The sequence below is a fragment of the Microcaecilia unicolor genome, chromosome 6 (assembly GCF_901765095.1).
Source record: "Microcaecilia unicolor chromosome 6, aMicUni1.1, whole genome shotgun sequence".
Classification (NCBI taxonomy): domain Eukaryota; kingdom Metazoa; phylum Chordata; class Amphibia; order Gymnophiona; family Siphonopidae; genus Microcaecilia; species Microcaecilia unicolor.
This window is the reverse complement of record NC_044036.1, coordinates 254,299,363-254,371,451: the sequence shown is the minus strand read 5'-3', so window position 1 is coordinate 254,371,451 and position 72,089 is coordinate 254,299,363. Positions and strand designations below refer to the sequence as shown.

At 43.3% G+C, this 72,089-nt stretch overlaps 1 long non-coding RNA gene across 1 annotated transcript; it reads left to right on the top strand.

Moving 5' to 3' along the window:
- Positions 1 to 45,972: 45,972 nt before the first annotated feature.
- Positions 45,973 to 66,131, top strand: LOC115472155. Its single transcript, XR_003942471.1, has 3 exons — positions 45,973 to 45,989; positions 53,771 to 53,774; positions 66,048 to 66,131. It is a non-coding gene; the product is annotated as an uncharacterized LOC115472155 (long non-coding RNA).
- Positions 66,132 to 72,089: the final 5,958 nt, after the last annotated feature.

Genomic DNA, 72,089 nt, shown 5'->3' with positions numbered 1-72,089 from the left:
AAGAAAATGTTTTTTCTCTCTTAAATAATACTCTTTGTTTCCAATTTTTGTCTTTCAGACCCCAAAGAATTAGAACCTTCTCTTTGAGGTATTTCACTGTACTTTATGTCTCAGTGTCTTTTCTTTCTTTCTCAGGTGTATGTGTACACTTATCTGTAGAAACTTTGGTCTCTCTTGAGTCTTTCTTCTTCTTGCTTGGATGATGGGGCCCTGTGCTTTACACCTTCTCCATTGTAGACTCTAGGACCATGGCCTTGTACTCTGAACTTAAAAACCGAAAACAGAATCTACCTTCCTAATTTAATTCAGTTTATTCTTTATTGAGAAAAGGATTTACATGGGCCAGCTAACTTTTAAAAGAAACAAATAATTGAGGTCCTTAATGTCTTGTCTGAAAAGAAGGTGAGCCCTTAGGTCCTGCAAGGCCCCGAAGGACCTCAGGGGACAGCCGTGCAACCCCAAGTCTTCACCTGCGGCGACCGCCGTTAACCGAGGGTTGAGCCCTCAGCTGCAGGCAGCCAACGGGACTTCCGGAACCGCGGGGTTGACGAGCTGACCCAGTACTGGAACCAGAAGCAAAGAGGGCAGATTGAAAACAGAGTAGTCCAGTAACAGGCCACAGGTCTGGGCAGGCGGCAATCAGAGTCGTCGAAAAAGCAGACAACAGGTCAGGGCAGGCAGCTTACAGGCATAGTCCAAAACAAGCAACAGGTAAAGGCAGGCGGCTAGCAGAGTAATCCAAAAACAGTCCAAAGGTCAAAACCAGGAGAGCAAGGAAACGAACAGAAAACTAGTACACACGAAGACTGGCCTAGGGAAACAGAACCTGAAGCAACGTCCTGTTCCAGCCCCGCTCCTTAAATACTGTCAGCATTCAACCTCCCAGCCCCAGCCGGTATGGCCGGCCAATCGGAACCCGGCTACTGAAGAAATCCCTCTGGTTGGTTCCTTCCGGCCTCTCAGGCAGAGCTACAGCACCGGCATCCCAATCTGGTCCCTCTGAGGCGGAGCTTCGGGTTTCCGCGCCCGAAAGTGGAGGAGATGCCGGCCATCGCATCTCGGCGCCATCCTCCCCGCTGGCGCAAGCACGGACCCCATAGCCGGCGATCAAGAGCCCGGAAGCCGCGATCGCCGGCCTACGGGCTCGGCCCCGGACAGGGCGGCCATCGCCGCAGCGAGCCCCGGCTCTCCGCTGCAGCCTCCAGAAGGCCAGCCCTCGCCGCAATGGACACCGGCTCCCGCTTTCCGCAGAGGAGCAGCCGGAGGGAGCGACGGATGTGACACTTAAATCAGGCACCTAATGTCACTTTATCCCTAAACTAAGGCAACAGTATGTTTCAATTCACTCTCTCTCTCATACATATAGTATTCCACTCTCTCATGACTTGCTTTATTACTTAGGAAAGTAAACCAGTTCACAGGCCCTGTAGGCCAAAACCCAGGCCTTGTAGGCCTACCCCCAAAATAACTGTACCAGGAAAATTACTTGTAAAATTAATTTTCTTTCCCTGAGACTTCACTCTGACCTCAAAATAGAGTTTCTGTCACTTTTTCAAACACTCTCACACAGCACTCTCCCAATGTTTCAAAGCATAAAACTTTTTTTTTTTTTATGGAAGTCACTTCTAAAGTGAGAGTCAGTTCTCCCTTAAACCATATTGTCAAAAATAATATCCTTGGAACCAGCTAACAGTTTTCAGCACAAAATAGTTCTCTTTCACACAGAGTTCTCTCACATGCATTCAAACGCTCTCAGAGCTTCAGCCCTTCTGGAAACAGCCAGTGTAGCTGTTGCTAAGGGTGTCACTGATGCTGAGTCACTAGCTAACCTTTGGATGCCTATCAAACCACCACTCAAAAACTTTGAAAGGCATGGAGCCTAACTGTAAAGTCCATGGTCTCCTCTGTGAGCTTATAGAATATAATGGGGAAAATTACATTTTTACTAAAATTGTCACAAAAATAACCACATAATTTATGCAAAGCATTCTATAATCCTTGGTCCCATCAAACCACACATATTATATTTTTCTCAAACATTTTGCTCTACATTTTCAGATATCTACACATTTTTACCAAATATTTCACCCCAAACCCCTAAAGAACCAGAGACATCCACTCTAAAAATATTCAGCATTGCCTCATGCACACCCCTCACCCTTTGACGACCCTTTTCTATCAGCAAGTCCTTTTCAATTTCTCAACTTCTTCTATTCCAAAAGCTTCTTCCCTCACTTCCTACTTCCTGAAGCTCACACAGCAAATCTTCTTTTTCACTCCATTTCATGGAACATTCACACCAGTCTTCCTGACCAATAGCATGCAGCAAACCTCTTCTTTCAACAATGTCTTTTCATTCAACTTTGGTTCTACCAACTCAAAGTCATTTTCTTCTTCCCCACAAAAGGAGTCTTTTCCAAAAGAATCTGTTTCCTCAGTCATGACACCGAAGTTCACGGACACACCCTTTTCTTTTATTTGAAGCATAACATCTTCTATCTCAAGCCCAACAAACTTTTCTTCTGTAACCTACACTTCCTGCTGTAGGAAGCAGTTGTATGAGGCATTGTGTCCCTTCTCCAGATGACCTCATCCAGTAACAATTGAAGACAAGTTTTCAGTATTTGAAGTAACTTTTACTTCTTTCTTAATCTCCACAGAATCGAGCCACAAACCACCAGCAGCCTTTTCTTCCTCTAGTTGTAGGAGTTCCACATCTCCCTCCACTTCTGATGAGTTCCATTTAATGGAAAAGGAAGAAGATGTTGTTATCTTCACTGGTCTGGTGCTTGTCTGGAAACAGAGCTTCTATGGGAGGTATGGGGTTATGGTGCAAGAAGACAGTAGAAATAAGAATGTTTTCTGTTAGCAAAATAAAGTTGGGAAAACAAAAACTTCACATAGAGACCAATTAAGGTTGTATCCCTGGGAGGCATAGGATATACCTAATGACTCAATGAACCAGAAGGTGAGCATTAAAAATAAGTCTGTAGTTATAGAAGACGAAAAAGCTACAGAAACCTCTTTAGTACATAAATGGTATGTTATTCACAGTAATATTAGGATTGAAAACCCAGAAAATATTAGAGAACCTGATTTGTCTGTAACAGAGTCAAGTGAAGTCAAAATGCCTGAACCTGTTCACAGTTCATAAAGGTTAACAAAAGGAAAGTGTTCAAATTTTGAAACTGAACATTATATCTTAAGTTGAATGTTGTGAGCAGATGTTTTATGACCTGATATTAGAAGTTGGGTACTTTGTACTCTTTTTATAAGAGGAATTAAGCTGGTGAACCTAATTAGTGATTATTTTCTTTACAAGTTGAGGAAAGACTTCAGTAAGAACAGCGCTACTATTAAAATGTAGCTACTGTTACCACATCATGAGTCAGAAAACCTCCCCCTTCCTTTTTAAAAAATAGTTTTAATAGTTTTAATAGTTTTTTTAATCCAAATATTATAACTTTTCTTAACTTCAAAATACATTTTGTTTACTTCAAAATAATTTTTTTGAACTAGATTTTGTGAAAACGCTGTACTCGGCATAGCAAAGGCTCACGCGTTGTATTCAGCACGGCTCAAGCTATTAAAACTATTAAAAATAAAAAACAAAAAAACAGCACTTTAGAACAGAAAGTTGTTACAGAGCTGCTTCTGGGTATGGGTGTATGTGAATATATTTCTATCCTTCTGTCAGTGTCTGAGGAGGGGTGTGTGTGTATGAAATGGCTGTCGGAGCATGAATGTCTGTAAGTATGAAAGTGTGGGGGTATCTGTCTCCTGTGTATGTGTGTCCTGTGTATGTGTGTCCAAATGTGTGGATATCTGAGGATGTGTGTGTATGTTCCTCCTGTGCTCATCCCTCTTTATGTTTATATACATTAATTCTCTTTTCCAGTACCTTCTTGTGTCATAATTTGGTTTGTTTGATCTGATGTCTCCTGAATACCAAGGAGGTGTGCATAGGCGGTCAGTGGCCCAACTGGGGAGGCTAGAAGGGGTGGCGTTAGGGGTGGGGCCAGGGTTGGAGCTTAAATCCATAATTGTCTGATAACACACAGAAAAAAAAATAAAAAGTCACAATACCTTTTTTTAAATTTAGATATTAGATATGTATCATATGTCAAAGAATAAAGTGGTTGCTCAAAGCATATACTAACCACAATCGCTCAACTGCAAAACACTATGCACAACTTTGTGCAAAAACACACTCAGAACCTTACTGTACCATAAATATTACACTGGGCAGAAACTAATACACCAATATACCACACATAGGGAAAATGCAGACCGTCAACAATATGAAACAAGGGATCATAATATCACAATTCTCATGTAGATCCACAAAACACCCTAATTCGTGTTTAATGTGGGATAAAATGCCATAAATAAGTAAATAAATATAAACTTTTAATGTTGAGCACCTGATTCTCAAAGTGGACATATTCCAAACACTATAATGAAAATAAAATGATCTTTTCTACCTTTGTTGTCTGGTGACTTTGTTTTTCTGATCATGTTGGCCCAGTATCCGATTCTGCTGCTATCTGTCCTCTTAACTCCATTTCCAGGGCTTCCTTTCCATTTATTTCTTTACTTTCCGCCTTTCTTCTTCATTTCTTGTCCTACATCCGTAAGTAAAAGCTGGGTCCTCCGCAGACTTGACTGTCCAGTGGATCCAGCTTCTGCCTATTTTCTCCATCCATGAGCAGTTTTTCTCCTCTTTTCCTTTTCCCTCATCTCCTTCCTCTCTCTTTCCTCCCCTCCCCTCTATGTCCAGCAATTTCTTCTCTCTCTCTCTGGGCCCAGTCCTCCCATCCATGTCCATCCATGTTCCTCTCTCCCCTGCCCCCTCCATTCATCCATATCCAGCAATTCCCCTCTCTCCCTGAGCCCTGCCCTGCCCTCCCATCCATGTTCCTCTCTCCCCTGCCCCCCTCCATTCACCCATATCCAGCAATTCCCCTCTCTCCCTGAGCCCTGCCATCCCATCCATGTCCCTTTCTCCCCTGCCCCAACTGCCCACCCTCTTCTTCCCCCCCCCAAAAAAAAATCCCTTTCCTTTTTTTTTTCTTTTAAATTTACCTCTGAAGTCCAGCAGCGCAGCATCAGTGAAAGCGCTCCCAGTGAAAGCGCTTCTCTTCGCTCAGTGACCCGCCTTCTTCTGACATCATTTCAACTCTCGGTGGCCATTTTGAATCCTGAGCTGAGACTGAGAAGGATGCAGGGCAAGGGCAGGCAGCACTCTGGGCAGGAAAGAGGGGGCTCTTTCCTGCCCCAAAGAGGTCACTAGACCACCAGGGCAGATAGTAAGTAAGGGGAGGGGAGACCCACGGCACCGCTCGCCTGCCCACCTGCCCAGAAATCCGGACAAACAGGCGGGCGGGCAAAACCCGCTGGACGCCCTGGACATGTCCTCAAAAAGAGGACATGTCTGGGGAAATCCAGACATATGGTAACCCTATCCCAGAGACCTTTGGCTAACACTCTGGGTAGGCCCTGAAGCCTATGTTAGGCCAACTTTCAGGTTAGACCATAAACAGCACCATGACTTTCTGACAAGCCCTAAAGAACAGTTATAGTGTGAATGTGAAATCAAAACAGTCCCATAGCTTTTAAGAGGGCAATCAAAAACATGCACATATTGTGAGGGGTCTGAAAGGAGTCTAGTTCCAGTAGTGCCAAAACAGGGACGGGAGAGAAGTTTTCCCTTCAGATGTAATGACTCTCCTTCACTAATTCCTTCTAGACAAAAAGTTTGCCCTCTAGTGGCCAAAGCGCCATTGAAACCACTAGTTAGGGGAAGAAACTACCATCCCCAGAAACCACTGGGACACCAGCAGGACTCTCAGGAAATGGAGGGAGGAGTGAATGATTGGGAAATGAGTTCTGATCAAGGGAATGAGCAGCAGCTGGGGGAACCTGGGGCAGAGGAAGACATGGAATGGGATAAAGAGGAAGTGGGGGAAGAGGGGGAGGAGGAGTGCATGGAGGTCTCAGGTCTTGCGCAGACTCCAGCAGGAAAGGTAAAGGGTTTTGTGTTGTCAGTATGGCCAAAACTGTGGTCAGTTGGAGAAGAGAAAATAATATGGTGGGGAAGGAGCTGGTGGAGAAAGCTAACCCATTAACTATCTGAGGATAGAAGATAGTGCCTGTGAGGGTTATGCTACAATTGGGAACAAGGCAAGGATTTACTGCTTTGTGGTATTTTGAATTATGATTGAACTGTGTTGAGAAGGTGAATGTGAACTGAACTGAATCTTTCATTATTGCTGATGAAATTAAGTGAAGACTAAGGCTGTATTGAAGGAAAAGATTCTGAGAAAATAAAACCCTGTATTTTCAAGAAACTATGAGAATGCTGAGTTTTTGTGTGACCCTGCCGTGAGCAGGGAAAGGCTCAGGCCAGCCGGAGAGTGGTCAGACTGGGATGATTACCGGACAGAGGAGAGGTGGTTTGTATCCCATACCTTGGAGGGAGACAGCTATGCTAAGCAGGGTTAACCCTGGCCCTTATGTGGAAGGAGGACCCTGGTTACAATATGTAAACCCTCTTCCAGTCCTGAACTGAACAAGGGAGCACATTGGGGAGTTTCAGGGTATCATATATCTGTGATGCACCCAGGATTTCTTCCAACAGGAGGAAGACATTTTCAATGCTGCGAGAGGTCATGGCAGCCATTTCCAAGGGTCTGCCACAAGAGGCAGGAGTGGGGGGCTTTGTTTAAGCTTCCAACAACCCCCACAGACCATCATAGACATTAGGTAGGCTCAGAGGGGTCTGCCTAGACCTGGGTGGGGTTTTTTGGGAGCACTGCAAGATGAAGGAAAAAGTAGGAGGGAAGGGGCACTTTGGGAGGCCAGGAAGGGGAATAAGGCAGACAGGGGACTTTTAGGGGCAAAAATATTACTACTACTGCTACTACTACTATTTAGCATTTCTATAGCACTACAAGGCATACGCAGCACTGCACAAACATAGAAGAAAGACAGTCCCTGCTCAAAGAGCTTACAATCTAATAGACAAAAAATAAATAAGGTAAGCAAATCAAATCAATTAATGTGAACGGGAAGGAAGAGAGGAGGGTAGGTGGAGGCGAGTGGTTACAAGTGGTTACGAGTCAAAAGCAATGTTAAAGAGGTGAGCTTTCAGTCTAGATTTAAAGGTGGCCAAGGATGGGGCAAGACGTAGGGGCTCAGGAAGATTATTCCAGGCGTAGGGTGCAGCGAGACAGAAGGCGCGAAGTCTGGAGTTGGAAGTAGTGGAGAAGGGAACAGATAAGAAGGATTTATCCATGGAGCGGAGTGCACGGGAAGGGGTGTAGGGAAGGACGAGTGTGGAGAGATACTGGAGAGCAGCAGAGTGAGTACATTTATAGGTTAGTAGAAGAAGTTTGAACAGGATGCGAAAACGGATAGGGAGCCAGTGAAGGGTCTTGAGGAGAGGGGTAGTATGAGTAAAGCGACCCTGGTGGAAGATGAGACGGGCAGCAGAGTTTTGAACCGACTGGAGAGGGGAGAGGTGACTAAGTGGGAGGCCAGCAAGAAGCAGATTGCAGTAGTCTAAACGAGAGGTGACAAGGGTGTGGATGAGGGTTTTGGTAGAGTGCTCGGAAAGAAAGGGGCAGATTTTACGGATGTTGTAAAGAAAGAAACGACAGGTCTTGGCAATCTGCTGGATATGAGCAGAGAAGGAGAGAGAAGAGTCAAAGATGACCCCAAGGTTTCGAGCTGAGGAGACAGGGAGAATGAGAGAGCCATCAACAGAAATAGAAAACAGGGGGAGCGGGGAGGTGGGTTTGGGGGGGAAAATGAGAAGCTCGGTTTTGGTCATATTTAATTTCAGGTGGCGTTGAGACATCCAGACAGCAATGTCAGACAAGCACGCTGAAACTTTGGTTTGGATGCAAGGTGAGATATCAGGGGTAGAAAGGTAGATTTGGGAGTCATCAGCATAGAGATGGTAGGAAAAGCCATGGGATGAGATTAATGAACCAAGGGAAGAAGTGTAGATAGAAAAGAGGAGGGGACCAAGAACAGAACCCTGAGGTACGCCGACAGGCAGAGAGATAGAAGTAGAAGAGGATCCACCAGAGTGAACACTAAAGGTGCGGAGGGAGAGGTAGGAAGAGAACCAGGAAAGGACAGAGCCCTGGAATCCAAGTGAGGACAGGGTATCGAGAAGTATGCTGTGATCGACAGTGTCAAAAGCAGCGGAAAGATCAAGAAGAATGAGGATGGAATATTGACCTCTGGATTTAGCCAGTAATAGGTCATTGGAGACTTTAGTAAGCGCAGTTTTGGTTGAGTGGAGAGGGCGAAAACCAGATTGTAGTGGGTCAAGAATAGCATGTGAGGAGAGAAAATCAAGGCAGCGGCGGTGAACAGCACGCTCAAGTAATTTGGAGAGAAAAGGAAGGAGGGAGATGGGTCGGTAATTAGAGGGACAAGTAGGGTCGAGTGAAGGCTTCTTAAGGAGAGGTGTGACCACAGCATGTTTAAAGGCAGCAGGGACAGTCGCAGTGGAAAGTGAGAGGCTGAGAATGTGACAGATAAAAGGAATAAGAGCAGGAGAGATGGCATTAAGAAGGTGGGTGGGAATGGGATCAGAGGAACAGGTGGTACATTTTGAGGAAGAAAGGAGAAGTGTAGTTTCCTCAATAGTAACTTCAGGAAAGGAGGAAAGGGAATGAAGGGAAGGAGAGAGAGGGGAACGGACTAGTGGAGGGAGAGGTGGTGAGGTAGAGAAAGCAAGGTTTATCTTTTGAACCTTGTTGTGAAAGAATTCAGCAAGGGTCTGAGGAGATAATGAAGGGGGAGTTGGGGGAGGGGGCACCTTGAGGAGAGAGTTCAATGTGGTGAAGAGAAGTCGAGGATTAGAGCCAAGAGAGTTGGTCAGTTGGATATAATAATCCTGTTTGGCATGTAAAAGAGCAGATTGGAAGGAGGTCAGCATGAACTTAAAGTGTAAGAAATCAGCAAGGGCCCGAGATTTCCGCCAGAGGCGTTCGGCGGAGCGGGTACAGGAATGTAGGTAGCGGATATTAGAAGTCAGCCAAGGTTGGGGTTTTGTACGCCTTACAGGGCTGGTCATCAAAGGTGCAAGAGTGTCTAAGGCAGAGGATAGAGTATTGTTGTAAGAAGAAACAGCCTTGTTGACAGACGTGGATGGTGCCACAGTAGAAAGGAGGTTTGAAACATGGGAGGATAGAGATGAAGGGTCAATTTCGTGAAGATTCCTAGATAAATTAGATAAGATAGGACGGGACTGGGAGGGAGGAGATTTAAGTGTGAAAGTTATAAGATGGTGATCAGGGGAGGGAAGATCAGAGGCAAGGAAACTAGAAGGTGAATAGTTGGAGGAGAAGATGAGATCAAGACAGTGACCATTTTGATGAGTGGGGGAGGTGGAGCACAGTTGGAGATTAAAGGAGGACGTTAAAGCGAGTAACTTGGAAATATAAGAGTTGGAAGGATCATTAGCAGGAATATTAAAGTCACCAAGGATGAGAGAGGGGGAGGAAGGATCATGGAAGAAGGCAAGCCAGGCGTCAAAGTCACTGAGAAAGGATGAAAGGGACTTATCAGGGGGACGATAAATGACCACTATTCGAAGAGGCAGAGGAGAGAAAAGGCGGATAGAGTGGACTTCAAAGGAGGAAAAACAGTGAGATTGAGGTGGAAGAAGGGGTTGAAATCTGGAGGAGGGAGAGAGAAGTAGTCCAACACCGCCCCCACGGCCAGCAGGGCGAGGAGTATGTGAAAATAGATAACCGCCATGGCACAGGGCTGCGACTGAAGCAGAGTCATCAGGGCAGAGCCAGGTTTCTGTTATGGCGAGCAGATGGAGGTGACGCGAGATAAAGAGGTCCTGGATATAGGCGAGTTTGTTACAGATAGAGCGGGCATTCCAAAGGGCGCAAGAGAAGGGCAGAGAAGAGGAGGGGAGTAGAGAAATAGAGATGAGGTTAGAGAGGTCGCGGTGAGATCTGTAGAGTTGGGATAATAGTTGGTGAGGGGGGCCAGGATTGGGATTGATGTCACTGGCTGAGAGTAAGAGAAGGAGTAAAAGAGAGTGGAGGAGAGTAGGAGAGGTGTGGCCACGAAGGCGTCGAAGGCGAGAGGTATTTAGGTGGAATGGGGAAGGCAAAATGGACGGAAGAAAGAGGCGGAGATTAAAAGCCAAGAGGGAGGAAGAGGGTAGTTATGCAGGTCTTGGCCAATATTCAGGGGTTGGGCCCCCATAGTTGAACTAATTAATTTAGGACAGCTTTTGAGCTGTCCTAAATTAACCCACTTAGGTATGGAGTGTCAGCATTGAATATTGCTGACACTTGCATAGCCCCAGGCCCAGAATCACCCCTGACCTACTCATTTTTTCTGGGGCTAATCAGAGATGATTTTCAGTGGGGTCAGATGGTAATTGGTCCTGCCCACTTAAATCACTTTGAATGTTGGGGGGACTATGTATAAGAACATGTCAGTTTACACTTGCAAATATGATTTTATATGTACAAACAGCATGTAATTCTTTATAAATCGCCTACCAATGGTCCATTGAACCCAGCATCCTATCTCTGACAGTGACCAATTCGGGTCACTAGAAAATAACTGCCAGATCCCCAAGACCAGATTTATTCCTTATCTCCCAATTATGGAGATAAGCAGTGGCATTCAAAGCTCTACCACGCTGATATAGTTTATGGACCTTTCTGTTAGGAACTTGCTAAGATCCCATTTCAGCCTAGCTATGCTAGTAATCTTGACTGCATTCTCCAGCAATAAAGGCATGCTAGCATTTTTAGTATAAGCTACTGATTAGCATGTGCTAATACAAAGGTATTCATTGAGTGAAAACAGTGGTTAGCATATCTGAGTTTAAAAGAGGTTTGGACAAATTGCTGGAGAAAATGCCCATAGTCTGCTATTGAGATGGACATGGGGGAAGCCACTGCTTGCTACTATTTGGGTTTCTTCCAGGTTCTTGTAACATGGAATGGCCACCATTGGAAACAGGATACTGGGCTAGATGGACCATTGGTCTGACCCAGTATAGCTATTCCTATGTTCTTATGGTTTAAATCTGTTAGCTATTAGGGATGTGCATTAGTTAGAAATGGAATGTTAAATATCAACAGCATTTCCTATGTCATTTCATGTTGTTTTTATCTGAAATGACAGGAAAGAACCCAAAATGTTGATGCCTATGTAGGTAGATACCCATAGCACCCTATTATGAAATTACCCTCTACAGAGGTAATTTCATACGTTTTCTGCATGTAAAGTATGTTTTACTGATACACATGCATAAAAAGAAGGCCCACAGAAAGATTGAGCCTACTTTAATGTGATCTGCAGGTATGCGGGAGCAGCTGGTGCAGACTTGCAATGTACTCACGTTTTACAAAATCCTATGGTCATTCACATGGAAAACAAATATTATATATGGGGCTGATATTCAAAGGGGTTTAACCAGGTAGGAGAAGCTCCTGCCTAAGCTGAGCTGGCCAGCAGCCGATATTTAGGGCATAACTGGGTATTGCCACTGAATATCTCAACTAACCAGCCATTTCCTAACCAGTTGGGTTAAGGGTGGTCCCAGGGGTGGGGTTTGGGTAGAGACACAACTTAGCCAGCAGTAATAAACAGTTCACTAACCTCATAATTCTGTAAAAATCACCAAAAATTGTGGGGTCCTTTTACAAAGGCACAATAGATTTCTTGACGTGCGCTAAAAATAAGCATACGCTAAACATTAGAGACACCCATATATTTCTATGGACGTCTCTAACATTTAGCGTGTGCTAATCATTAGTGCACACTAAAAATGCTAGTGTGTCTTTGTAAAAGGACCCCTGTGTGCACAAATATGTGTGTGCACTCGATTTGGGCATAGAATGTTAATTAAATAAGCCAATTAGCACCAATAATTGTATTTTTAACAAGCAATTATTGGTACTAATTAGATTTAATTGAACTTTATACATATAAATTTAGGCACAGTATACACCTATCATATTGGTATCAAAAAGGGGACACAGAAATGGGAAGGTCATGGGCAGAATGGGAGCATTCCTAAAATTAATGTGTGTTGTTATAGAATAATGGGTATATGCGTCTAACGTTTCAGTTGGTGCAAATGGCCATGCCTAAAGATAGGTGTGATTCCCAAGCATAAGCACTATTCTATAAAGTATGCCTAAATTTAAGTGCAGCTTATATAGTATAGCGCTTTTTTAGTATTGATTTTTTTTGGTGCCTTATATAGAATCTAGCCCTACTTGCTAAGTGCAAAAGTTAGGACAGTAAAAAGGCTGTTCTAACTTTATGTGCCAAGTTAACTGGAGAACCAGTCTGAATATCAGTCGGTGCCTGGTTAACATCCGAATCAGCATACAAACCCGGATTCAGTGTTGGGAGCCATGTATGTCCTGGCATTGAATATTCAGGGTTAGTCTAACCTGTAGCTTTGAGTGGCTTACAAGCCACGTACCTCTGTGGGCTGAATCAGTGGTGTAGCTACAGGGGGCCATTGGCCCTAACCCCCACCAGCTAAAGCGTTTGTCCCACACTGGTCTTACATTGCCTGGTGCCCTACCCTGTTTTCAGCGCTGTACATGCTCGTTTTAATGAAATTGAGCAGGCTTGCGCAGCCAAGGTACCTTCCAGCGGCAGTGGGTGGGGGGGAGTGGTGGCTGCAGGGGGGGAGCAGCGGCATAAGCAGGTGGGTGGGGAGCAGAGGAGCGGCGGCAATGGCAGCGGCAGGGAGAAGAAGCAGCAGGAGGGCAGCAGGGGATGCGAGCCAAAATGTGCCCCTCACCGTGGGCTTTGCCCCCCCCCCCCCATACACCCCTTCTGTCGAGGTCTAGCTACACTTCTCGGCTGAATATTATTCACTATATTCAATATTCTTAAGAAAACTTTAATTGTTTCAAAATAGTAAAAATTGTGAAAGTGATTTGGCAAAAACCAAATGATGTTCTCCAAAGAGGCAATTTTATAAAGGTTTCTCAGTGTCTAAGGCCAGTTTTACATGCAAAAAAGATCTTTGATAAAATTATAGTACTTTATTCATGATATAAGTATGCATGCTTATGGCATCCATGGGGACCTAGTTTGGGAGGACTGGGGTGGAGTTGCAATATATGCATTTATTTTATAAAATATACAAGTATATATATGAATAAACACACATCTACAGAGTAGGTGTAAATTTGTGTGTGTGAATTTATGTGCTACTGGGGCTGGTTGTGAATGGCTATTTAATGAAGCGATGTAGGTGCCTAAGTTGCCATTATAAAATAGGAATAAAACAGCCATCGTTATGGCTCTCCACATAGTAACAAAGTTATCTCCATAAAGTATCTATATAAATAAATCCCACCTCGAACATTCTGAAGCTCACTGCAAGGCAGTGAAGCACTGAACTCCTGTAGTCTTCTTAGGCTAGGCTATCAGGACCACTCACCCTAACTCATAGACCCACCCTCAGCCACGCCCCACCTGGACATAAAACGCTACCTCAACGTTCTGAAGACAACCTGCTGAAAGTCATCCCTAAACAGTTCGTAAGTTCATGGTGATGAAGCCTTCAAAATCACTATCTCTATGCCCCGCCCTCGCATCTAACGTCATGACGTTGAAGGCGGAACACAGAGAGTGAAGGGACTGCAACCCCCTCCAACAAACAACGAACCCTGACTACGAATTGCTACACACCCTCCATTACCCCAGGTAAAAATATCGATGCTACGTCACGAAGCCCCACCCCCTACCCCCTTCCCTCCTCCACACATCATCCGACCCCTCCCGCTGCCACATCACGAAGCCCCTCCCCCCAATCCACCGCCTCCCCACCCGCAACGGCAGCCAGTACATAAACACAACAAGAAAACAAACAACTCATACAACGCACCTCCGTACACAACCATCTCAGATTGCCAGACGTCTCTGCAGCCGCTCCTCCTCTACCCTCAACGTCACTGCCCCTGCAGGGAGACCCCGGAGGAACGCACAGACACCTATCTCAGATGCTTCTCTACAGAGGTGTGTTTTGTTTTTCAACTCTTTATCTACCGGCTCCTGCTGCTCAAAAGGAGAAGCAGCAGGGGCCGGCCACCGTTACCATTTGCGGTTCTGGGTGGCGAGGGGGGCCATGAAGGTGCGGGGGAGGGGCTTTGTGATGCGCCCGGGTAGGGGGGTCGGGTGATCGGCAAGGTGGGGGGGAAACTTTGCTAGCGCCCGTTTCATTAGAAACAGAAACGGGCCTTTTTTTACTAGTATTCTATAAACAATAGAAATAATCACCACAGCACATGTTGTAATCAAGGGTTGGGTATACTGCCTTTCTGTGGTATAACCAAAACGGTTTACACATACAATATGCAGGAAAAGGAGGTGGTAAGTTTGTACCTGGGACAATGGAGGGATAAGGGGTCCTTTGACTAAGCTGTGGCAAAAGGGGGCCTGCGCTAGCATCAGCGTGTGTTTTTGATGCTTGCTGAGGCCCCCTTTACCACACTGGGTAAAAAGCTGTCTCTTTTTGTGAAAAGAAATGGCTGCACCACTTATCGCATGGTCATTTTGACAGGGAGCACTTACCGCCACCCATTGAGGTGGTGGTAAGGGCTCCCGTGCTAACCTGCCGGGTAAGCACCGGCACTACAAAAATATTTTGTAGCACAAGAAATGGCACTTGCTTGGAGGGGGAGGGGGGGGGAACTACTGCCAGGCTCCTGCGGCAGCCTGGTGGTAATTCCAGATTGGAGGTCAGCAAGTCCATTGCCACATGCCAACCGTTTAGTAAAAGGATCCCTAAGTGACTTGCGCAGGGTCACAAGAAGCTGTAATGGGAATCAAACCCAGTTCCCCTGGTTCTCAGCCTATTGCACTATTCATCAGGCTACTCCACTCCACGAACATGGGGGGGAAAAAACATTGTGAAATGATGCAAAAATAAAATACCTAGGCTTCTGCACTACTTTCACAGGTTTATGTATTCATATTTTTACCACTTATTTCGTATAAATATTGAACAAACACGTGGATTTAGTTTGATATGTCAGCATGAATTAAACTGCAGGACTATTTTAATTCTTTCTGTCCCAGGTCACCTTATGGACATTTCAAATTATCAAGCATGGGATTATGCTGGAAGGGAAGCTTCCTACCAGGCCAAGGGCAGCAGAATACCTTTCTGGTTAAAGGAACCAAACAAACCAGTATCTTCCCCTGTCCCTCCCTCTCCCCACCCTTAGTTGTTGATTCCATGTAGGGTAAACGTTTAGAGAATTACACAGGGACGGGGACCTGCAGTAACCGCGGGGATGGGAATGGGGACAGAGCCCATGGGGATGGGTCGGGGACAGAGACCGATCCCATGGGGATGGGTCGTGGACAGGGATAGATCCCACGGGGATGGGGCGGGGATGGGGACAGAGCCCGAGAGGACGAAGACAAACATTTTCCTCGTGTCACTTTCTACTTTGAAGCCTGTTAATGATCTGGACTGTTATTTATGTTTGATTGATGCAAATGACAATATTTTTATTTTTTGGAAAAACAAGCAAACATGCTGGCCACAACTAGTAAAATTTGCATGAGGGATGCTGTACATTCCTGCTACCAGCATATCTTCTAAGAAGACATCTTCTGTTGCAAGAAGGACTGTGGAAGACAGGAGGGCTAGCCTGAATCCTGAGATTGTTGATGACTTCTTATTCATCCACAGATTAAAAAATCATAACAGTGCTTCATAGGGCATATTTCTCCCTTCTAGGGCATACAGGACGGGTTGTATTTTCTACCCCTGGACATTTTAACAGGGTGGATTGGGATTCCTTGGGGTAGTAGAAATCAGCTATTGTTGGGTTGGAAGGGTAGAGGGTGGTGGTGGTGGTGGGAGGGTTTATCATAGCTGCTCATTGTTATTATTGCTCTCTATTTGTAATTTATACACAACAGTTGCACAGCATATTGTTCCTTTTTATACTTTACTAAAAAGATTTAAATATAAAATCATAAGTGTTTGAAGCTTCTGCAGATGAGAACAGAACCTGTGGGGATGGGACAGGGATGGGGACAGAACCTGCGGGGACGGGGTGGGGATGGAGACAGGGCCTGCGGGGATGAGACAGGGATGGAGACGGGGCCTGCGGGGACGGAGACAAAACCCACAGGGACAGGGCCATTCTCTAGTCAGGCCCACCTTGTTTCACTTCATATATCCCATGCCAACCCTTGCAGTTCAGCTCCGATGCCAATTGAGGGAGCACTACTGCATTAGATTGATGAATCTAGCTCTTAGCAGTGGAATGTATTATTTGTCACTGTTCTAATTTACTAGACTCTATTAGACTTGGAATTACTCAGGGACCCTTTTACTAAACCACGTAGGCGCCTACGTGTGCCCATTGCGCGTCAGTTTTGAGTTGCCGCCTGACTACCGCATGGCCCTTGCGGTAATTTCATTTTTGATGCGTGTCTGCTAGGCATGCCGGAAAATAATTTTAATTTCTGGTGCGCAGCTGGTAATCGGGCAGTAATCATAATTCTATGCATGTAGACCATTACCGCCCGGTTACCACGTGAGACCTTACTGCTAGGTCAATGACTGGCAGTAAGGTCTCAGACCCGAAACAGACGCGCTGCAATTTTCATTTTGGCAAAAATGTTTAAAAAGGCATTTTTTACAGGTGCACTGAAAAATGATTCTGCACGTGCCCAAAACACACATCTGCACTACCACAGGCCATTTTTCAGCAAGCCTTTGTAAAAGGGTCCCTCAACATATTACACTTGGGTCCCTGTTTACTAACATGTGCTAGTGTTTTTAGCACATGCAAGAATTAGCATGCACTAAAAGCAAGAGATGCCCATATATTTCTATGGGCATCTCTATTGTTAATGTGTGTTAATTTTTAGCACATGCTAAAAATGCTAGTGCACCTATAGCGTGACTTAGTAAACAGGGCCCTTAATAAATAATATTTTTGTCTTGCAAAGATCCACCAAAACACTAAAATGGAAAAAAATCTTGATGGAATGCAATCATGTCTATATGGTTTCTATGATAGTTTTATAGTATTCTCATCCCAGATCTTTCTCGATCACGGTAAACGCATCCTTCACTGTACTAGAAATGAAATGACTTCTAGACAGGTATGGCACCTAAAGGGATGGTTTTCTAATAGTAAACCATTTTCCCATTTGTCAGATGCTGACACTTGCATTACATGCTTCAATCTAAGATCTGCCCTACTAAGGTTTTTATCTCTCCAGTAGTCTAATGAATAGTTTTTTTTTCTTCAAGCCCCTCTGTAATGTCACAGTTACCATAGCAGCAAATAAACATTGGTCCTAATAGATCACTCACTGTTTCCTTTTTTTCATCTTGCATTGCATTTGAAGCAACCATCTCTTCCTTTCATGCATTTAGATCCAGGAAAACCATTTTGGTCTGTCAAAAACATTACGATTGAAAAGTTGGCGATAAAGCAGCTTTATGGACAGGGGAGGGGGAAGGAGAGTGCCTGGCTTTGTAACTGTCTTCAGATTTCACTAAGCATATTTTAAATGAGAGAAAAAAAAGCCTTTCATTCTGTATGAGGAGAGTGGAGAAGCAGTTTATTGCCAGTAATCTCCCTTGGATATCCACCTAATCAGAATCTCACCAGTCATGTTGAAAGTGAAGGTTCAATGTCCAAATGTCAAAGAACATTGATGGTGCCTGATGAGATAACAATATGATTAGCTGACATGTTAATGGGATATGCAGACAGTACTCTACTCTGTTAACTGTTTCACAGAGAAGTGTTAGTCAGAAGTTATTCTTGGAGGAAACAAATACTTCTGGCTATATTAACATGAATTGCAGTGTCAAAAGCCCAGACCTGTCAAACACAGGGGCTGGAGGTCCATGGGACCACCAGACCCCAACTACCCCCACCTAAGCAAAGCAAAATGGGGACCAGAGGTCTGATGGACCTCTGTTCCCCCCGACCCCCCCCCCCGACACAGGTTCAGCAGCCCCAGCAGGAACCCCGAGATGATCCGACCCAACCCCCCCTCCCCCAGCAACAGGGGCTTGAGGCCCGGTGGATCTCTGGTCCCCCCGACCCCCCCCCCCCCGCCAACACAGGTTCAGGGGAGCTGGAGATCTGGTGGATCTCCAGCATGCCCTAACCCCCCCACATCCCTTGGATGCCCCTGGTGGCCCAGTGGCCAGCGGGTGAATCCCCCCCCACCTGGTAGTCTAGTGGCCCTTCCCCACCCCCCTACTTTAAGTTAGAGGAGGGAGGTGACCTCCTTACTCTTCCATCGGCGCCAGGATACACTGGGCAGGGCTGGGTGCCACCATTTTGCAGATGGCACTGATGGAAGAGGAGAGAAGCCACCTCCCTCCTCCAACTTAATGCAGGGGTGGGGAAGGGCAGGTAGACCACCAAGTGGGCAGTGGGATTCACCCACGGCCCACTGGGTCACCAGGGACATCCAAGGGATGTTGGGGGTTAGGTGGGCTGGATACCCACCGGATCTCCAGCCCCCCCCCCCGAATCTATGTCATGGGGGGGTCAGGGGGACCAGAGATACACCAGACCTCCAGACCCCTGTTGCCAGGGGGTGTCAGTCAGGTCAGGTCGGCTTGGGGTTCCTGCAGGGGTTGCTGCATTGGGGAGAATAGGGGCCTGCTAGCATGCAAATAAATGCTGGACAGGGCTCACCATTCCTCCCCAATAGTCTGCAAACCCTAACGCCAGCTCTGAGCTGGCGTAGGGTTTGCTGCGGCCAGCAAGCCAATCTTTGAGATTGAGCTGCAGCATTCACAAGGCAGCTACGGGTGCTGTGCAGGCTCAAACAAGACAAGCAAGTCTGGCAGGCCGGAAGATCCGGACTGGGCTAGGCTGAAGTCTGGAATGGGAAACAGCACACAGACAATCCAATTCAGTCACCAGAGGGCAAGAGGAACACAAACCAAAACACAGGCAGAAAGCATACTGAAGCACAGAAAGGCTTAACACACACAGGTGCGGTATAGTGAAGTAATCAGAGCCATGCTGGAAGCAGCCAGCACACAGAGACAGAGACAGAACTAACTCAGGAAGAACAGACAGAAGCCAGCTCAGAAGCTGACCGCCGGAAATAAGGGAGCCTGAGAGGGGTCACAACCACAATTGTGACATTTTTTAAATAAACCCTTTTTTATTTGCTATGCGTGGTCTTTATGGCTTATCAGTGAATAATAAGAGTAGTAATAGAAGTTTCACCCCTACATTTGGTGTCATTATATACACGTGTAAGTCATACACTGTCCAGTAGGGGTCAGTATCAACTATTTTAACCTTACAGAAGTTACGCACATAAGTGATAGTATTCTATAACTTACATGCACAACTACAAAGACGTGCTGTATATCCACCCATTTGCATGCCTCTTTGTTACTGTACACTATAACTGTCACAACCGTCAGGAATAGTGAGCCCTTGGGCCGCTGTCGATAACCGGCAGCAGCAGGCGAACCACCCCCAAGCAGGGAGCAAGACTGAACACCGACAGACTGGTATAAGCAGGACTGGAGTAGCCGGACTAGAACTGAAGCAGTAGGTGAACAAGCTGGAATACACAGGACTAGGATGACCGGACTTCACCTGCGCTTGACCGCTGTTCCCTAGGGGTTGAGCCCCTAGGTGTGGGTAGCCGGCAGGACTTATAGGATAGAGCAGGAACACAAGTAATCCTGGAACAGACAGACTAGAACAACAGGATTCAGGATTCACACACACGGGGAAAAGGGTTCTAAACCAGTTTGACTGAAACAGGGTTAGGACTCAGGATTGTCACACAGGATACAGGATTCTAAATAAGCTAGACTGTGCAGACAAATAACAGAGCAAGACAGAAGGCTGCACACAAGGCAGCCACAAGCAGACACTGGAACAAGCAAAGGTAAGGGGAAGCTAAGGATAGGCAGCCACAAACAAGGCAGAACGCAGAAGGCTGCACTCAAAGCAGCCACAAACAAGGCAGAAGGCTGCACTCAAAGCAGCCACAAACAAGGCAGAAGGCTACATTCAAAGCAGCCACAAACAAGGCAGGAGGCTACACTCAAAGCAGCCACAAACAAGGCAGAAGGCTGCACTCAAAGCAGCCACAAACAAGGCAGAAGGCTACATTCAAAGCAGCCACAAACAAGGCAGAAGGCTGCACTCTAAGCAGCCACAAGCAGAGACACTGAAACAAGCAACAAACACAGACAGACAGACAGACAGACAAAAACTCATCTGAAGACCTCGTTGGAAAGGCAAAGCTGAAGGGCTTCCAGGTGCCTAATAAAGGCAATCACTGATGAAGTCACAGGTAAGGGTGCTGCTTAGTTACAAATCACCCAAGCAAGTCCGTCAGACTGGAAGATCCGGACTGGACTAGAATGACTTTTGGAACAGAAAGAAAGCAGTCCATAGCAGCCACCGGGGGGCGAGGTGAGCACAGCCATGGACATAGTCACGATTGTGACAATAACATTTTGGTTCTAAGTTTATAGAATAGTTCCTAAGTACAGTTGTGAGCGTAACAACAAATTAGTGTCAATTAGTACCAATTAATGACACATAAAGACTATTATTGGTACTTAAGGCCAATTGCTGCCTAATTTAATAATTAAGTTAGCTGCACAACTGGCATTATTCTATAACTTGAACATCCAAACACACAGCCCCATGGCTACAATTATACTACTATTTTGCCAATGCACCAGATGCAACTTAGACCCTCAAATGCTCCCACCCACACCTCAAAGTGGAGAAAAAAGGCTTAAGTAATACCTTCCAGGCAGCCTGCTTACACAGCTATAAGGCATAGGTTAGGTGTACCATCATCTTGCCTGAAATAAAACTCCACAAATTAGAGGTATTTGAGTCCCAGTGGCAAACTGTGCATTTAAAATGGACACAGAATGCCAAAATTCATTCATACAGCTCAGGTGTCGCAGTCCCTCAGCACTTACCTGACACGTCACTCATCCTTGTCAATGTCTCCAGTGCTGTGCTGCCCAATTCACCACCGATCTGAGTCCATTTCACCCAACAGGGAGTCCCCGTTTCGCCAGAAGCCACCTCAGGGGTTCTACTCCTGCATCCCAATGTTCAGGCCGAGCTTGATTTCGTTTTGATAGAAATCACCAACGAAATCAAGCTTAGCCTGAACATTATGGATTCATGGGCAAATGCATTTCAACTAAAACTGTCACGATCTCAGATACTAGAGGTATGTGAGCCCTTGGGCTACTGCCGTTGAGCGGCAGCAGCAGGCAAAACTCCCCGACCAGGACTGGGCAACACAACAGACAGGACAGAAGCTGCAAAGCAGGAACACACAGGACTAGAACTCCACTTCACCTGCACTTAGCCACCGTTCCCCAGGAGTTGAACCCCTGGGTTCTGGCGGCTGGCAGGACTTACCGGAGACAGGAAAACACAGGAACTGGGACTCTACACATATCCGTCTGGAATCTGCAGCTACTAATCCACAGGAACAAGACTCACACCAGCTATTAGCACACTTTAAAACAAGCTTGACAAAACAAGGACCAGGAAACAGGACTGAGGGGACATCCTCAGATAAAGAAATACCACACAAGCTAGCACCAAACAGGGACTCAAGCAGGGCTGGTCTAACATGGTAAGCGAGGTAAGCATGGCAGGAGGGCGCCGCCGCACCATGTTTACCCTCGCTGCTTACCTCTGCTTCCGGACCCCGACAGCAGCCCTGCATTCAGTTTCCTGCTCCAGGTACCCGCGCCACCCTGGGGGATTTAAATCTTGTATTTAAATTTACCTCAGACATCGCAGCAGCTGCACAGCGTCAGTAAAAGCGCTGCTGCCTGACGTCTCTAGCTTTCCCTTCACTCGTTCGTTCCCTCAGTGTCCCGCCTTCTTCTGACATCATTTCCTTGCGAGGGCGGGACACTGAGAGGGAACGAACGAGCGAAGGGAAGGCTGGGAGACGTCGGCAGCAGCGCTTTCACTGATGCTGCGCAGCTGCTGCAACATCGGAGGTAAATTTAAACGCAAGATCATTTAAGCTAGAGAAGAGGGTGGACAGGTGGACATGGGAGCGGGAGAGCAGGGGAGAGAGGAGCATTGATCGATGGACATGGATGGGAGGGCAGGGCCGAGGGAGGAGAAATTGCTGGACATGGAGGGGAGGGGAGGGAGGAGAATTGCTGGATATGGATGGATGGAGGGGGCCAGGGGAGAGAGGAGCATCGATGGACATGGATGGGAGGGAAAGGCCCAGGAAGAGAGGAGAAATTGCTGGACATGGAGGGGAGGGGAGGGAGGAGAATTGCTGGATATGGATGGATGGAGGGGGCCAGGGGAGAGAGGAGCATCAATGGACAAGGATGGACATGGGTGGGAGGGCAGGGCCCAGGGAGAGAGGAGAAATTGCTGGACATGGAGGGGAGGGGAGCGAGGAGAATTACTGGATATGGATGGATGGAGGGGGGGGGAGCCGGGGATAGGAGAATTGCTGGATATGGATGGAGGGCAGGGGAGTTGCTGGACATGGGTGGTTGGAAGGGAGGGCAGGGAGAGAATTGTTGGACATGGAGGGAAGGGAAGACAGGAAGGAGATGCACATGGATGGAGGGGAGAGAGAAGAAATTCTGGACATGGATGGAGGGGAGGGAAGACAGAGGAAGGAGATGCACATGGATGGAGGGGAAGGGAGAGAGAGAAGAAATGCTGGACATGGATTGAGGGGAGGGAAGAGAGAGGAAGGAGATGAGATGAGGGAAAAGGAAGAGAGCAGAAAAACTACACATGGATGGAGAAAATAGGCAGAAGCTAGATCCACTGGACAGTCAAGTCTGCAGAGGGCCCAGCTTTTACTTATGGATATAGAGCAAGAAATGAAGAAGAAAGGAAGAAAGTAAAGAAATAACTGGAAAGGAAGCCCTGGAAATGGAGTTAAGAGGACAGATAGCAGCACAATCAGATACTGGGCCAGCATGATCAGAAAAACAAAGTCACATTTTAGTGTTTGGAATATGTCCACTTTGAGAATTTACATCTGCTACATCTGCTATCTTATTTTGCAGTGTATAGCAATGTGTTTCTTTCTGTTTTTCTGGTATTGTGCTGCATGCAGAGTCTAACTTCTTAGGATTTCAGGTTAATTTTTGAAGAATTTGAAGAGGGGCTATCTCTGTTCTGCATGTGTGACTGCAAGGCCAAGTGTCTGAATAGGGATCTGTTTGTTAAATTCAGAGATTTTGCTAACACATTGTTTTTCAGAGTTGGCAAGACTGTCTGTTCTCATAATTCATGGCCTGTATGCTACTTTGGTTTGTGTCATTTTGAGTATAATGGAGCTGCAACAGCTTACAGAAATTATTTATAATGAAAACAAAAAAAAAAAAACAGGTTATTTTTCTTTTATACTGGTGTAATATTTTCAATGATGCCATGGCTAGTAAAAGGGGTGTGACTACTGTAGGGGCACAGCCATAGTGATGCTGCCCCTGGATGGGTAGGGGCGCCGACTAATAGACTGCAGGAGGGCACCAGAAACCCTAGGACCAGCCCTGGACTCAAGGTAAGGCAGAGGGGACTAGAGGACCAACACAAAACAGGCAAGGCAGACAAACACCAGAGGGAACAAGACTAGGCATACAGATAAAAAACAAAACAAGGCCGAAGTGCTCCTAAGCACCAAGGAAAGCAGGGAAGCCAACAGGGAAAAGCAGGAAAGCCAACAAAGCAGAAAGTGCTCCTAAGCACTGAAAGAGAAAGCAGGGAAGCCAACAGGGAAAATCAGGGAAGCCAACAAAGCAGAAAGTGCTCCTAAGCACTAAACACTGACCGTGACCTTTGGCGTTTGCAAAGGCCAAGCAGAAAGCCTCCAGGAAGCTAATAAGCCCATCAGCAGCTGAGGCTCACTGCAGTAATCTCAAGGCAGCTAAGGGTGAGGCTAGCTGCCAAACTTCCACGCAAGACTGGAGAGCTACAATCTCCGGACCGGACCCAAAAAGGGAGTCCGGAAAGTCTATGGCAGCCACTGGTTCTGGCCACCAGAGGGCGAGAGGAGCACAAACCAAGAAAATAGTCACAAACGTGACAAAAACTCAATAAAGAAAAAACTCATTGTCTCATCCTCCCATCCCAACACAGCGCGGACATCCCCACAAGCATCAACACCCCAGATTACACCCTTCCTATCTCAGACAGCTTGAAAATCCTCGGCATTACAATGGACCGTAACAACACTAGAGAGCCAAGTGGCATCCATAACAAAGAAAATGTTCCACTCAATGTGGAAACTTAAATGCGTGAAGCAATTCTTCCCAAGGGAAACATTTCGCAACCTGATACAATCAATGGTACTAAGCCACTTAGATTACTGCAATGGAATTTATGCGGGATGTAAAGAACAAACCTTAAAGAAACTTCAGACTGCTCAAAATACGGCAGCTAGGCTTATATTTGGTAAAACGCGATTTGAAAGTGCAAAACCCCTCCGCAAAAAAACTACACTGGCTCCCAATCAAAGAATGCATTGCCTCAAAATCTGCACCCTGGTTCACAAAATCATCTATGGAGAAGCCCCGAGTTACATGACAGACTTGATTGACTTACGTCCGAATCAACACGATCATATCTGGCCAAACTACTATCCAACCAAAACCTCAATCCTTACATTTATGCTGATGATGTAACAATCTACATCCCATTCAATCAAGACCTAAAAGAAATTTCCAACGACATCAACCAAAGCCTCCACATCATGCACTCCTGGGCAGATGCCTTTCGGTTAAAACTCAGCGCAGAAAAAACCCAATGCCTAGTACTTACCTCTCAACACAATATGAGCAAATTCACCATCATCAACACACCAAAATTAAACCTACCCATCTTGGAAACCTTGAAAATTCTCGGAGTTACCATTGACCGGCACCTAACGCTTGAGAATCACACAAAAAACACAACCAAAAAGATGTTCCAATCAATGTGGAAATTAAAAAGAGTACGACCATTCTTCCCGAGGACAGTCTTCCGTAATCTGGTACAATCATTAGTACTCAGCCATCTAGATTACTGCAACTCATTTTACACTGGCTGCAAAGAGCAAATACTCAAAAAACTCCAAACAGCCCAAAACATGGCAGCCAGACTCATATTTGGAAAACCAAAATACGAGAGTGCAAAACCCCTACGAGAGAAGCTACACTGGCTCCCACTCAAAGAACGCATCACGTTCAAAGTATGCACCCTAGTACATAAGAACATCCATGGCGATGCTCCAGCCTATATGTCAGACCTGATAGACCTACCACCCAGGAATGCTAAAAAATCTTCTCACACATTCCTCAATCTCCATTTCCCCAGTTGTAAAGGTCTAAAGTACAAACTAATGCACGCATCAACCTTTTCTTATATGAGTGCACAACTCTGGAACGAACTGCCACGTAATCTGAAAGCGGTCTACGAACTGACCAACTTCCAGAAACTGCTAAAGACCCACCTCTTCGACAAGACCTATCACAAAGACCAAGTCATCTAAAAAAACCACATATACCCTGATTGTAAATTATTGCCTTCTGTTTTTTCTTTTTTCCTACTATTATGTATTACATTATCATGCAACCCAATTCCTTTTGTAACACCAAATGTCTACTCTCCTCACATTTCTACTATCCATGATTTATTGTAAGCCACATTGAACCTGCAAAGAGGTGGAAAAATGTGGGATACAAATGCAATAAATAAATAAATAAATACATATCTAAATCTGCACTACCCAAGCTGCAAAGGACTTAAATACAACATCCGAATCAACACGATCATATCTAAATCTGCACTACCCAAGCTGCAAAGGACTTAAATACAAAACAACTTACACATCTAGTTTTTCCTGCATAAACACACACCTGTGGAATGCATTACCAAAAACCTTGAAAACGTTGTACGACCACCTAAACTTCCAGAAATCAGTAAAAACCAACCTGTTTAAAAAGGCATACCCTACCGATCCATCTTAAATGCCTAATCTCTGCAACACAACCAAACTAAAGCACGTAATGGACATAACACAACTCTGCCGTTCTCCAATTCCCTAATGTGGCTGTGCCACATGAACTTGATTTTACCACAACATCACCCTGTTGTTCATACCGGAGTCTGCAAAGGCCTCTCCGTTACTATGTAAGCCATATTGAGCCTACAAATAGGTGGGAAAATGTGGGATACAAATGTAACAAATAAATAAATAAAATATTATAATAGCATGCCTAGGTTAATTGGGCAGGAAGGTGCCTATTTTTTACCTGTTTCTATACAGACAGGCAGCTATCTTTTATAAAATACCAGCACAAACCATGCAATGATTGTGCCTAGATTGAAGGTGCGGATTTTATATCTTCTAGAGAGAAGGTATAGATATCTGCACAATGAGTATTATTATTATTATTATTTGTTGCATTTGTATCCCACATTTTCCCACCTATTTGCAGGCTCAATGTGGCTTACATAATTTTGTTAATACATTGTCATTCCAGGCTATCAGATACAGTTATTAGTAAGGTGTAGGGATTTAGTAATAGAAGAAAGAAGGAAGTAATTAGGAGATAAGTATAGAAGGTGGACTTTCAAACTGGGTGGTTTGGTGAAGTGGATTAGTGAGGTTATAGGTTCTCTTTGTAGGCCTTGTTGAAGAAATATGTATGCAAGTATGCATAACAATTAGTATATTTTATAATTAACATGCATACTTTGAGACTCAGACTGTGTTCAGCCTAGACCATACTCCCCAACAATGCCTATAGTAAAATTGCATCTCTTCATGCCATTGGATATATTTTCATGTCATTCTATGAACCATTTTATAAATGTATATTGTCTCATAATGCTAAAATGACCATTCAATAGACATATCTTCTGACTCACATTTCAGTACCTGGATTTTACTCTACATGCTTGAGGATTCTCATATCTAGCCTCTATCAGACTGTGGTTCTTATTCACTAGGGGGGGATCTATAAGTGAACACCCTCTGTTTAGGTGCCCTGATACTATGAAGCGAGAGCCTATCTATAACAGCATCTGGGCATCCAGATTTTTTTTTTATAGAAGACTAGTGTGGTAGCCATGTTAGTCCACTCTTAAAGGTTATCAATAGAAATCAAACAAAATAAAACATGGAAAAGAAAATAAGATGATACCTTTTTTATTGGACATAACTTAATACAACCTTCGAAAGCTAATCAAGAAATGGATTAAGTTTTGTCCAATAAAAATGGTATGATCTTATTTTCTTTTCCATGTTTTATTTTGTTTGATTTCTATTGATAACCTTTATAGAAGACTTAACCAATTTCAGTCCTCGAGGGCTGCAAGCAGACCAGGTTTACTAAATGAGTTATCGTACAAAAATTGTGCATACAATTTATGTGTTACTTCTAATGCCAGTCAAAAACTTCAAAATTCATTAAACTATAATGTTTATAGTGATTATGCATGAGAGAGATCCGCATACAATGGATGTAGTGGGCATGCAAATCATTCTCATGCATATTATTAGGGATATCCTGAAAACCTAACCTCTTTGCAGCCCTCAGGGACTGAACTTGGACACACCTGCGTTATACAATTCTGGCATTATCTAGCATCAGGGCACTGTAGTTACAGCAGCCATAGATCTGGTATAACTGCAGTCACATAAATGCAGTAAGGATGAATGCAGCTTACAGTAGTCTGTAAGTTATGTGCATAAGTGAGAACTGATATGGTCCTAACATGTAAAATGATGCAGAGTCCTGTTATCCCTTAGGAAAGCCTCTCTCACATCTTCCACTTCTTGAGCAGTGTACTGTTTATGAAGAGGATTCATCTGCTTTTGACTGTACATCTGGAGCCTACCTTGATGAGTTAAGGATTCATAATAATGCTATTTGAAATTTGGGACAGGGAACTGTATTGTAGCATCCCACACATTCATCTGCTTGGAGAGATTTCTGTTTCAACATCGCTGACACAGCATTCCTCCATGTGGTCAGAGCACCCCACTGCTTTGTGGTATATAAGGAATGTCTGTCCAAGGGATCAAATGAATGGCCTTATTCATACATTTTCCTGTCTCCTTATGAAGGAAGAATGATACAAAGCCAGAGAGAGAGAGAGAGAGAGCGAGAGAGAGAGAGAGAGAGAGAGATGAATAAGTAACATTAGAAAATATTATGGCATGGTGCCTAATTTCAAAGTAACACAATTAGCTGTAGTCAAGAAAACATGCACTTTGTCAAACACAAATAGTTTATTTATTTATTTATATTTATTTGTTGCATTTGTATCCCACATTTTCCCACCTCTTTGAAGGCTCAATGTGGCTTACATGGTACCGTGATCGGCGTTAACTGATTCCGGTGTAACAATTACAAGTTGCGAGTAATATCAAGGTGATATATATGGTAGATACGTATGGTAAAGACAGTTGGGGAGAACTTAGTAAGGGAAGGAAGAATAAGGCTATGTCCGTTGATGAGCTTTGGTTAAGTTGTGTCGCAAATGTCCAGGTTTTTTATGTTGGGTCGGTGGGGTATGCCCTTCTGAACAGTTCTGTTTTTAGTGCTTTCTGAAAATTCAGGTGGTCGAGTATGGTTTTTTTAAAATATACCCCCAACAAATGATTATACCAGATATATATCAGAGGTTGCTATGACAACCTGCCATCACACAAGGTTGGGTTTAAGCAGAAAACTGCAGAGATTGAAAAGTGAAGTGTCCCAACCCTCAGTTTTTCGATGCCTTCAAAATTTGACATCCTAGCCATGTGCCTATCCACCTTATAATCGAAAGAGAAAAACGCCTAGATTTTGACCCAAATCGGGAGATAGACGTTTATCTCACAAAAAAGAATAAATCGGTATAATCGAAAGCCGATTTTGGATGTTTTCAACTGCACTCCGTCGCGGATGCGGACAAAGTTGATGGGGGCGTGTCGGAGGTGTGGCGAAGGTGGAACTGGGGCGTGGTTATTGGTCGAGGAGAGATGTACGCGTTAGGGCGATAATCGAAAAAAATAAAGACGTTTTTAGCGAAAATTTAGGACACTTTTGTTGGACCCTTTTTTCACACGAACAGGTCCCAAAAAAGTGCTCTAAATGACCAGATGACCATCGGAGGGAATCAGGGATGACCTCCCCTGACTCCCCCAGTGGTCACTAACCCCCTCCCACCACAAAAAAATGATGCTTCACAACTTTTTAGTTTCACCCTCAAATGTCATACCCACCTCCCTGGCAGCAGTATGCAGGTCCCTGGAGCAGTTGTTAGGGGGTGCAGTGGACTTCAGGCAGGTGGACCCAGGCCCATCCCCCCTACCTGTTACAATTGTGCTGCTTAATGCTTATTAGTCGTCCAACCCCCCCCCCCAAACCCACTGTACCCACATGTAGGTGCCCCCCTTCACCCCTTAGGGCTATAGTAATGGTGTAGACTTGTGGGCGGTGGGTTTTGAGGGGGATTTGGGGGGCTCAACACACAAGGGAAGGGTGCTATGCACCTGGGAGCTCTTTTACCTTTTTTTTTGTTTTTGTAAAAGTGCCCCCTAGGGTGCCCGGTTGGTGTCCTGGCATGTGAGGGGGACCAGTGCACTACGAATCCTGGCCCCTCCCACGAACAAATGCCTTGGATTTATTCGTTTTTGAGCTGGGCGCTTTCATTTTCCATTATCGCTGAAAAACAAAAACGCCCAGCTCACAAATTGTCGAATAAAACATGGACGTCTATTTTTTGCGAAAATACGGTTCAGTCCGCCCCTTCACGGACCCGTTCTCGGAGATAAATGCCCATGGAGATAGACGTTTTCGTTCGATTATGCCCCTCCACGTTGCCTATGCCTCAAATCAACCCCACCATCATGCCACTGAAGTCAACAGAACAAGTGTAGGTTGGCATAGATAGGGCAGTTCTATAAAGTGGGTACTTACAAATGTCAAATAAAGCATACAAATGACATGAAAAATGGCATAAACAAATTTATGTGTATGTGTGTACATACACATGTAAGTGCCAATAATCCAGCTACATGCTATTCTATAACTATCTGTAGGGTCATAAGTGCATAAGTACATAACTACCATATTGGGACAGATTGAAGGTTCATCAAGTCCAGCATCCTGTTCCCAACAGTGGCCAATCCAGGTTACAAGTACCTAGCAAAATCACAAAACAGTGCAATACTTTTTATGCTGCTTGTCCTAAAAATACACAACTGTAAATAGGGAGAGCAAATTACTCCAACTGTGATATATTATTTGTAAAGGGACGTCTCATACTGTCACACAGGCACAATGCGCCATATTTGTATCAAACCTTTGCACTTGTGACACTGTATAATCATTGACTGCCCCAACCTCCAATAGTGCTCACAGTTTGCTCATAGTGTATCAACTATTACCATATAAAAGAAGTCCATATATACCAGGTGCTCACTACAATTTCATTTTTTATATATATTTTTTTTGCGTACTACTGTTGAAACTCTGCAGTTTAGAAAAACTGAAACCCAGTTGAAGAAACTTAATGGTGATGCAAAAATTCAACTTATCTGAATGTTGCTCAGAGCTACAAGCCACTATGTTATCTTTTCAATTCGTGTAATTGTGGATCTCTAGTGCTCCGAATGTTTCACTTGTCAACATTTAAAAATATCTCCGGTGTCCGTGCCAGCCCAACAGGAGCCTGTTTCACACTCTCATGCTTTGTCAAGGGAAATCAGCACAAATTTTTAACAGCAACCAGTGCAGACAAGCTGAGTGAAGAAATATTTTCTCTCATTCATTTTAAATTTACTACTTTGTAGTTTCAATTCTTGGCCCCCTAGTCCTAGTATTTTTGAAAAGAGTAAACAAGCGGTTCATGTCTACCCGTTCCACTCCACTCATTATTTTATAGACCTCTATCATTTCTCCCCTCAGTCGTATTTTCTCCAAGCTGAAAGCCCTAGCCGCTTTAGCCTTTCCTCATACAGAAGTCGTCCCATGACCTTTATCATTTTTGTCACCCTTCTTTGTACCTCTTCTATTCCATCTTCAATAGCACATAGTTTGCAAGTGGATATTCTCATGGTCAGAATCTGGGCAAAATCTAGATATGAACATTTACACCAGGCCTATGGATGGCATAAGTTCTTGTGCCTAAATGTTAGTATTTTATAAAGGAAAGTTGCCTTTTTCCTTTACAGAATAGGGTCCAATTAGACACTGCTGTATGGAGTTGCCCCCTAGATACAGAAGAAAGGTACATGTAAATTCAATTTGGGGAGTAAGACTTAAATGTTTAAAGATAGTAGGTTTTACAGCAGTATACCAGATAGCCTTACCAAACACACCACCACAGGAAGAAATTCTATAACTGGGAGCCTCCAGACTGTTCTATAATACTACTATTTAGCATTTCTATAGCGCTACAAGGCATACGCATAATGACATCTAGCTGCCCAAATTCTATTATAGAATACTTGCAAAACCCCTTTATCAGTGGCCTTCCATGTAAGCACCTGCACTTACACCAACCATAGAGCTGGCATAGGTTTGGGTGCCTAAATGCATCAAGGGCACTCAACATACAATAGGATTCTTTCCCATTCTCCATCACTGTGTATGACCCTTGCATTTACACGCTATGCCACTTATGCACAACCTTAAAGAATAGCACTTAGGTACCCTGCTAGCACTTACATGCGTAAGCATAAACTTAACTGTGAGATAGTATTTTCTAAATTTACACAAAAAAGAGACACATAAATGCAGGCACCCAGTTAGAGAATTGCCCTTGCAGTGGATGATGGAAGACTCATTAAGGGGCTACAACAGTGCGGAGGGGTAGGAGTGGTGTAGAACGGGTAAAGGTTAATCAATGTTTCACTTTTTCAAAAAGTACAAAGACCAGGGGACACTCAATGGAATTACATGGAAATCCTTTTAAAACAAATAAGAGGAAATAGTTTTTCACTCAAAGAATAGTTAAGCTCTGGAACTTGTTTCCGGAGGATATGGTAACAACAGTTAGCATATCTGGGTTTAAAAAAGGTTTGGACAAGTTCCTGGAGGAAAGGTCCGTAGTCTGCTATTGAGATGGACATGGGGGAAGCTACTGCTTGAGCTGGGATTGGTAGTATGGAATGTTGCTTACTATTTGGGTTTCTGTCAGGTACTTGTGACCTGGATTGGCCACTGATGGAAGCAGGATACTGGGCTAGATGGACCATTGGTCTGACCCAGTATGGCTATTCTTATGTTATCAAGAGTTCTTATTTATTGGTTATGGGAGTGTGTGAGAATGGATGATCTTGTCAAAGGAGCATGGGATGGTAATCAATGGGGATGGGAAGTTGTATTGTTAAAACAAGTTACAGGGAATGTTGGATGGCAGCACATTGGGATGGGAGTTGTGTAATATGCTGGATGGCAAGATGGCATATGTTACAGGGATAGCTGGATAAAATCGCGCAGTGGAGTGCAAGATAGCAGCATGCTAAAATTTAAAAAGTTATTGTGGGGTGTAAGTCAAGGGCATGCTGGATTGCAGTACACAATAGTGGGAGATGTTATACTGAGAAGTAAATCATCAGGCACATGTTGGAGCAGGTGCAGATGCAAGAACTTAGTGCAGGGCATTGCAGACACATATTCTGATAGCAGAAGACTGAAGATATTAAAAACACAATTAAATGGAAAACAACTCTTATGAAAAACACATGGCAGAATGTTGCTACAAAATGTGTTGATAAAAATTACAGAGATATTGAAGAAATTAAAAAATGGAAAGATTTCAGGAAAAAAAGTTGAAGAGAAAATATCTAGGGCACAATGACATTTAGAAGGATAAATAAGCTCTGTTCTTCATGAACTTTTTAAAAGTATATGGTGCGTGAATTAGTACCCATGCACAAAGCTATTGCACAACCTCCCACCAAGAAGATTCTGGATTCAACTAGTGGGTGGTCCCTTCGTATTATTTCCAATAGTGTCTTCTTCTGGAAGGAAAAACAAAGATAGGGCCCAAAGCAGAAAAATCTAGTGGTGTGCAAAATATTATATGTAGAATGTTTTGTACTGGTGAGACTCATCTCAATGGGGAAACTGGAAAAATTCAATGGGATTTGGGGTGTCCACTGGAAGCAGTGTGATAACAGAGAACTTTTATCTTACCCACGGGGTAGATATGGTGAATCTTGTTTTCCTAGGGTTCTTCTTCTTTTTTTTTCTTCAGGTCTAGTGGGCAAGTGAGGAAACTTAGGACATTAACATGGTTTCTTGTGTTGTCTTCATCTTGTCTTTTGCAGCTGCATATGGTTGTTGATTCATTGATCCTTGTTAAGTATGACCCTGGGCTGGGCAGGGCTTTTTTTGAGGGGGTACTTGCGGGTACTGAGTACCGGCACCTTTTCCACTGTTTGCTAAAATTGACCCATGGACCCCAAGTTTTATTGATAGAGCTCAGGCTCTACACACCAATTCTGTCTTGTCATAGATTCTATGACTGGTTGCAGGGGGTCTGGCTATTATGGGTGGGTCCCTCAGTGATCACCCCACTCCTGAAGGATGGCCTAGCATTTGAGTACTGACACCTTTTTTGCTAGAGAAAACACACTGACCCTGGGTAAAGTAAAATTGGATCATCAAATGTTGTGGTGCTTATTGTAGAAGCCCTATGTGTGTTTTAGATATGCATAGCCCAGTTTTTGGATGTGTGTTATTATATATACAATTCTAAATCCTGATTTTACAATGCTATGATATACATGTATAATTTTTTTAAATAGGCATATGGCAAGCCATGGTCTGGGTGTGTTTGAGGCAGGAGTAGGGTGGGGCCAAAAATAAACATACATTCCCCATTTCAGAAGGAGACTGCGTGTTTATGTCCAAAAAGATGGATGTCGGGATCTACATCTGCTCTCCAGCATGTCTAGGTTTCAGAAAAGTGCTTGTTTCATGTAGCGTTCCACTAGAGGGATTAGGAGAAGTCACTTCCTTAATCCCCAAGTGGTTCTCTCCCCCCAAAGTGATACTGGCCATGGCTAGCGGGCTGTGAGAGCAACAGAAGATATGGGCATGTATATTTCTAAAATGGCTAACATGTGTATGTTCTGACACATAAATGTGTATGTTCTGAAATACTGGCACATATAGGCTTATGTTGCTGGGTTATGCCTATTGACATTTAAGATGACATTTACTTCTCGCCACACTGTCCTCACTTGGGTTCCAGGGATCTGTCCTCTCCTGGTTCTCCTCTTGTCTCTCCCACCGTGCCTTCGGAGTGGATTCTCAGGGTTCTTCCTCCGCCCCATCCCGCTCTCTGTTGGAGTTCCTCGGGGATCTGTCCTTGGACCCCTTCTTTTCTCGGTCTGCACCTCCTCCCTGGGTTCCCTGGTCTCCTCCCGTGGGTTCCAGTGTCATCTTTGTGCTGATGACGCCCAGCTTTGTCTCTTCACACCAGACATCACTGCAAAACAATCTCATGCATATTCATTAGGGATGCACCAATGACCCAAGGGGATGGATGACCACAAGGGCTAGAAGCTGCCTACCCTTAAGCATTAATAAACTACTTTGCATCATTAGAAGGGACACTCTAGTAAACACCTCTCGTGTCATCTATGATGGTTTCAAAAGCCTGTGAACAGAAAGCCTGAACTAGTTGCAATTATACAGTAACAAAGAAGGATTGTCTTCTATAAATCTTGTTTTCTTACCACACTCTTAAATTCTTCCCAAAGTCTGAAGCAGTTTCTTGAATTTGTAATACTAACACACTTACCCATTAGTGAAATTTGGAAAAGCAAGCCTTAGTTTGCGTAGCTGGCCAACAGGACAGTGTCACCTTGTCTTCTTTCTCTCTATGATGTGCCTGTGATCATAAAACTTAAAGAACATTTTCACAAGAAACATGGTGTGGTGAAAAAGATAGCAGTTGCTAAAGGTTGTAAAAAACCTTGGGGATAATTTTATAAGTGACTGAAGCATATAGAACAGCATCTCAAGAACATTTCTATTACTTTCTTTATTGGGGGTAAACCTAAATGCCAGCATCAAAATGTGGAAATTGATCACTGAGGTGGAGTGACAGAGACCACTACAAATGTGACAGATCAGAAAAAGGAGTAGTGTGGTCAACAAAACTCATTCAATAACACCAGGGAGGGGGAAAATGTCATATATATAGTTTATTCCATAAATTAGAAGATGTTTAAAAACGATGACTCCACATGGCACCGTGTTTCGGCCAGAGTGCCTGCCTCAGGACAAAATAAAAATAAATAAGAATATAATGATAGAAATACAACATGAGTCTGGATAATAAAAGCAAACAAAAAATAAAATGCAAGAAAAGGTTGTTATATGAAAGTAGAACTTTAGAACCCTGGATCATATATAAACATAAAAAGATGCATATTGTAATGAACAATATAGCAAAGAAGGCTTCACATGAATGCTTAAAGTGAATACAGTCTATAGACAGAAAAAGGTGTTAGTGTATTTCAAAATGAATTACAAAAAAAGATAAACATATGTTCATGTATGTATGAAAAGAAACCAAATAACAGGTCATTAGCAAGCATTTCACATTTGTGAAAGAAAATGTTGTAACAAAAATAGGAAGAGTGAGAATGAGGAGTGATTGTCCAAAACCAGGAAAGTAAAATCCACATATATTATTAAAAGAAAAAGTGAACAATCTGGCAATGCATAAAACACCAGTCCACTTTCAGATGTGTCTTGCAGAAGTGAAAAAAGTGCTTGTGTCTCGAAATGTGCACATATATTCTATAAGGGTGTGCAGGGAGGCGTGCCCTTAATAGAATAGAAGTAAAATTTGCCCTCCAGAATCATTATATCAAACATAAAAAGTATGTCCAAAACACCTAAGTTCAAATTTATAATTAACGTTCTCACTTGACTTATCATAAATGTAAACTTAGACTCCCCCCCCCCCCCCACAATATTTAACCTGCAGTGATCAGAATTTTTTAAACCGCTGATCATTGCCAGCTAACTTAGCCCCTGATATTCAGTGCCAGGCCATGTCCAGGCACCAGCACTGAATATTGGGGATTTTTGGGGTCGGGCTGGGTGCCTGGAACTTATGCGGGCCCCCTCAAGCCCCCCCTGCCAATGTCCCCTTCTTTTTCTCCCCCTTCCACCCCTCATCAAGACCCCCTGCCTCCGGAAGACCCACGACTCCCCCAACCATCCAGGCAGGCAGGCCCTCCCTCCAGGCCTACCTGTATCCTTGGTGGTCCAGTGGGGTCATTGGGGGCAGAAGCGGAGCTCCCTCACTCCTGCCTCTTGTGGCACCAGTCTAAAATGGCTGCCTTGAACTCCAAGCTGCAGCCATTTTAGACAAGCTTCGCAAGGGGCAGGAGTGAGGCGGTGCTATTAATTGGATGTTAGAAATGATTAGCGGCACTAATTGGAATTTATATGCGCTAATCACTAAGTGTATTCTATAATGTGGTCCACGTAAATCCCACAGCACGGATCACAAAATAGTGTGTGCCAAGAGGTATGACATGGGTGTTTCTAAATTCTATGCATGTGGTTACATAATTTGCTGCTCCACATGGATATTTGGATGCCAGCATTTACAAGTTCTCCTTGGCGTAAATTGCCACATCTACTGGAACGGTGCACATCCTGGCTTTAGGTGTATTCTATTTATGGCGCCTTGGACTTAGATTTTCTTTTGAACAGACTACCTTTCTTATGGACTAACCTGTTCCTGTAGATTGGGCTTCCGCTATATTAACTATGGGACCTGCAGAACTGATTGCAATGGATTGACTCATAGACTACAGATACTGCACTGCTTTAGGATGTAAGTGTTGCTCTCCTTCCTGGAATGGGTAACTTGGCAGCTCTGTCTCCCTCACAATTATACTTCACCTATGGCGACCACCTTTCCACAGCAGTTGAGCCCCTGAGTTTGGGTGGTCAGCAGGACTTGAGAGGAGGAGGGCACTCAAAGGCTTCAGGAGGAAAGGAACTTGAGGCTGGGCAATGGATAGAAGATGAGGACAGAGCTGGACACTCTGAAGGCAGGGTCAGGTCCAGGCTAGTGGTCAGTGCAGGCGGTGATCCGAAGGCAGGGTCAGGTCCAGGCTAGCAGTCAGTGTTGACAGGAAAGAAGATCAATGAAATGACCTGGAGCTCTATCAAGTGGAAAGTAGCTGAGGCTCAGAAGATAGGGTGCATCTCATTTAAAAGGGTGCTGAGCATCTGATGTTGGGGGGGGGGGGGGGAACTGGGCTGGGGGGGGGGGGTGAAAAGAAGAGGATATCAAGTGCCGGCCACTGAGAGAAGGAAGGGATGCTGGAAGTGGAGAAACATCGGCTGGAAGCAGGAAGACCCGGGAGCGGCCGGCGAGAATCACCGGCCATGGGAATCCACCACACCGAAGACTGCATCTGCATCCTCGTTCCAAGATATACTAAGTTAGAGGTGCCCACCTACCGTGCCCAGTGCCCAACTTCTGTGTCTGGTCTGTGCACTGTCTCCCGGTCGTGGCCCTGTGTCCCGGTCATGACAGCCTGCTTATATTTTTCTTTCAGTATTTTAGAATATACGCACCATTTTCCACTCATTCCTGTTCAGATGATGTTCTTATTTGCATGACTCTTTCATAATTAATATGTTTATGAGCAGTCTTCAAATTATAGGTTTCCTTTTGATTTACAAATACCTTTACAGCTTTTTTAAAGTATGTGTGAAGGATATATTCTCCTTCTTTATTTCTTTCTTCTATTCACATGCACAGTTTGCCCTGTTTGCTTTTTCCATTTGGTTCTGTTCACATGTTGTTCTTATTGTCATGACTCTTTCATAATTGATATGTTTACATGCAATCTGCAACTACAGGCTTCCATTTTATTTATAAATACCTTTACAGCTTTTTTTAAGGTTACATATGATGGATACATTTTCCTCTATTCATATGCACAGCTTGCACTGTTTGTGTTTTCCACTCGTTCTTGTTCAGAAGTTGCTTTTACTCGCATGACTTTATTATCATTGATATGTTGGTAGATTCCTTTCCTGACAAAAGTTGCCTGCATATATGTTTCTTTCAGTATATTAGAATATACTGTACTCCTGTCTTTGCCTCAGAGACAGGAGTAGCCTTCTGATAGAAGTAGCCTTCTGGAGGTCTCCTGGAGGTGGACCTTTGAGTAAATCTTTTCTCCCCCAGGCAGAACCCCAGGCACGAAAACCTCTGGCTACTAAATAAGTATTAGACATAATAAATGTTTATTCAAATAGTCAAAGAAGCCAATCAGTAATTATTGAAATATTAACAAATAAAATCCCAATAGTGTATAATATATAGCAAATAAAAATAGAGTTTCCCCTGGGAGCTGCCAATATGCCCACTTGCTAGTGGACACACTGAGGCTCACCATCCTCAGTTCTGTTTCCCTTTCTTCATTACATTAATTACCCTTCATACTTAATGAATATGCATCTTTCCAGAATATTCTATGTCCTTTTATGGTGAATCCTGTTCCAGCACTTTCAATCATCTCATTAGTTCCGTTATTGCATGGACAGTTTGAGGTCTGTCATATACATAAGCATACGTTTTTATTAGATAATGGTTAGAGGCACTATAATAGTGTCCACACCCTCTTGCTGGAGTTAACATTTTATCCAACCCACTTACTTCTCCTTTTATCTGGATACTGCGGGTGTCCTTAGTCATAGAGTCTCTGGCTCTTGGTTGCCTATCACAAGTTAGCATTGGCCAAATGTCAAACCACAAATTTCTACAGCCTCAGAAAGGATAGTTACCAGAATAAAATATATTTCTAGCTGTCTTGCAAGTTCATGTCTGCTCCCAGCTCAGAAATGCAATATAGCTATGCTAAAATAAAAAGCTAGAAATATGGAGGGTTTGCACCTTTCCATGGCCTCTGTGATATACAATACAAATCCTTTTTTTCTTTTTTTTTCTGTTTATCTTTTTTGCATTATCTACTTTTATTTTGCAGCACTTTTTTCATCAGCCTTGTGCTGTCTTTCCACTATGTTTTTCTTTCATGGGATTTAAGGATTACTCTACACACTTTTTTCATTATCCTTTTGGTTTATTGAGTGTTCCCTGACTACTGCTTGGTGTTCTCCATATTTCTATTGGGATTCATGTGTTTATTTAAACTTTTGTATTACAGTTTTTCTCCTTATAGGCTGTGTTTGATAAACAATGTCAGCAAATTGTTAAAAAAGCCTTCGGTGTACTCAGAAAACTCAGGAGAATACGTCATTGCTTCAGCCGAGAGAACTTCAGACTTTTGATACAATCTCTCGTTCTTGCACAAATTGATTATTGCAACACATTATATGTAGGCTGTGCAACATCAAAAAAGATATAGACAGTACAGAATGTTGCGGCCAGACTGATCTTTTCTAAATCAAAATACGAGAGAGTAACTCCTTTGTACTTCACATTACACTGGCAACCGTTTGAAGTGAGAGGGATTTTTAAACTCTTTACCATGATACACTCATTTCTACATGGTAAAATGCCAGAATATCTAAACCGTTGGATAATACTACCTGAAAGGAGACTGAGAAGAATGAAAGGAAATCTTCTGGACCTAGTATTTCCATCAACAAAAGGTGTCAGATTTAAGACAGTACACTCAACAACCTTATCCTATCTATTGGCAAAATGGTGGAAAGATATACCAGTGACAATAAGATCAATATCAGAGCACAGAATTTTCCGTAAACTATTGAAGACTCATCTATTCAAAAAAATATGTGTTAGAGAATGAGGGATAATGTATAGAGACCCCCCAATACCACCCAACTACAACTGTTATGTCCCTAAACCACCACAGTTCGTATTGATCACCAAACAATCTCATCTGTTCTTGCTAACTTCTAAACGGCCTCACCCCTCCGGTATCATGTAAGCCACATTGAGCCTGCAAATAGGTGGGAAAATGTGGGGCACAAATGTAACAAATAAATAAAATGTAATAATGTTTTTCTTCTTGAAATGTGTTGAGTCTAAAATGTAACAATGTACTTGATCTCTTAATGTAAGTCGCACTGAACTCAATCTGGGAATGCTTGTGTCTAATAAGAAATAAAGTAAAGTAAAATAAAGAGTAATCAATATAAATGATATCTATGATTTTCAATTAATGCAATTCTCCCATTTGATAGTTTACAGAAGACTTTCTCCCTACAATCCTCCCAATTCTATAGATGTCTACAATTGAAGCACAGAAACAAAAAGGGGTTCGAAGTTTCCACAAAAGTTCAACAAAAAAAGAAAAAAGTGGAAAAACACAACTTCAAGAGATCAATCCGAGACAAGGGGTGAGATGCTCCAGGAAAGCTTTATTAGGGACCCTACACGGTCCGTGTTTCGGCTTTTAAAAAAGCCTTCATCAGGGGTCTATAAAATAACATAACATAACACATATATAATTAAAATCAAATCAAATCAAATATATAACACCAAATATAAAAACACGTAATATAAAAAATTCTTAATATAAATCATTCTTAATATAAATCAAATATATTAACTAAATCAATTTAAGTACAATTACTATATCATCAGACAAACATCATAGGGATCAAATGGTAAATAAATAATATATAATTTAGTTAGCATTATAAAACCATATTTCAAAAAATAATATATCTATATCACAGGCTTATAATATCATCCCATGAGTCAATAGATAATTAAATATAACGTATAGCGGAACAAATTTCTTTAAATATAAAGACTGATAATGGATATAATGTACTAAGTAAAAAGCAATAACATCTCTCTATATAAAACGCACCTCCAACGTTCGAATGAAGCCTCTGTTAGCCAAAAGTGAAGGGGGTGAGATCGCATTGTGTCTGCCCCGCCCACGCGTCAAACGTGATGACGTCGAGGGCGGAGCAATGACACTCATCCAATCGCAACGCTCGGCAGCGAAGCGTCAGGGAAGGAGGCGGCGCTCTCAACGTCTAGCCTTCCCTTCGCTGTGTTCCGCCTTCTTCTGACGTCAAGGATGACGTCAAAAGAAGGCGGAACACAGCGAAGGGAAACCTAGACGTCGGGAGCACCGCCTCCTTCCCTGACGCTTCGCTGCCGGAACCACGGAGGTACATTTAAAAACAAGAAAAAAAAATAAAAACCATGTTGGGGGGAGCGAAGAAGAAAAACAATGGGAGCGGGAGGGCAGGGGAGAAACGACACCATGGATGCGAAGGGGGGGGGGGGAAGAAGAGGGCGGCCCAGGCTGGGACATGGGAGAGAGAGGAGCATGGATGCAAGGGGGGATCATGGAAGGGAGACAGGGGACTTGCTGGAAAAGGATGAATGGAGGCGGCAGGGGACAGAGGAGCATGGATGGGCATGGATTGGGAGGGCAGGGCTCAGGGAGAGAGGGCAATTGCTGGAAAGGGATGAATGGAGGGGGCAGGGGACAGAGGAGCATGGATGGGCATGGATTGGGAGGGCAGGACTCAGGGAGAGAGGGAAATTGCTGGATAGGGATGAATAGAGGGACAGATGGGCATGGATGGATATGGATTGCAGGGCAGGCCTCAGGGAGACAGGGCAATTGCTGATAGGGAAAAATGGAGGGCCAGGTGACAGATGAGCATGGATGGGCATGGATTGGAAGGGCAGGACTCAGGGAGACGGGAATTGCTGAATAGGGATGAATGGAGGGGACAGATGGCCATGGATGGATATGGATTGCAGGGCAGGCCTCAGGCAGAGAGGGGAAATGCTGGATAGGGAAAAATGGAGGGGCCAGGTGACAGATGAGCATGGATGGGCATGGATTGGAAGGGCAGGACTCAGGGAGAGGGGAATTGCTGGATAGGGATGAATGGAGGGCACAGATGGGCATGGATGCATATGGATTGCAGGGCAGGCCTCAGGCAGAGAGGGGAATTGCTGGATAGGGAAAAATGGAGGGGCCAGGTGACAAAGGAGCATGGATTGGAAGGGCAGGACTCATGGAGAGGGGAATTGCTGGATAGGGATGAATGGAAGGGACAGATGGCCATGGATGCATATGGATTGCAGGGCAGGCCTCAGGGAGACAGCGGAATTGCTAGATAGGGATGAATGGAGGGGCCAGGTGACAGAGGAGCATGGATTGGACTCACACTTTCACTCTGACTCTCAAACACTCACTCTCACATACACTCTCCCAAACACACACACTCCGAGGAAAACCTTGCTAGCGCCCGTTTCATTTGTGTCAGAAACGGGCCTTTTTTACTAGTACTAAATAAAAAGCAATAGTATACTAAATAAAAATACAAATACAAATACAAAAAATCTACAACAGATGATTTCTTAATACATACAAATAAAAATAAAAATAAAAATAAAAATTGAACATACCGATCAGTGGTTGCACATCTTCTTTCGACAAAATTATCCTTGAAAATAAATATAAATATAGTGCTTCAATACAATCACTTTGGGAATTTGAAACAAATTTCAAACACTATGAAACTATACGAAATTTCCTCTGGATCATGGTCTTGAAGCCTATCTCTGCAGCAAATTATCTTCAATCAACGTTTTTTGCATAAAGCAATTTGGACTCCAAGAAAAATGCATTTAGCGGGATTAGTCCCACAAAACACTTGTTGGAACTATATGTCTTATGTGAGTACACTCTCACGTATGTTTGAATGCAAACCAGTCAATTTTTTTTTGGGAATGAAGTATGGTCTGTTATCGCAAATATTGTTAGGCTATCCATCTCAATCTCCTTTTCCATTGTTATATTTAAATCTTGTTCTATATCTCACCTCCTCTTAGAAACACAGAAGCAATGCTTTGATATCCTAATCATGATTGTGCAAAAAGCAATACTTAATTGGACAAATTTTAATATATTAAATGTCCATTTTTGGTGGCAAAGCATTCTTTTATATACCATAAGCTTGAACTAGCCTCAGTGGCCTTTTTGATGGCTTGGCTGCCAAAAAGCAGTGAATATGTTTGCCCCAGAAGACTATTTGCATTCATAGAAATATATGTGAACTTCATTTATGTTACTTATATTTACACTATAGACATAACGTCTTTATTCACTGATATCAATGTATCTTGCTACATGGAGATTCAACTTTTCACAACTTTGAGGGACATAATCGAACGTCGCCGGCCAAATAGATCGCTGGCAATCTATATTGGCGACAGCGCTACAGCTGGCCGGAACCGTATTATCGAAAAAGATGGCCGGCCATCTTTTTTTTCGATAATATGGTTTAGGCCGGCCAAATGCCAGAGTTCGCCGGGATTGAGATGGCCGGTTTTGTTTTTCAGCGATCATAGAAAAAAATACCGGCAATCTCCAACCCGGCGACATCCAAAGCATTTGGTCGTGGGAGGAGCCAGCATTTGTAGTGCACTGGTCCCCCTCACATGCGAGGACACCAACTGGGCACCCTAGGGGTCAGTGCGGTGGACTTCAGAAAAAGCTCCCACATGCATAGCTCCCTTACTTTGAGTGCTGAGCCCCCCAACCCCCCTCCCCCAAAACCCACTACCCACAAATGTACAACACTACCATAGCTCTTAGGGGTGAAGGGGGCAACTACATGTGGGTACAGTGGGTTTTGGAGGGCTCCCATTACCAGCACAAGTGTTACAGGTAGGGGTGATGGGCCTGGGTCCACCTGCCTTAAGTGCACTGCGGTACCCACTAAAAGTGCTCCAAGGACCTGCATACATGGCAAAAATGGCCACTACCTCATGGACTACTGGAAACAAAACAGGGCACACTCTGACCCAGTTAGCAGGGGGAAAAGCACCATGGGAGTAGAGCCCACTACCATACACCCACCACAATGCATTGCTGATGTGACTCTGCAGTGCACCTAACAGAAAAGGTGTCACACTCACCCGAGAGCCACATCACAACTAGGGAAAAGGCTGTCAGAGGATAGAACACATTCTGCTGTCATGGAGGTGGGTACGGCATTTGAGGCTGGCATAGAGGCTGGTAAAATATGTTTATAATTGTGTTTTTTAGGGTGGGAGGGGGTTGGTGACCACTGCGGGAGTACGGGGAGGTCATATCCGATTCCTTGCGGTGGTCATCTGGTGAGTTGGGGCACCTTTTTAAGGCTTGGTTGTGAAAATAAAAGGACCAAGTAAACCTGGCAAAATACTGCTTAACGCCGCTTTTTTTTCCCATTATCCGCGAAAGCTGGTCATCTGGTAGCCACGCCCATGTCCCGCCTTCACTATGCCGCCGACACACCCACTTGAAGTTTCACCGGCGAGGCGACGGGAAAGCGGCGATGCTGTCAAAAAAGGGGATTTCGATTATACCGATTTGGCCGCTTTTGAGAGATCGCCGGCCATCTCCCGATTTATGTCAGAAGATGGCCAGTGATCACTTTCGAAAATAAGCCTGCTAATCAACTGTCTCTGAGGCAATTGTTCTTACAGTTTTATATCTGCTCTTGTTAACGTAACAACTTATCAATATCTTTTATATGTAATTGCATTTCACAATATTTTTTCTTTTTGTTTCAAAAAAATTATAATAAAATTCTCATGGAAAAAAAATACTGTGGCCAGCATTTAAAAATATTGTCCTGTTGGGGGCAGAGCCTGCAGGAATGGCTGTCTGAAATCATTGCTCTCTCTCTACCTGCAATGGATCTATACTAACAGCACCTTGATTTTCTGCATTTTCTAGTACCTTTAGAGTAGGGTCATTTATGGAAGATTGATGTTTAAATAACATGATTAAATGAATTGTGTCCCAATTTTGAAGGCTCTTGGTGCTTTTTTCATTATTTGGACCTTTAGAGTGGGTTACACAGTACCATATTTGCTGATAAGCAAACTAAAATCAAAACTGCCTTTGGAGCTCAATTTGGTGGGAAGCAGCCAAAACAAGATCTCCTAACCCCGCTAAAGATGGCATCAATGTGGGAGATGCAGGAGCTTTTCAACCCAATAATGGCTGAACTAGGACCCATTAAATCCATGATATAGGATAGCTACCACAGTATCACTGCTCTATAACAGGAGATGATGAACATGGCAGCACAACTTACTGCAAGAGCTAAATGAACTTCTCTGGTAGAAGCTTGGGTCTCCATGCTCAAGGCTGACATGCAGCAATGGCTGGCAGACCATGAAAGCCTTGTGGAAGTTCATAAGGAGCTGATGGATGCTAATTACCGAAGCTGCCGAAATAATATCAGGATTATAGAGGTTATTAAGGAGTTCTTTCTGAAATAGTTACAGATTTCCTCTAAATATTCCTTTGAAGTAAAGAAGGCTCATCAGATTCTGATGCATTGTTCTTGTACAGGGCCATTAAAGGCTGAGATGTTAACACATTCTCCATGCCTGTTCAGTCTTTGGCAACTGTACTGCAACTACCTATAGAGTGCCAGTGGAGACTCATATAAGTGATAAGAGAACTAGACAGAGATCATTCACTTCAAGCAGGCTGCTCAGAGAGAGATTGGTGTCAATGACGTTCATTCACTACAGAACTGAGTGGGATTTGACCTGATGACCTATAGGTAAGAGGCTCTGTAAGGAGCACATTTACTATGCCACGTAGGTGCCTTGCACCCAATGTGTGTCAATTTTGAATTACTGTCCGGCTACCACGTGGCCTTTGCGGTAATTTCATTTTTGATATGCGTCCGCTAGGAGCACCAGAAAATATTTTTATTTTCTGGTGCGCAGGCAGTAATTGGGCAGTAATCGTCATTCCACGACATAGACCATTACCGCCCAGTTACTGTGTGAGACCTTACCTCCAGGTCAGTGGCTGGTGGTAAGGTCCTAGACCCAAAATGGAAGCACGGCAATTTTCATTTTGCCATGCGTCCATTTTCGTCAAAAAATTTAAAAAGGCATTTTTTACAGGTGCACTGAAAAATGATTCTGCGTGCACCTAAAACACACGTCTACACTACCGCAGGCCATTTTTCAGCAAGCCTTTGTAAAAGGGCCCCTAAATCTGTGCCAGTTTATGAAAGGGTCCTTTTACTAAAGTGCATTAAGCAGTCAACATGTGAATCAGGCCCAGATGCACTAAACTTAACGAGCCAATAACAAGCCATTAACGAGCAAGTAGTAAACCGTAGCATGCACCAAACGCCATTTTCTGATCACGGTAGCAGCTAACGAAAATGGAATGCAAATCATTATAATGAGCTGCACTACCGTTGCAAGGCTATTATAATGAGATGCACTAATGTTTACAGATTCCCCTTACCGTGGAAACCCTAATGTGAGGTCTGCACCTCTCGTTAGGCTGGGGCTGCTGTGAGAAAGCCCCCCCAAAACCCCAAGAGCTGTGTGTCTCAAGTGTCCCTGACAAGCACTGCTTTCTTTTTTCCCTTCTGACGCCGCCCCCCCTGCCTGAGGTCGCCGTCGCCGCTCCCCCTCCCCCTCCCCCCTGCATTGAAATGAGAGCTTTCCGCAGTCCCTGAGGTCGCCGCACCCCCATGGCCCCGGCCCCGCCGACCCCACTGAGGTTGTCGCTGCCGCTCCCCCTCCCCCTCCATCTGCCACCGAGCCCTCACAGCGCCTCTCACCTCCGTGTGAAGGCACTGCACCAGCTGCAGCAGGCAACAACAGCTGATCGCCTCTCTTCGGACTTCCCTCCTTTACTCCCTGGCCCGCCCTCATCAGGGAGGAAAGGAGGGAAGTCCGAAGAGAGGCAAACAGCTGTTGCCTGCTGCAGCCGGTGCAGCGCCTTCACACAGAGGTGAGAGGTGCTGTGAGGGCCCAGTGGCAGACGGAGGGGGGGGGGGGGTGGAGGGGGGGAGTGGCGGCGGTGACGACCTAAGGGGGGGGTGGCGGGTACGGAGGATGGTGGGGAAGCTGTCATTTCAATGCGGGGGGGGGGGGGGGGGGGCCAAGGACGTCCATAAAGGACGTCCATAGGAACAGTCCTTTTTTTTTTGTTTGTTTGTTTTTATGTCCTGAGCAGCTAGCATAACGCTTGGCTGCTCTGCACATGCTCTACCGGCCGATTCTCTGACTGTTTTACGAGGGATTAGAGAATGCAAATGAGCTGCAACGAGCAGCTCATTTGCATTCCCTTTCCTTGATGCATTGCCGTTCCCTACCGATTCGTTATGGAATCGGTAAGGGAAGGGCTCTTTACGTGGGGTTAGTGCATCTGCCCCTCAGTAAGGAACATTTCAGTAACTGCAGAACATATGCTGGGCATGCCCCCAGCAATTGTTGCGCAGCCTTTCCACCTACCGCATGTTAATCTTTGCTGTTAAAGTGCAGTAAATACAAAAATGTACTGCACTTTATTAAGAGGGCAGGTCATCTAGTTCCCTTCCATGCATGGCTGAAATGTCAGTATGGTATCCACTGTCAGGTACCCATGGTGCAAGCTGTGATGAACTTCAGTGAGTTAGTGCGGAATCAGCTTTAATAATCTGTTAGCTGAAAGCTCAGTGCCAACTATGATTAAGAAATCAACGTCTTACTTGTGCTGTAACTGAAATAACCTTTTCCTTGACAGCGCCTTTCAGAAATTTTTGGAGAGGGAAAATATGATTAAAAGATCTGACTGTGAAGTAGTCTGTAATAGAAGCCTGGGTGGATTTTGCTTTATTTAATGAGCTACCCTGTTATTTTTTAGATTATACATTTAAAACAGCACAATTCCAGCAAGACCACATGGAGTATCATTACATAGAGCTCAAACAGTTCAGCCTGGAAAAAGTAAAGGCAGGATTAAAGAGCTTCATCTATCTATCCTGCTGTAAGAAAGATGTAAAATAGATTAGTCTTTATGAGAATACACTCCGCCCAGATATTCTAAAAGGTTTAACTGGGCAGGGGAGGTTCTTATCTAGTTAAACCCTGCAGAGCAACCTGGCACATGATATTCAGTGGCACTTCATTTAAGAATTTATATACTGCTTAGACCTAAGCAGTTAACACTTTCATTTTACAGGTACTGAGTCTGATCCTAGTGGGCTCATAGTCTAAGTAGTACATTGTACTATAGTTGTACCTGGGGCAATGGAGGGTTAAGTGACTTGTCCAGGGTCACATGGAGCTGCAGAGGGAATTAAACCTGGCTCCCCAGGATCTTAACCCACTGCTGACCATCAAGTAGCAGTGGACGTTGAACCCAGTACTCCAGGTCTGCAGCCCGCTACACTAACCATTAGGCCACTACTCTCTGCTTAACCAATTAGTACTACTGAATATCACTGCTAACCAGCCATCTCCTAACCAGCTAGGTTAGGTGTGGGCCTCTATTATTATACTGTATGCAGAAACCCCCTGGATTCCCCAATAAATAACTGCCTCTAATACAGAGATGTTGGCAAATGGCATATATAATTATATATAAAGAAGGGAGCTTATTAATCAATAACTTCAAAAGTTGTTCTACTTCAATCACATATTATCAAGATAACATTCAGTAAAGGTTTGCATAGGCTTCTTTTTTATATATATATATATGGGGTCATCAAACGCCGCAATGAAGATACAGGAGACTACCTTGACACAGGTGATAGCGAAACGTAGATCTATGTCGGTGGAATAGTGTCTCCAGTATAATTAATACTATCTGGAAAACTAAGTACTCTAATGAAAGATTATTTCAATATTGAGAATAAGAAATGAAATTAAGCAGTTGAAGTGAATTTAATTTTGTTTATAAAAAAATATGAGGATCTATGAGGATTGTGGTGGTGTCCCTTGAGATCTGCATGGCTCAGTCGTCTAATACAGGGATGACATTTGGTATGTTCCATGTTCTAAAGTTATGTTTTTTGGTGAGCATGGTAATGGAGAGATTCAAAATGGGAATACAATTACATTGTTAGCAGAGCTTACAAAATGAGAGATACTCAGTTCCAATATGAAGGTTTAGCAGTCTATGGTTTTATGATATTATATTATATTATATTATATTATATTTATTTATTTATTTATTTATTTTATTTGTGGTACCAGAATTGCTTTATTTATATATTTTGTGTTTTTATATTTTTTGTATTTATACATTTTTTACTTTTTTATGTTCTTTGTTGTTTCTTTTGCCATTGCTCACACTGCGGTTCTAACGTCTCCATGGTTAGTTTTGTCTCTCATTTTTTCTCCACCACAAGCAGCTTGCACAAGAGTAATTCACATGATGAAAAGTGTTGGTGAGCAAGTCCAGACTTGTGCACTTTAGCTTAGGTCTGCACCTCTTCTGGGGAACTTACCTGACTGGCATTAAAAGAAAGGCAGTCACAGGCCTTTGTCATGGTCACTCATCAAACTTCAGTTTCCCCACTCATGAAATCCGGGGAAGAAATAAATAACTCTGCTTTACAATGTCTCCTTTCTCAGAAGAAGTCACATTTGGCCTGTGCTCCTAGATTTCTCTTTAGAACAGGAAACAAAGGGATACAGTCATTTGTCTGTAGTAAGACAGGCACATTATGGAACAATATAGCAGTAGTTATTTCTCTTCTAAATCCCAAATATATTTTAAAACAGTACTTTCAAATCAAACAGATCAGACTTGACAGTTTCTAACCTTATGGGAAATCAAGGGCAGCAATTTCATTCTCCTATTTGAGGTCACCTAATGAAAAATTCATCTTGACATAAATAGCTCAGACAATTTTCTTTTGGTGTCTGTTTACTGAAAAGAATGAAATTCAGTTAAAATATTGTAGAAGGGATATTAGGGGCCTTTTTACTACCAGGTTACCTTGCGGCAACCTGAAACTACCTCTGGCTCAACGCGGGTGACGGCTGTAGTTCCACCCCAGCGCCCGCCATTTCCAGCGCTTGTGGAGATATTTGAAAAATATTTCTGAAGTGGGTTAACCGGTGATAATCGAGCAGTGTCATGTGCTGCCACTATACTACCTGGTTAGTGCGGGAGCACTTACCACCAGCTCGATGGGTTTCGGTAAGCACTCCTCCCTGAAATGGCTGTGTGGAAAGAGCAAACTTACCACATGACCATTTCTTTGTTTAGCCTTTTTACCCATGGTGGTAATAGGGGCCCTGGAGCATGGCAAATATGGCCAACGCTGCTAGCGCAGGACCTCTCTTTCCACAGCATAGTAAAATGGCCCAGTGGAGGGGCATAATCAAATGGGGCGCCCAAGTTTTTCTGGGAGCGTCCTCGCAGGACGGCTCCATAAAGTGGCGGGGAAACCTGTATTATCGAAACAAGATAGGCGTCCATCTTTTGTTTCAATAATACAGTCGGGGATGCCCAAATCTCAACATTTAGGTCGACCTTAGAGATGGTTGAGCTGGTTTTCGGCGATAATGGAAACCGAGGACACCCATCTCAAAAATGACCAAATCCAACTCATTTGGCCGTGGGAGGAGCCAACATTCATAGTGCACTGTTCCCCCTGACATGCCAGGACACCAACCAGGCACCCTAGGGGGCACTGCAGTGGACTAACGGATGCACTAACTGAACGGAAAAAGCCCTTCCCTTACCAATCCCTTAGCGATTCGGAAAAGAACGGGCATGCATAAAGAAAATCACATGCAAATGAGCTGCTTGCTGTTAGCTCATTTGCACACAATTTCCTTTCTAAGGAGAGGAAGCCAGTGCAGAGCAGCTAAGCGTTATGCGTGGTTGCTCTGCGCTTGCCAAAGACAACTTCATACAAGCAGACAAGCTGCGTGTATAATAGCCGTCTACAACCTTAAATAAATTGTTGTCTACAACCTTTAAAAAAAAACACAAATCCAGGTGAAAACATCTGAGTGCTGGTCAGGGACATCTTTTTTTTTTTTTGAGTATGGTTGAAGGAAGTCCAAGTGTTAGATGCCTTCGGTATGCCTCCGTCCCTGCGATGGGCAGTTGAGAATGTCCAAAATGTGGATGTTTCTGTGAGAAGGATGTCCATGCCTTTGCTATGCCTCTGACACCCCCTTTATTTATTTATTTGGATTTTGAATCACAAGTAGCAGAAGTGGGATTTGAATCAGCCACCTCTGGATTATAAGACAAGTGCTCTAACCACTAGGCCACTCCTCCACTCAGCCACTCCACTCCCTTGAAATTTGGCCATCCCTGCAGGGGGTGGGGGCAGTTCAGGACATACAAAATGTTTGAACGAAGGATGTCCATGCCTTCGCTATGCCTCAGCTGACACACACACACCTCCCCCCCCCCCCCCCCCCCAGAGACCTGCATACTGCTGCGATGGACCTGAGTATGATATTTGAGGCTGGCAAAAAAAGTTGAGGCTTGGTCGTAAGAAAAAATGGACCAAGTAAAGTCAGCCAAGTGCTCGTCAGGGACACCCTTATTTTTTCTATTATCGCTCAAGGTCGCCCATCTGTTAGGCACGCCCCAGTCCCGCCTTCGCTATGCCTCCGACATGCCCCCCCCCCGGGAACTTTGGTTGTCCCCGTGACGGGAAGCAGTTGGGGATGCCTAAAATTTACTTTCGATTTTGATGATTTGGTCGACCCTGAGAGAAGGACGCCCATCTCCCGATTTGTGTCGAAAGATGGGCGCTCTTCTCTTTCGAAAATAAGCCTGTAAGTGGGTTTCCAGTTTTTAAACATGTATAAAACAGGAAACTGAACTTCTCAACTGAGCAAAATTTGACAAAAATTGTTCTGTTTGGCATTAACATCTGCAGCACAGCAAATGCATGCATCACATGATGCCATCGAGCCAATTTCACCTACTGGTCACAGTTATAACATGTTTCTACTGTGAGTGTTGTAGAATTAAATGCCTTCAAAACATAGGCGATATCATAATTGTAGATGGACGTTATGTGAAAAGTGTTCATATATTAGGGAAAAGTTTGTTCAGGGGATTCCATGTCCTATCTTTAGTGTGAACAAATGAAAGCCTGGAAATAGTTGTGGGAAAACAACTATTGTGTTCTCATGAAAATAACCTGAAATTAAAGGGTCACTTAGAAAGATGCAACTTAACTGTTCCATGTTATACTATTGATTTCCATGTTGTGCTTTTCCTTGTAAATCTTCAGAAACCCAGATAGCCTCCATCTCTTAAAAATTATACGTAGAATAAAATCAGCTGTGCAACCATAAAGGTTAAGCACCAATACAACCTGGAACACCACAGACGTCAGCTGTATAGGCTTCTGAAAGGTTTGGTCAAAGCAACTCAGACATGACTAGCAACACATCTCCTTGCATTGAAGCAGTTAAGTCTCTAATTCTGTATATGGATGGGTCAGCATTAGGTGTGGACAAGGAATATTTTAATTTAATTTTCATATTTTTGTTTCACTTCTGCTTCTACTAAAATGATTTTGCACATGATAAAAATCAAAAGAAAGAAAACATTTCATTTGTTTTTATGTTATTTCAAATTGGGAATGACACCAAATGAAACAAACAACAATATATCACTGTTCTTTTCAAATGAAAGCATGTCCTAGTCATTTCACTATTCAAATTCCCATACATGGACCAATCTGGAAACATCCTGACAAAGAAATTGATATTGCTTCTCAAGTTTTGAGTCACCCTGCAACTCTACCAAATGCATCATGATCCCAACCAATAGCACCTTTTGCCTAGAGTCTAACATGTTAGTTGAATCTCCTGGGTTTTATGTTTTGCTAGGATTTAACTTTCCAAGCCTGAAAGACATTTAGGAAAAGTGTGAAGACATTTAAATTTGCAAGCAAAGATTAATTTAGGACATGGTTGCAATGGTTGGCCTTGTTGAAGCTGTCTAGTTATTATAACATTTTCTTTTTTGTTCTATTTTTCAGTCTATAATATCTGTTTTTTCTCATGTAAACCATTGTGAATGATGTAAATTAGTAAGATGGTATATAAAAATGTATAAATAAATAAATATTTCATTTGTCTGAATGCTCTCCTTCCACACCTCCTTAAACAATATTGACAGATTGCTGGGACCCCTCAAAGCACAGGGTTGGGCTGTCCTTAGAGAATATTGCTCAGCCCTCTAATGTTTTGACATTTTCATAGCAGAGATTGACAGTGTTTCTTTGCAAAGTAGGATAAGCACTAGACTGAGACCACCACATGAATTACATCTGTTACATAAGCAGAATGTCTTGTCTGGTTTTCAAAATGTCTACAGTGAGATGAATGGCATATCACCTCTGTCATCTAATATCTTTGCCAGATTTACTATTTTCATATAAACACAAAATAGGAAAAATCCCTTTAGCACATCTGGCTCATTGCCCAGAAATTCTAGCCTGGTACTTTTGCTTTATGTATGGTGTCATTTAGGAAGAATAAGATGGAAATATATTAACCATGAAAATTGGAATGATGATAAGACATTTGATTTGTTGAAGTTGCTGAAATAGGAAAGCTCTGACACTAAACAGCAGTGATATGAAACTGTTCTGTGGTTAGGTGCTTCTAGTAAGGAGCTTTGTAAAAAGCCACAAGTTGATGAGGTAGATTCACCATGCACTGTCTTCCTTGCATGCCAATCTATCTCAATCATATTCAGTGTGAATATCCTGAAAACCAGACAGTGCATGGTGAATCTATCTCATATATATTTATAGTGGATATGTTGAAAACCAGACTGACCAAGGGGGTATCTAGGACTGCTTCGAACAGTTCTATCAAGCGTGGCAGACAGTGGTGTGCTTCTTCAGAGCTTGGCCCTGTTCTTTCAGCTACTGTTCACTGTACAGTGAATAACAGTTCACACAAATAAATATTAATCAACAATTAGGAGCCATTTTACTAAGCCACGTAAGCATCTACTTATGCCCAACGCACATCAATTTTGAGTTACCACTCGGCTACAATATGACCCTTGTGGTAATTTCATTTTTGACGCATGTCCGCTACGCACACTGAAAAATAATATTAATTTTCTGGTGCATGGCAGAAACCAGGCAGTAATCATCATCCTACACATGTAGATGTTACCGCATGGTTAACGTATGAGACCTTACCGCTAAGTCAATGGCTGGTGGTAAGGTCTCAGATCCAAAATGGATGTGCACCAGTTTTTATTTTGCCGTACATCCATTTTTGGCAAAAATGTTAAAAAGGCTTTTTTCACAGGCCTGCTGAAAAATGGATCTGCATGTGCCCAAAACACGCCTATGCTAGCGCAGACCATTTTTCAACGCACCTTAGTGAAAGGACCCCTTGATCTTTTTGGATTCCATTATGAGTTATATAGGCTAATGTATTTCCCCACCATATACCTGTGAGGGAAATATTGCTACATTTGGTCCAATGAAGGTTCAAGGTTCAATTTATTTGCTATACTGTCAGTCGAATAATAACAACTAAGCAGTTAACAGAGTTCATTAAAAAAAAAAAAGGGAATGGGGTAATACATGAAGTAACATCTATTGGAAGCACTCTTCAAAAAGGACATAAAAATGCAATTCATGAGGATTGATAATCAGGGTATGGGGAGAACAAGATGGAGACCAGATATTTGGCTTGTGTTCCAGAGACCCCATGCTGCAGTAGGTGGAATGAGGTCATGTTCACATAGACTGACCTTGTGGAAAAGCCAGGGAGAAAAATTTGATTTAAGTAAGGACTTAAACTTATCAAAAGCATATTAGAACCAAATGTGCTTTTGATTCCAAGAGTTTATTCTATGTCAGAAAAGACAGAATATCTGTTGATGTCAAAGTAAACCTGCTGATGAGAGTATATGGTCAAGTGTTTTTTGAGGAAAGTAAGGAATAAGAAGATTTAATAAGAAGCTTAGGGAATCAGAAGATAATACCTGATATCTAGTCTCTTAAAGTGGATACTAATGGATACATTAAGCCAGTGTTGTTTTTTATAGTAAGGAGAAATGTGATCAAATTTCCTGAGTCCAAATAGCAACCTAATGGCTGTATTCTGTATCATTTTTAATTTGAGTGTTCTATAGGCCTTGATATAATTAATTGCAGTAATCCAAAATAGAGTGTATAGAACATATTTCCTTAAACAAAATTGCCAGAAACTACTGGAGAGATTTGGGTATAGTAAGTGAGTGCTTTATAAAAAGTTATTCCACAGATCTTTATAGAGTCCCTCAGGGGGAGCAGGATGCCCTTTATACAAGGAGCAGGATAAGTATAGTGTGAGGCACATAAGGGAAAAATGATTACTTCAGATTTGGATGAGTTTAGTTTAGAAAATTTTCTGAAAACCAATTAGCTATTAAGTCAGGTGTGGTGAAGACAATGACTATTTATGAGGGAGAATGAGAGGCAAGAGGAAAGAGAATCTGGATGTCATCACCATCACCATAGATATTAAAATGTAAGATGCCCTACCCATTTCCCATTATCTAATTCCCTGCCTCCCTTCCTTCTTTCCTTTTACAATCCTTCTCTAAGGTGCCCTTTAATGAAGTGGTGGTAAGCCTCTCGCTGAAAGGGAAGTACCGCCAGGCTACCGCAGCAGCCCGGCAGTAGTTCCCTCCCCCAGCATGTTTTCTGGTGCTGCAAAACAATTCCCATTTTTTTAGTGTCGGTATGTACCCGGTGGTAATTGAGCAGTGCTGCGCGTTGCCTGGTTACTGCTGGGTTAGCGTGGGAGCCCTTACCACCATCTCAATGTGTGTCAGTAAGTGCTCTCCACCAAAATAGTTGCATGGCAAGTGCTTCACTTGCCACACAGCCATTTCTTGGAAAAAACCAAAGACCTGTCTTTTACCCGCTTCGGTAAAAGGGGGCCTTGGCACACATCAAAAACATATAAGCCCCCTTTTGCCACAGCTTTGTAAAAGGACCCCTGAGTTTGAATAACATTGATATGAGTGATATGCTGTTTCCTATCCTAACAACAATTGTAGTTCCTTTCTTTTTTTAAAATGTGATTTTATATTGTAAACTGCCTAGATCTGATAGTTAGCCCAGGCAGTATAGCAAGTTTTAATGAACTATAAGGATGAGAAGGGCAAGAAAGCATTGAAAATAACAGGTCCCAGGATAAAGCATTGAGGAACACCAGAGATAATTGTTTGTGGAATGGATAAGTTAACATGCCATTGGACTATAAAGGATCAGTTAGTTACATGGGACTCAAACTAGGAGAGGGCAATGTCTGAGATGTGAAGATCGCTGACTAAAACAAAGGCCACAGTGAGATCTAAGGACACCAAAATCTCTTCTCTACCATCATTTGTAATCATTCTAATTAAATTGGTGACACCAAGGAAAGCAGTCTGGCACAGGTGAAGTGCATTTGTATTTTCAAGATAATTTACTAGTTGACCTCCAACAAATATCTCAATGATCTTGAAAATAAATGGGAGGTTTGAGATTAGCCAATAATTGGTGACTGCTGAAGAGTCAGCCTTGGTACCTTTAAGATGAGGTCTTATTACTTCTTGCTTCCAAGAGTCAGGAAAAATGTCTGATGATAGGTTAGCTGATACTACTGAGTGAATGTAAGGTAGAAGATCTTTAAGGAAGTGTTCAAGAAGATGGGTGGGTAATGGATCCATGTAGGAATATGAAGGGTTTAGAGAGGAAATGGCCTTAGTAGGGTGAGAGGGACTATGAGAGGGTCTGTTGAGGTGTTATATAGAGCAAGAGTAGTTAGGAACAAAGGCCAGTGCTGCACAGACTTCTACGGTCTGTGTCCCACAAATAGCAGAAAACAGGTGTAGCTTCAGCAACTCCAATATTTGGGAACAAAAGCCAATGCCAGAAGGTCTGTGTCCTTCAAATGGTAAAAGACAGATGCAGTTCAAGACTGCGTATTGTATATCACTTTGTTATCATATTCTATGAGTGAAGGTGTTGTGCATCTCAAGGGGGAGGCGAAGACATCTTAACATTGAAATTAGCAAGTTAAATACTATTAGCAATGCTTTTGGTTTTAATATATTGTTCCAAGACAGCATTGTATTTAACTGTCTATATGTTGTTGGCATGGTGGCAAATTGCCAAGCAGTACCTTCACAGAGCGACGGGTACTGCTCTGGCCATCTTGTTGGGCACACTGGATGGACCATGCAGGTCTTTATCTGCTGTCATTTACTGTGTTACTGTGCATTAGATTCATAGTATATTCTGTTATACAGTGGGGGAAATAAGTATTTGATCCCTTGCTGATTTTGTAAGTTTGCCCACTGACAAAGACATGAGCAGCCCATAATTGAAGGGTAGGTTATTGGTAACAGTGAGAGATAGCACATCACAAATTAAATCCGGAAAATCACATTGTGGAAAGTATATGAATTTATTTGCATTCTGCAGAGGGAAATAAGTATTTAATCCCTCTGGCAAACAAGACCTAATACTTGGTGGCAAAACCCTTGTTGGCAAGCACAGCGGTCAGACGTCTTCTGTAGTTGATGATGAGGTTTGCACACATGTCAGGAGGAATTTTGGTCCACTCCTCTTTGCAGATCATCTCTAAATCATTAAGAGTTCTGGGCTGTCGCTTGGCAACTCGCAGCTTCAGCTCCCTCCATAAGTTTTCAATGGGATTAAGGTCTGGTGACTGGCTAGGCCACTCCATGACCCTAATGTGCTTCTTCCTGAGCCACTCCTTTGTTGCCTTGGCTGTATGTTTTGGGTCATTGTCGTGCTGGAAGACCCAGCCACGACCCATTTTTAAGGCCCTGGCGGAGGGAAGGAGGTTGTCACTCAGAATTGTACGGTACATGGCCCCATCCATTCTCCCATTGATGCGGTGAAGTAGTCCTGTGCCCTTAGCAGAGAAACACCCCCAAAACATAACATTTCCACCTCCATGCTTGACAGTGGGGACGGTGTTCTTTGGGTCATAGGCAGCATTTCTCTTCCTCCAAACACGGCGAGTTGAGTTCATGCCAAAGAGCTCAATTTTTGTCTCATCTGACCACAGCACCTTCTCCCAATCACTCTCGGCATCATCCAGGTGTTCACTGGCAAACTTCAGACGGGCCGTCACATGTGCCTTCCGGAGCAGGGGGACCTTGCGGGCACTGCAGGATTGCAATCCGTTATGTCGTAATGTGTTACCAATGGTTTTCGTGGTGACAGTGGTCCCAGCTGCCTTGAGATCATTGACAAGTTCCCCCCTTGTAGTTGTAGGCTGATTTCTAACCTTCCTCATGATCAAGGATACCCCACGAGGTGAGATTTTGCGTGGAGCCCCAGATCTTTGTCGATTGACAGTCATTTTGTACTTCTTCCATTTTCTTACTATGGCACCAACAGTTGTCTCCTTCTCGCCCAGCGTCTTACTGATGGTTTTGTAGCCCATTCCAGCCTTGTGCAGGTGTATGATCTTGTCCCTGACATCCTTAGACAGCTCCTTGCTCTTGGCCATTTTGTAGAGGTTAGAGTCTGACTGATTCACTGAGTCTGTGGACAGGTGTCTTTCATACAGGTGACCATTGCCGACAGCTGTCTGTCATGCAGGTAACGAGTTGATTTGGAGCATCTACCTGGTCTGTAGGGGCCAGATCTCTTACTGGTTGGTGGGGGATCAAATACTTATTTCCCTCTGCAGAATGCAAATAAATTCATATACTTTCCACAATGTGATTTTCCGGATTTAATTTGTGATGTGCTATCTCTCACTGTTACCAATAACCTACCCTTCAATTATGGGCTGCTCATGTCTTTGTCAGTGGGCAAACTTACAAAATCAGCAAGGGATCAAATACTTATTTCCCCCACTGTATGTGATATTTGAAAGGTTAAAGATCCATTCCCTGTTTAACTCTTCTACCCCTTTCATTCTTCTATAAACTCTTGTCTGAGTTATCTCTTTTTCAGTTGTCTCTTCTCTATGTCCTTAATAACCAGACTTTGAGGTACACATGTAGTGGGTTTAACTGTCTCACTGAGAGCTGACTCGCATAGGTTATGGATTTTAAAATGGGGGAAAACATGGGTTGTTGCAAATGTTGAAAACTCAAAGGATCAGGGGAAAACAACTGGTGGAGCAAAAAAAAAAAAAACCTAGCAAAAATTCCATGGGGACTTGTCTATTCTGCAGTATTAACCAACCACCCAAGCAATCAGATCTGAAATGTTTTCCTAGGAGTACATCATACAAGAGGAAATCATACTACTCATAGCATGGCAAAAAAAAAAAAACAGAAAGGTAGATGTTTTTTTTCTTGGTTTTCCATGATGATCAAAGAAAATATATAGGATTCATTTTTTTTAAACATTTGACTATTATTTAAGGAATAATATCAATACAAAGTTGGGCTTGCTTTTTGTGTGGAAAAGTACATTTGTACTTTCCTTCCCTGCTCCAACCCCACATTAGGAATGCTTAAATGTCTCTATGTACTGTATTTGATATACCGCAAATTATAATAATATCTATGTGGTTTACAATACATAGTTCAAAAAGAGGAATTAATATAAAACAGACACAATAAAAAGACAAAGGGGACAACCCTTCTCCAACTCTGCCTTAAAATTGCTTCCTCAAGAAAATAAGGGGTCCTTTTACTGAGGTGCACTGAAAAATGGTTTGCGGTAGTGTAGGCGTGAGTTTTGGGCATGCGTCAATCCATTTTTCAGCGTACCTGTAAAAAAGGCCTTTTCTTAAAATTTTTGCCGAAAATGGATGTGCAGCAAAGTCAAAATTGTCACGCATCCATTTTGGGTCTTAAACCTTACTGCCAGCCATTGACCTAGAGGTAAAGTCTCATGCAGTAACCGGGCGGTAATGACCTACGTGCGTCAAATTCCACTTGGCGCGCGCCCGATATGCACGTATGAAAATAATTTTTGGCCACCTGTATCAGACGTGAGCCAAAAATGAAATTACCGCAAGAGCCACACGGTAGCCAGGCAGTAACTCCATTTTGCCGTGCGTTGGGCAAACATGCACAATTTTACCTGTGTTCAGGGTGGGCAATAATTAGGAAGTCCCATTTCAAAAGATAAAACAGTGCTACGTAAAATACTTTTCTACCAGTGCACCGATGGAGCTTACATATATGTGAACTTTTAGGAAGCAGACTTTCAAACTCATATATCAAAGCTGTGTAAAATCTGAAGTTTCATCAAATTAGTTTTTGAATTTTTGGTTAACAGGCATTGATTAACCAAACCCTGAAACAGACAATTCTATAAAATTTCCATTACATCTCCACAGATTATTTGGATTTTGTTAATCCATAGAGTCCCATTCAGTGGGAGCTCAGTGAAGGACTTTTACTGTCTGCTCTAATAATACTGTGATATTCAACATTGATTTATAAACTCAGTATTTGAGGAATTAAATACTACAGATTATAAATTACTATGTTTTGTGTATGTGAATGTTTGGTGTTCAGTCTTGATTTAAAGGAACCCCTATCTCTCTAGGAAGTTATAGTTCAAAGGTCTTATTTGGTTAAACTAAGCACTATGGGGGTCTTTTATAAAGCCGCACTAGCATTGTTAGCTCACGGTAAAAATCAGCTGGCAGTAAACAATGAGATGCCCATTATATACCTATGGGCATCTTAGCGTTTACTGCCAGCTGATTTTTACCGCGAGCTAAAAACACTAGCATGGCTTTATTAAAAGACCCCTTATATACATAATAGTTACCTTTATTCAGGCCTTGGAAAAGCAGTTAACCCATCCTAAACATTTTAGACTAACATCCACAATGCCAGAGCTCTGTGGTTTCCTGCTTTTGATTAAGCCTTAGATTTTGAGTTTATTAAGACTCTGGAGTCAACACTGCACAAGTACGCATTAACTTTTGGCCAAGAAAATCTGAGTTGGAGACAGGAAATTAGATTTTACCTATAATCACTGACCAAAAATAATATTAGACAAGGAATGAAGTCTCATCGATACTTCATAAATCATCGATTGGTCAGATCATAATAATCCATTCTTCATAATTTGCTTATGTTATATAGGGTGTGAATATATTCCTACACTTTTCCATATATTTCATTTTCCTGATTTCAGCTTAGTGTAATATTCAAAATGTCCTCAGAATTTAGGTCCACACTACTTAAGAAAAATGCTTAAACATTTTCCAAGAGAGCGAAGGTGGTGAACTCACAACAAGCAATATATCAAGGTGTCAATCAATTCTATTTTCAGTTGCGGTTAGAAGTGTACGTTGCGGTGTGTGTTTGATATTGTCCTAATACCATCTGACGATACACTTATATAAGACTGCATTTCTTTTGCGAGGTGCCTTTTTGAGCGATACAGAGTTGGTTAAACTCAGACTTCTGATGTAGGCCTAGTGGCCAAAACATGATTTGTGTCGAGTCTCCTATGCCAATTAACAAAAAGTTGATTGACACCTTAATATATTGTTTGTTGTGAGTTCATCACCTTCGCTGTGTTTGATATCTTCCGAGTTGCGCAAATACTTGTTCTTCTTGTTCCCTGTTTGTAAGCATTTTCCAAAACACATTCTCCATTCTTTGTGGGATGCATTGATACACACTAGGGGTGGGCATTCAGAGACCCTTTTATGTGTCAATTTCCACATTTAGAAGCTTCTAAAGTGGCCTATCCTAGAGAATTATCAGTCCTCCACAATATCTACTTCTGCATGCAAGTGTTCTGTTTGTGCAATGAAATTTTTAAATGATGTCAGTTCTTTCTGTTAGGAACAATGTAAGGGCCTTTTCTGTGGCAAAACTCGTCTTTTAAGTTCTTAGCTTGACAGTTGGAAGCAGTGTATGAATGTTAACATAGGCTCCAACTTTTAAAAATGAATGAGTGTGCTAAACCAAATACATATTATCCCTTCCTCAATACTGGGGAAGTCAAGAACCATTGTCTTCCAAGAGCTGGCACCTGTGAGAACATAAGAATAAAAGAGAAGCCATACTGTGTCAGACCAATGATCCATCTAGCCCAGTATCCTGCTTTCCAAACAGTGGCCAAGCCAGGTCACAAGTACCTGGCAGAAACCCAAATTGTGGCAATGTTCTGTACTACAAATCCCAGGACAAGCAGTTGCTTCCCATGTTTGTCTCAATAGCAGACTATGGACTTTCCCTCCAGGAATTTGTACAAACCTTTTTAAAACCCAGATACGCTAACAGCTGTTACCACATCCTCCGGCAAAGAGTTCCAGAGCTTAACTATTTGTTGAGTGAAAAAATATTTCCTCCTATTTGTTTTAAAAGTATTTCCATGTAACTTCCTCGAGTGTCCCCTTGTCTTTGTACTTTTGGAACGCGTAAAAAAATCAATTTACTTCCACTCATTCTACAGCACTCAGGATTTTGTAGACCTCAATCATATCTCCCCTCATCCATCTCTTTTCCAAACCTCTTTAGCCTTTCCTCATACAATGAGTTTCATCCCCTTTATCATTTTGGTCGCTCTTCTTTGAACCTTTTCTAATTCAGCTATATCTTTTTTGAGATATGGCGACCAGAACTGAAAGCAATACTCAAGGCAGACACACCATGGAGCGATACAAAAGCATTATAGTATTTTCAGTCTTATTCACCATCCCTTTCCTAATAATTCCTAGCATCCTGTTTGCTTTTTTGACCACCGCTACACACTGAGCAGATTTCAGCGTATTATCTACAACAACACCTAGATCTTTTTCTTGAGTGCTGACCCCCAAGGTGGACCCTAGAATCAGGTAACTATGATTCGGATTATTCTTTCCAATGTGCATCACCTTGCATTTGCCCACATACAATTTCATCTGCCATTTGGATGCCCAGTCTTCCAATTTTGTAAGGTCTTCCTGCAATATTTCACAGTCTGCACGTGTTTTAACAACGTTGAATAGTTTTGTATCATTTGCAAATTTAATCACTTCACTCATTGTTCCAATTTCCATATCATTTAAAAAATATATTAAATAGCACTGGTCCCAGTGTAGATCCATGGGGCACTCCACTCTTCACCCTCCCCGTTTAGAGAAATGACCATTCAACCATACCCTCTGTTTTCTGTCCAATAACCAATTCCTAATCTACACCAGAACCTTGCCTCCCATCCCATGGCTCTTTAATTTTCTCAGGAGTGTGGGCATTAATGAAGACCATATTGTAATTAAGCTGTTTCTAGATGAGTCCCTACTACATTATGAGGACACCAGCTATCTGGTCAATATTCATCTAGCAATGATCAGCATTTCTTTAAACACTGACTGCTGCTGGCTAATTTAGACCATGATTTTAAGTGTCAGGCCATAACTTGGCATGGTACTTGAATATCTGGGTCTTTGGCAGTGCCCAGACGTTATGCTGGTATGGATGATTTTCAGTACCATACCCACATAGCTAAGTGAGCAAAGTAAGGACTACATTTTGTATGGTCATAATGCCCAGTTAGCTATGCACATACCAGTATTGAATACTGCTGGTGTCCTAAAAACTCCAGGATCTTTCCTGACTCTGCTCCCAGGCCACCCTCACACTATCTGATGAATGCTACAGTGGTCACACCGGGTTTTCAGCAGCACTGTGCAGTTCAATGCTGCTGAAAATACAGCGATGACCTGCTCCTCTCTTGCCTGGTTAAACTATTCTATCAATCCTTGCTATATGTTCAGCAATGGAGCACAATGTGGTTTGGTTAAAATAGACAAGAAAAATAATTTTAAAGCATACAACTGTGTTGTTGCTTATGATAGTCATGGAGGGGTATTTTTGAAAGGATGAAGGGACGTCCAAGTCAGAATGTCCCAAATGGATGTCCATCTCACACGATACATCCATGTACTTGAAGAGTTCAGCAAGAACATCCATTTTCACAAACTGAAACATACAAATTTTGAATGGGGAAAAACAAGGGATGTGGACATCTGTATAGCTTTACCAACCAAAGGGGCTCAATCATTTAATAGTTGCTATTCATCTTATGTGAGGAGGAAAAAAGCCTCTGTATTCCCGTTTCAGTACATACTTGTGTCTGTTAAACTGGGATGGAATCTTCATAGGCTAAAAAAACCTCCTCGTAACTTTAATCAACATTTGTATAGCACCATTCTTAGAAAATGGCTACTCCGATATCCATGCAGAAAAGAGGGTCACCCTAGTGATTAGTGCAGTAGACTCTAAACCAAGGGGCCCAATTTCAAATTCCAGTAACTCTTTGTTTTTGTAATTGTGAGCCCTCTAGGAACAGAAAAATACTACTACTACTACTTAACATTTCTACTACTTAACATTTCTAAAGCGCTACTAGGGTTACGCAGCGCTGTACAATTTAACATAGAGGGACAGTCCCTGCTCAAAGAGCTTACAATCTAAAAGACAAGTGAACGATCAGTCCGATAGGGGCAGTCAAATTGGGGCCGTCTGGATTTGCTGAACGGTAGGAGTTAGGTGCCGAATGCAGCATTGAAGAGGTGGGCTTTAAGCAAAGACTTGAAGATGGGCCGGGAGGGGGCTTGGCGTATGGGCTCAGGAAGGTTGTTCCAGGCATAGGGTGAGGCAAGGCAGAATGAGCAGAGCCTGGAGTTGGCGGTGGTGGAGAAGGGTACTGAGAGGAGGGATTTGTCCTGTGAACGGAGGTTACGGGCGGGAACGTAAGGGGAGATGAGGGTAGAAAGGTAGTGAGGGGCAGCAGACTGAGTGCATTTGTAGGTAAGAAGGAGAAGCTTGAATTGAATGCGGTATCTGATTGGAAGCCAGTGAAGTGACCTGAGGAGAGGGGTGATATGAGTATATCGGTTCTGGCAGAATATAAGACGTGCAGCAGAGTTCTGAACAGATTGAAGGGGGGATAGATGGCTAAGTGGGAGGCCGGTGAGGAGTAAGTTGCAGTAGTCAAGGCGAGAGGTAATGAGAGCGTGGACGAGAGTTCGGGTGGTGTGTTCAGAGAGGAAAGGGCGAATTTTGCTGATGTTAAAGAGGAAGAAGCGACAGATCTTGGCTATCTGCTGGATATGCGCAGAGAAGGATGTACCTGAATGTACATCACTTCAATAACCATCAAGCTTGCAGGTGCCAGATATTTAAGTACAGTAGGTATTTTTCTGTTTCTGGAAGGCTCACAATTAAAAAAAAAGAGTCAAAGTGGGATGTGAACCTGGGTCCTTTATTTTACAGCCCACTGCACTAACTACTAGGATAGGCTTCAGACCTAACCCCTGCTTTTTAAAGAACGCTTATAATACCTAAAGTTGTCATATATAGCCTGGTATGTCCTTCCAGTTTCACTTTCAGGGGAGAGTGAAGGGGACAGCAACCACTAAGGGATTAAGAAGTGGTTAACTCCCTGCGTCCCACTAAGTCAGCAGCGATATCCCAATCCTCATATTTTATATGTCACAAAGCCTATTGGTCTCCTGCTCGTATGGCAAGAATCACTAAGAGTGTCAACTTTAGCTGTTGGTCTTGCCAGGAGAGGGATGGCTCATTAGCGCATATGGTCTTCTACTGTAAGAATGTCAGAGCTTACTGGCAACTTATTTGGACAAGAATGTGTCTTATTTTTCACCTGCCAGAGACTACTGCGCTTTTTTATGAGGTTGTGATCTTACGAGCCTCTTGTCCTAATATCCTCCTTCTGGAGTCCGATAAAAAGTTGTTCAAAATACTGTTAGCTGTTGCTCTGCATTTAATTGTCTCCAATTGGAAAAATAATGTGTACCTCAATTATAATGAATGGTGGAGTTACGTTTGTGTGATTAGGAAATATGAAACCATTTTGGCCCATAGGCGTCGATGAATTAAGTCTGTTTTGAAGACCTGGGCTCATTTAGATCACTTTTGTAAGGAGCCGCATAGCACCACTTGATTTTGTGTATCCATACTGTGTGTTTCCGGGTATTGCCATGGCTCTTTGATCTTCCTTTGTGTTTATTTGCGGGGGGGGGGGGGGGGGGGGGGGGGGGTTGTTTGCTTTTGTGTTTATTTTTGAGTTTACCTTTGTATTATAGGTATGAAAAAGCCTTTAATAAACATATTTTAAAAAAAAATAAGTTGTTATGCCTTAATCCCTTCAGTGTACAGCTGCTCAATCAGAGCACCTTTCTGTAACCTGGATGTTCCAAGTACCAAGTATAAATAAGGGTGTCCTTCTTTTTAGACATGGACATTTCTTCCTCTTTGGTAATCACTGTTGGACATCCAGATTTCAGACCCTCCCTAGTCTTGCTCAGAACATGCCCCCTTGCTATTTGGACATACTGCAGTGTTGGATGTCCCTATTCTGCCTTTGTAAAATCAGTATTTGGATATTTCAAACACATGGATGTCCATTTTGGCTTTTTGAGATGTCTATATGCTTCAAAAATGAGCGCCAATATGGTTTAAACCATTCCACCTTGTTAAGTCATGGAAAATAGTCTCACTTACTTCATGTAGCTTATCAAGAAATATGAAAGATTAAATCAAGTCAGTCCTAATTAGACTTCAACTGAAAGCAACATTTTTTAACATCTATTAGAGTGGTGATGGCAAGTAAATAGCAGCAAATGTTTAGGGATAAATAGTCATGGTTATCGGTGATTTAACCAGCCAGAAACAGCTCCCAGCCAGTTAAATCACTTTTTCAGGGCTAACTGGTCATATTCAGCAGCATTTAATTGGATAGTGCCACTGACAATGTCCAGTTAGCTCCCAATGCAAAACCGGCTATTTTGGGAGAAAGGGGCTGATTCAGCACTTGGCCAGTTAAATGCTAATATTTTACACTTAACTGGCCAAGTAGGGTTACCATATGTCTGGTTTTACCCAGACATATCCTCTTTTTGAGGACACTGCGGAGCATCCGGGCGTGTTTTGCCAGCCTGCCAGTTTGTCTGGGTTTGGGGACGAACGGGCAGACTTGCGGACAGACGGGCAGGTGGACCTCAGGGTGTCCATCCTCCCCTCCCCTCCTTTACCTTATTATCATGCCCTGGTGGTCTGGTGGCCTCTTCGGGGCAGGAAACAATCTCCTTTTTCCTGACCAGTGGGCTGCTGATTTGTTTTGCTCCCAGCGCCGCTTCAAATTAGCTGCAGGGAGTTCAAGCAGGGGCCTCGCGAGACTTCTGCAGAAGTCTTGCAAAGTCACTGCCTGAACTCTTAGCATCCATTTTGAAGCGGTGCTGGGAACAAGACAAATCAGCACTTTGAAGTGGTGCCAGAGGCAAGACAGGTCATCAGCCACGTTGGGCTCTTTCCTGGCCCAAAGAGACCACTAGGGCATGATAATAAGGTACAGGAGGGGAGGGGAGGGGTAGTGAATGGAGTCATATGGGTGGAGGGAGGCTGGAAAATTGGGGCGGGGATATACATGTGGAGAGATAGGGAATCTGGCTTTCTTGGGGTGCAGGGTGGGGGTATGGCAGGCAGGGCAGGGTGTGACAGGGAACAGGGTGGGGGTGATATTTTATGTCCTCCTTTTTCCTTAGGTCAAATAGAGTAACTCTATGGCCAAGGTAACTGTATAAATATGACTGCATAAAATTCAGTTCTATCTCTATGTGGTTCGCCATAGCCATTTAAGTGCTGAATATCACAGTGGCAATGTTTTTGCGGACACCATATACCCAGAAATTCAATGCCGGTGCTCTGATAAGGCCAGACATTGAATTTACAGAGATAACGCCAGCGGTAGTCGGCAAAACACTGATCACCACCAGCTGAATATCAGGCCCACAGTTTTCTTATAGACAGAGTTACCACAGTGAGAAAGAAGTATAACTTATTCTGCTTTATTAACACTGATAGTGCTCTCAGATAAATCATATTTGCAAGGAAAGATAGAGCAAGTTGAGTCTTGGCATACCATGTCAGCTCAAGAAGGGAGGGAAGGTGGCCTGAACTACAGCAGCAGGTTCAACTGGTCAACCAGAGGGATTGAATACACATCTTTGAGAAGGTATCATTTCATTCTCTGACCAGGCCAGAGTCAACTGAACCACCCAAGTAGTCCAGCTGAGTAAGGTGAAGGGTAGCAGAAACAGCTGAAGGCTTAATGAGAAACAGACAAAAACCAAAAAGAACCCACAACGGTGGCATCTACATTAGTATTATTATTGATACTGTCATTCTAATAGATGTGTTTCATTTTTGCTGAATGAAAATGTACTTTTCAGTAATTTTTTTTCTACTTTCTTATATTCCGTTAGAAAGGTTTTCATATATTCCACATATAATTTTGGACTGGGAAACAGAAACATAGCTTTCATAAGAGTGATAATAGGGAGGAGAAGGGAAATTACAGGATGGTTAACCCATCTTCAGTGGTGGGTAAATTAATGGAAACTCTGCTAACGGAAAGGATACTAAAGTACCTTGAATCAAGCAGAATGCAGAATTCAGAGCAGTATGGTTGATTTTAACAGATGGAGATCATCAGGGCTGATCCAAAGTTATCTGATGCCCTAAGTAAATGTTCAGCTGTGCGCTTTTCCCTAACGGCAGATCAAAGCTCTACTCCCTTTGTAATCCAGCATTTCCCTCACCTCCCTCTTCTTATCCTCAGCTTTTCTTTCCTATCTTAATTTTGTAGTTCCTTTCACTTTGTTTGCCTTAATTTGTAAACTGCTTTGCTTGTTGTTTGAAATGTGATATATGAAGTTCTGAATAAACATAAACATGTCCCCTTCCCTGTACTCCTTCTGTGTCTAGCTTCTTCCATCCTTTTCCTTACCCTTCCCAAGGTGTCCAGCAACTCCACTGCCCTTTCCTAGACCTCCATGAAGGTATCCTAGGCCTGTATCAAGGTTTTTAGCATCTTATTTCCCCTTCACTACCCATCTACATCAAGCATTTCCTCCTCTTCCCAGTCTCCATCCTCTGTCTTCCACTGCTGCTGCTGCAAACTTAAAGTCAGTGTGGCATGGTATGACATTGAAGATAGATATATGCTGAAGGCCTGCTGCATCCCATCCCCTCTGACACAAGCTTCCTGTTGGAAGAGGATCAGAATGTGGTTGCACTAGAGCATGGACCTGCAGTAGAAGACTACATGTCATACTGAGAGCAGCACCAATGACCCATCAAATTCTGCCACCCTAGGCAGATGCCCAGTCTGCTCTGGAGATGATTGACTTCTTTGAATGTCAGGAAGTATTTTTTCATGGAGAGGGTGGTGGATACTTGGAATGTCCTCTCGCGGGAGGTGGTAGAGATGAAAACAGTAAAGAAATTCAAAAATGCATAGGATAAACACAAAGGAATCCTTTTCAGAAGGAATGGATCCACAGAAGTTTAGTGGAGCTTGAGTGGCAGCACCGGTAATTGGAAGCAAAGCTAGTGCTGGGCAAACTTCTATGGTCTGTGCCCTGAAAATGGCAAGGACAAATCAAGGTCAGGTATACATATTGTAAGGAGTCTGCTAGGCCGAGGCAGGAAAAAACCCCAGAAATCCAGCAGAAAAGAGGTTGGTCCGGCAGGAACATTGAACTACAAAACCCAGAATTCCCCGGGAAGGGGGCCACCCTCTAGGGGATGAAGAAGTTACTACACTACGAGGACAAGGAAGGAAATACTGATCCCAGAAGTACTTGCAGCGAAGGGGGGAACAAAGGATAGAGAACTACAATTCCCAGGAGGCAGAGATGAAGGGGATGGATTGGGAAATGGAAGATTTTCAAGAGAATAAGGAACACCTGGAGGGTGGGGTGGAGGTGGACTCCATGGATTGGGAGGAGGGTGCTCAAAAAGGAGAGGGAGGAATCGGTGAGGGGGTGGTGGAGGAGCTAATGGAAATTTCTGCTCTTGCTCAGAAGCTGGAGTCCCTTTGAATTGGAGCTAAATCCGGTGATAAGAGTGGAGGGAATTTAACCTGTAAGGGGTGTGTTACTGCTTGAGGTTCGCATCCCTGAGTCTGGGCTGGAGAAGGGGGTAAATCCTGCATCCACAGCAGAGCACATATTTCTCTGTGTGCAGCAACAATCTTGAACTGGCCAATCTTTGTTGTATGGGATGGTTGTCAGGGAGATGTTGATTGGCAGTGAGGGAGGAGCACTGCTCTGATCCCTGGGGGTAATGTGCAGAGAAGAGTTAGGGATTGGACCTATTCAAGAGGTGAACAGTAGAGCTATACTGAAGTGCAGCTGAGAAGCTGACTGTACTCTAGAGCTGAACTGTAAAGCGGTGCTGGAGTGCATCTGGGGGGGGGGGGGGGGGGGGGGAAGGGATTTCTCTCCTGAGGTGAATTGTGAAGCACTGCTGTGGTTAACCTGAGAAGCCATTTGTACTTCAGAAGGGAGCTGTAGAGTGGAAGACTGTCAGCATCAGCCCATGGAGAGGATGCTATAAGGCTGCATGTCCGGCCAGGAGAGAGTGTGGGGTGACAATATAAAGTAGCTCATACAAATAGTTTATCTTGTTGGGCAGACTGGATGGACCATACAGGTCTTTATCTGCTGTCATCTACTATGTTACTATGACTAAGGAATTAGAGTGGGATGGGTGGTAAGATGAGACCTGGATGTAGTATGCTTGAACTCCAGCAAATATTTAATGTCCCTCAAAAGAGGCTCATTAATAACCTGAACAGCACAAGAACCAAGTTGGAAGATAACAAAGGGTAGTCATAAATAAAACATACTCTGAGAAAGGTGATTAGTAGAATACCTCAGGGATCAATCCTGGGGCCTGTTCTGTTCTAACCCCTTTGTGAGAAATTAGAAGAAAATATTTTCCCTTTATGCACTTGACACTCAGATTTCCAAAAGAGAGGGTATTCCAGATGAAATAAATAGAATGGAGTGTGATTTACGTTTGAGTGGGAGAATGTTTGACAGTTAATGTTCAGTACAAAAAAATAAATTGGTGCACAATCATGTATTTGGACTACAGAGATCTGAGGGAGTTATATACAACATGGGGGGGGGGGGGGGGGGGGATGGAATTATATACAGATCTGCATTAATCATGAGTGAAACATCTCAAGACTGAGATGATTCAGTAAGGCAGTAGCCAGAGTCAGAGAGATGCTGCGATTTGTAGGGAGGCATAACCAGCACTAAAAAGGAGGAAATCATTTTTTTCTACATGCTATTGGTGACAGCTTACATAAAGGCAGTGGCGTAGCCACAGGTGGGCCTGGGTGGGCCGGGGCCCATCCACTTAGGGCTCAGGCCCACCCATTTAGTGCTAGCTAGTGGGGATCCCAAGCTCCGCCAGCTAAAGACCTCCCCCTGATAGTGCTGAAAACACTGCTCTCCATTTCAGCAGTCTAAGCTTCCTAAGCTGCTGATACTGGCCTCATCACATTGGGGGGGGGGGGGGGGGAAACACTTGGTGCCTACCCACTTCTTGACTAGGCCCACCCAAAATCTGCTGTCTGGCTATGCCCCTGCATAAAGGACTGATATTTAAAATCCTTTTAAAACACTGGCCATGTTGGCTACTGGCATTTTTGGATACTGGAAATGTTCAACTCCGGTATCCGGATTTCTGTCCATGCAACTTAAGACAGTCTTTTTGGTGTCCAAAGTTGCCCATATAGCTATCCCAGGGTTACTCCCTGGATAACTTCTGGCTGTGACCAGGCTCCTGGATAGTGCCAGGATGAACTGCAGGGATTTTCAGTGGCATTATTTGGATAACAGCCTTGGTTAGCACTAACTCTGAGTGGAACAATGTACTTTGATCATCAAAGAAGAATTTATTAGTATTTCCTGGCAAAGGCCTTTATTCTATAATTGTGCATGCACATTTTCATGCATAGCACGCAAAATTGCATGCATAACATATAGAAAATTGCCAGTTCTGATCATAATTTAATTACCTAATTAGGTGTGAATTGACATTAACAACCAATAATTGTCACTAATTGCCCCTAATTTACAGTTATGGGTGTAACTGCAGTTAGGTACTTTTCTATACTATAAGGGCCCAATATTCAAAGCGATTTAGCTGGCTGTTGACTGGTTAAATTGCTTGGTTTGTGCTTGGTTGGTGCTAACTTCCAGTGGCACTTAGCTGGATAAGTGCTGCTGAATATCGCAGTTAGTGCCAAACTCAAAGCTGGCTATGTTGGGGATATTCCTGGATGAAGTCACCACTTGGCCACTTAAGGGATGATATTCAGCCCTTAAGCGGCCAGGTTTACTGCATAAATGGGACTGCATAAAAGTCTGTCCTATTTTTATGTAGTAATCCATGGCCACTTAAGTGATGAATATTGACTTAAGTGGCTATGTCTTAACTGGCTTAAAAATTACTGGATATTCAAAGTCCTGGCTTGGGATATCTGGGAA